The sequence below is a fragment of the Phaethon aethereus genome (assembly GCF_964289735.1).
Source record: "Phaethon aethereus genome assembly, chromosome: 12".
NCBI lineage: Eukaryota > Metazoa > Chordata > Aves > Phaethontiformes > Phaethontidae > Phaethon > Phaethon aethereus.
In genome coordinates, this window is record NC_138588.1 from 1518614 (window position 1) to 1588394 (window position 69781).

Here is a 69781-nt window from a genome sequence, read left to right on the forward strand (position 1 = left end):
GTGCGTCTTCATTTCTTTGCAGTGATCAGGCAAGAGAGACTGGGGAGCCATATTTGTAACTTTGTAGTCCTCATGAACGCGCCCTTTCTCTCTCTCTCCCTCTCTCCAGATGCTGAGAAGATAAAAGAAAAGAATTTTAAACCAATGCTTAGCGTTTTTGGCGATCGGGTATCGCCGCCGGTAGCGCGAGCGTTGAATAAAAAAAATATTGCAAGAAATAAACGCACTCTCCACCCCCTCCATCCCCACACACGCACAAAAAGGCTGGATGTGTGCGTGTGCGTGTTTTTCTCCCCCCCCTTCCCCCGGGGCCGGACTTCAGGTTGTTGTTCCGCGTCTGGCGGAATAAACGAGAGAGAGAGAAAAAACTTTGTCAGGACAAAAAAAAAAAAAAAAGAAAAGAAAAAAAACCCTAAAAAAAACCCCAAAACACCCAAAAGAGTCGGCGGCGGCGGGGGGGGTGCCCGCAGGCAGGCGGGGCCCCGATCCCGCTCCGGCGGGGCGCGAACTCGGGGCGCAGGGAGGCCGAGGGCAGCGGCGGGGGAAGCCCCCTCCCCTCCCCTCCGCTCACCTCCCCGCCATCCCCGGTGGGGTCCGCCGCCGCCGCCAGGCCCTTGTGTCATGGCCGGGGAGGGCGAGGTGTGCCCCGGCCCCGCCGCGGAAGGGGGAACGGGAAGGGGAAGAAGGGGGGAACGTACCTCTTCGGGGGGCGCTGGGGAGAGGGCGGAGGCAAGGCGGCGGGACGCGGCCCCGCGGCTTTTCGGTGGCCAAGCGCGGTGTCCGAGTGACAAAGGCGGGCAGGTCGATGTAACCTGCTCTTTAAAGTTTAAAAAGTCCTGGGCGAGGAAGAGGAGGACGAGGCGGGAGGGGAGGGGGCAGAGAGGAAGGCTCCCGCCACCGCCGCGGCACACGCCGCCGTCCCCGGCGGGCGGTGAGGCCCGGCCCGGCCCGGCCCGGCGAGGCCCGCGGGGGCTCATTGTTCGGGCGCGGGGGGCACAACGAGGCGAGCGGGGCCGGCCGCTGAGCCGCTCCCGGCCCCGCGCTGTCAGCGCCACACCGCAAGTAGGACGCGGCGCCATGTTTTTTTCCTCTTCCCCCCCTCCCTTCCTCCTCCTCCTCTTCAGCTGCGGCGGAGGGAACGGCCGGGCGCGGGCGGCGGCCCTGCCCGCCCCGCCGGGTCCTCAGCGCCGGGCCGTGAGGGGAGCCCCGCCGCCCCGGCCCGCCCCGGCGGCTCCCGCTTTGACGGGCCGTGGGTAGCGGCGGTGTGTGGAAGTGCGACATGAGGCGTTGGCGGAGGGGGCCTTCCCGCCGGCACTGCGGCGGCGGGGCCGGGCGGCGGCGGCTGAGGGGCGCCCGGGCGCCCTCTCCGACATGACTGCCAGCCGCCGGGGCTGCCATTTTGTCGCCGAGCGCGGGGCGGGAGAGGCTCGGGACGACCGCAGCGGGACGAGCCAGGAGGGTAAAAAAGGCGCCGCTGTCCCCTCCCGTCCCCCTCCCCCCGCCCTTTATTATTATTTGTAATCATTTAATCCCGCGGGTGCTGCTGTGGGGAGCGGGGAGGCCGCCTTCCCGCCCCGGCCTGCCGCGAGGAGCGGGCCCCGCCGCGCCCGCCCGGGCGGGACCGGGACGGGGGCCGGGGGTGCCCCTGCAGCCCCCCCGGGCAGGGAGCACGGCGCTCGGAATACGCCTTCTTCCTGGGCAGGGCCCTGCGGGAAGGTAGGTCTCTGCTTTTGGGGCTCCTTTTTTTATTATTTTTTTTTTTTCCCCCTTTTTTCCCCTAGTTTTGGTCGATTTGTCCGTCGCTCCTACTGCTGGAGGCTTATTCACCATTTTTAACACAGACTTACGGTTTAAAGACTTGATCCAAAGTGTGTTGGGTATAAACTGGACTCTCTTTTTTTCCCCTGCACTCTTGGATTTTGTTCAGTTTTTGCTTTGTTCTGGCTTGTGCCAAAGAAAAATTGGAGAGCTCAGATCTGGTGGGGGTTCACTGTGCTCCAGTAACTCAGAAGTCTACAGCAGTTAGTGGTAAAAAAAGGCTTATTTAACCCGTCACTTTTTCTTTTTACCTGCTAGCTTTTACCTTTGTCAATGAGTTGGGTGTATCAGTCCTCCCAAGGCAGCAAAGGTGACACCTGCGTTATAAAGTCAAATCTTTCTGGTTTCATGTGAAGGGGGAGAGATGCCATTTGGGAAGGCTGCTCTGTTTATAGAGTCCGCTTCATAAAGCCATCGATTACAGATGTGTGCACGTACTTTTATGTTGTGGAGAATTCAGTGTACGGTTTGAAGCGTGTTTCTGTAAAATACTTCTTAAAATAAAATTCATTTAAAGCCAGCTAGTGCTTTAGGTAAAATACTTGCAACTGGGGTTTAGAAACAATTCTAAAGCCAATGTCATTTATTTATGGATTTTACTAAGTCTTTGGCCATTAACAGGATGGTTCTGTGAATTGATTTCATTAGTCTCTACTTTGATAGATTGGCAGTATTTCTCCTTCTTCTGCAGGGGATCATTCTTTTCAAACTTTCAAGTGTAATGTAAATAAACCTTGGTGAAAATAGCCATGACTATACTTGTTTCGGAGCTTCTGCCCTGTATGTGCTTAAGTTTTGTGGTACATCTCGTATTTAATATCAGAACATGAAGGATCAAAACTTTCTGTAAATCATAGTTAGATAAGAGGATGTTGATAAGGTGTTGTGGTTCTTTCTGAGGCTATATTAATACTTTGTAGTTTGATCTGCCTAATACAGTTCTTGTGTAGAATACCATGTGCTACTGTGCAGCTGAGCTAGCTACTTTGAGCTGTTAAGTCATATAATCCTATAAGGTTACATGTTGACTAATAAAACATAATATAAATGTCCTGAAGTGGATTGTGTAAGAGCTATTTCTTCCTTTTCTCCGTGTTTTTTTTTTTTTTTTTTGAGTTCCCCCTCTATTTTTATGTGAACTCATTGTTGGTGAGAGGTCTGGGGTTTTGGTGCTTGAAATTTGCTTTTTTTCTGTGTGTTATACAGCCAGAGTTGAGCTTGCGATCTACTTTCTGCCCAGATATTTCAGCTTTTTATGCCATTACACTTAATGGTCACTTACGGTAGTGCACTTGCTGTAGCCTTTGTCACTTTGCTTATCTGATCAACGTGGTTTTCGATTATAATTAATTGCCTGCTAGAAGTAGGCCAGGTACAATTATTTTCCATGGGTTTCCTCCAGAACCGTCAGCCGGTAGTGGTGTAACTACTGCCTTCACAGAGTGGGTGCTAACCTGGGCATGTTTGTGGGCATTCTTCTTTATTCCCATCGTAAACTCATCAGTAAAATGCAAAGATGGTGAAACAGGTTCAGTGCTAAGGCTCTTAGGCGTGTGACACGGAGGTAGGTTTGTGAAATTATGCACAAAACTCATCTTCTGTGGTTTACAGCTACCACGCCGGTTAGTTTAGTCTGAGGATTTAGTGCTTTATCAGCTCAAAATTGCGACAGTGATAAAATACCGACTGTAGTATCAGGTATTTCTTACAGTTCTTGTAACTGTCTGTTGCACTTTAAAGCTTACTTGGCTGTCTGATTTCGCTCTGGTTTTCTGTAGATTTTAACACTGAAGGGCAATACAGGACAAGCATCTATACAAAGTGTTCTTTCAAATGAAGAATATAAATAAAAAGGCTCTTTTCCCCAAGCTAGTTCCTTGTTGTGACGCTTGCAAGAGCAGGAAAGAGTTTAAAGGACCTGCATTTAAAAAAATACTTTGGTCTTGTGCTATGATGATACATACTTTTTTACTTTCCCCAGGCCATATAACCTCAGAATGGGAAGTGGATGTACTCTAGGTTTGAAACAAAGTGGGATATGGTTGTGTCTAGGGCAGCTTGAGATCAGCAGGTACAAACTCTGCACGATGTGTGCGGATTATCACAGATCCTTGCAGACTTGTATCGCTGAACCACTTACGTAGCTGAGAGCAAGGTGTAAGTGTACAAAGAAGTAGCTGTCTTTTTTTGCAAACTTCCCAAGTTTGTGTAACAGCTGGTTTTCACGGCTCTGAATTTGCAGATGCAAACCTCTAAAATGAGCATCCTGTTGGACGGATGGTTGGACAGGTGGATGTTCATCCTGGAGGGACTGCAGCCCAAAAAAGTCTGGCTGAAAACGGGTGTGATGTGTGAACTGTCCTCACTGAAATTTAGGCTAGTTTCACACCTGACTACTGGGCTGACAAGGGAAGTATTTGCCAAATTCTCTTCTCTTAACCTGGACCAAGTTTTAAGTGTATGAAAGGAACTATGAACATAGAATTCAAAACCACCAGTATACGGATCTAAATCTGGCTGCCTAATTTTCCCGTTTCTCCATGATGCTGCTAGAAAGTAGCAATGGTAGAGTTTTATTCTTTTAACTCGTAACTCTTGAGAATTCCCTTTTGACCAGCAATATGTAAAGTACATTCACAGTTACAAAATTTTCTGTATGATTCAGGTTTGTGTCCAAATACTGGTTTCATAAAAATGTATGAAGAGAAATAGCTGAGGTTTAGCTAATAGAATTGTGTTGTAGTCCATCAAGAAATGCATCTCCTGAAGAAACAAAGGTCCTTGTCCTGCCCACCAAATGAAACAAGTTCTTGAAACAAGGAGCAGGGAGGAGACACAGGACCAAAAAGTTCTTAGTACAAACCTTCTAGGGTTAAGCCTAGCTATTATAATCCGTCCTTGCAGCAGGGTTTGTGTGTTATGTATCAATAAATGGAATAGACCTTTCTGCTGTTCAGCTCTAAACGTATACCAAAAACTCCTGAATGTTTCAAGGTACCACTAATCACGTGCAGGAATTTAGGACTTTTAAAATATTTTAGTTTTTACGGTATTTAAAAGACCATATTACGTACATGAGTGATGTATCTTTACATTGAATGGTGGCACAAATACCAGTGGCTCTCTTCTTAAATATTTGCATTCCCTAAGGCTGACATTGACTGATTCTCCCCATTTCGTTCATTCTATGGATTACTCCCCTCATCCTCCTGCCATAAAGGTGCAGGTATTGTTAAGTTGGAGAAGCCTGAAAAATAAGAACCGGACCTGAGAAACATGAGTGGGTGCTATATCTCGAACGGTTTTTGAATGAATTAAATGTAAGGGAAGGTTATGGGAGTAGTTCTGGTTTGCACACCAGAATTCCTGGTGCCTCTGGGAGGGAGCAAGACTCACCCAGGGTGCCGGGAAAGGAGGGAGGGAGATTTTCTCCTTGCCACCCGCCACAGCCAGCTTGCCACTTGCGGAGTGCGTGATGGCTTTCAGCAGTCTTGATTGACAACCAGCTCAGCTCGATGAACCAAACTCTGTCTGCAGCGAGGTACAAGTCTCAAGTGGGAATAGAGAGCAGTGATGTTTTTGTTGTGCTTTGGACTGATGGACACTTCTCAGCTATTTATGTGACACTACTGGGCTTGTTCTGCATATAATTTTTTTTCTTGTCTCCTCTCTTGCTCTGCTATCCTTCAGACAAAATAGCTAGTAAATACGTAGTCTGTATTTTTTGACTAGGTTGCTAAAATCAGTCCTGAAGCCCTTGCATATGTAAGCATGACCTTTGAAATATTTCCAAAAAAAAAAAAAAAAAAAAAGCCTCAGTGGTTTGCCTTTACGCCACTGTGTACAAGTTGTGTACTCTATCGGAGCACTCATTTGTCCATCGACTCAGTCGATCGAACACTTTCCCTTCAAAGCCATGAAAAAAGCTAGGAGAAGCTTATCTTTTGCAAATATGATTTGCCAATGCATTCTATAGCAGCTGACATCTTCAGAGACTGCTTTCTCTACTAAATATGCAGCTCTTGAAATTGGTCTTAATTTAAATGCAGTGTTTCTTTTTTATGTATGTCTCTACATCAGTCCTTTGTTGCTGAGGGCAATTTGGAGTACGTGCAACTGAACAAACTTAAGTGTTTCAGCTAAACGCTCAAAATTTCCAGCTGAAAATTTTTCAAATTAAAGGTGCGATGCAATCTTACATTTTGCTTCTGTTTTATTTAATAATAGTTGGCAGTGAATGAAAAGCACTTTGGATGTGGTGTCAGGCACTCAGTTTCTCAAACTGAGAGAAACCGAGACGTGGAGCTGAAGTGACCCATGTGAAGTCACCCACCCCAGCCAGGAGCAGAGCCAAGTGCTCTGCCGGTAGGTGATACCATCTGTAGAAAAGGGAGAAGCAAGCAACATTAATGTGAATATTTAAAAGCACTTAATGCAAAGATCCAGCAATTTAAGTATTTGAAACAGTCTGTCTAAAGAAATATTTGGAGTTTTTACAGGGTTATGCTGCTAACAGTAGAAACAAAAAATCAAAACTAGCTATATGTTTTTGAATGAAACAGCTTTCCGCGTCCCTAAAGTGTGTTCTCCATTTATTAATTAGCGCGTTGCTTATGCATATGGCTATATTGACCCTTGTAAGTGTGTGAAAGTATATTTATGTGACTCATGGGGTTTCTTAGCTGGGGGGCTGTTTTTTGAGAAAGACAACGGTGCATTATTCTTTCTGGAAGTTTTTTAGTTCTGGAGATGCCTTGTAATTAGAAGTGTAAGATGCAGTCAGAATTGCCAAGACTCTTCACCTTTCTACCACTTAGGTATTTCACTTCAACCTTTAGTTGAACAGAGCAAAAGGATGTAAAATTAGTTGGAGCCATATGTATTGCTCTCAAGATTTCTAGCTATGCTATGTAAAAAAAAAAAGTATTGATACTGAGCCAGATTTTTTCTGAGCTGTGCAAGCAGCCTTAAGCTGTCTCCGAACACAGAGCAGCTTTGATTAAAAAAAAAAAAAGCCCCAAAAAAACCCCAACCAACCAACCAACCAACAAAAACCCCAACAAAACACACACAACAACAACCAAACAAACAAAACCACAAAAATTTCCTGTCTCTCCTCTCTCCTTCCCTGCTCCTTTCCTTTTGCTGTGTAGGTGTGATGCAGGGTCCCCCACACATGCAGAGTGGCCAGCAAAAAGAGGACACTAACTATGCTCATCCTTGTGGGAGTTAACATAAACAGAGCCCAGTAAAAGGTGGCTTTAAACTGCTATTTTACTGAATCACTTTGAATTTGGGTACAGCAATTTAACAAGCTGCTTGAGTCCAAACTCTTACATGTCCACGGAGATGTCTGTGTTGTCACTAGATCATTCTTGGTCTGTAGGAAAATGTTTTCGTGCAATTCCATGGTTGCACCCACGTCCAGAGTAAATCCAAGTTTCTTCATCATGAGATTGTTGGATCAACTAAATTAAATACAAAGTGCTTGCTTGGGTATAGTTTGCAAACACAGAGTAAACCTGTATGAGAACCATGGCGTTACAGTTCAAAGGCAGCAGTGTTAGGATCCGTGCACATCCATGCGTATTGGTACTTGTAGTGAAAAATGTGAGAGGCACCAAAACTGTATCGGCATGATGCTAGAAGTTCAATTTTTGGGCTTCTAAAACCCTCTGCTGAAGTGTTTGAAAGTGTTGATGGGAGTTTCCGAGAAAGAGCTACAGAAGGGGAATTCTAATATGAAAGTTTGATGGGGTTGTGTCATTCTGAGAAACCCTAGATGAATTTTGAGGTCCAGTAGTAGTTTCACATGACCTCATAGCAAGAATTTGGAGTTCCAGCTGGGCTGAATGGATACAGAATAGGCAAAGCAGCTAGAAGTGGAGCGGCTTGCTGCTGAACCAGGCTGTGCTGGAAGCTGTTGTGTTCAGCAGTTGTGAATTGCTCAGTATCGAAGGGGCCAGTTGCAGAGTGCTGGTGGAAGAGATGCCGTTGTTCAGGTGTGGGGAGTGTGCCTGGGGGAAATCCTGTAAACTTGAGCTTGAACTGCTTTGAAGTCCTGACAGGCGCCTGGTGTTCAGCCGCAGTGAGGCTCTGCGCTCATAGCCGGTGTCCGTAATGGTGATAATGGAGCACTGCTCAAAATTACAAGGTATACACATTAATCCCATCCAGTCTCTTCCCAGCTGTCAGTCACTGCCTCTGCTAATACGATTCTTGACTACGCTGGCTGCTAGATCTCTTGCCCGTATCTCAAGGGAAGTGGTTTGTGTTACGTCGACATTTTTTGTGTGCAGCATTTCTCCCTGCCCCTGGAGTTGCAGATTCTCTGCCCCACACAACCATGACCACAGTCTGGGCAAGGTAAATGGTCATTGGCTAACTAGTTGGTGCCTGTGAGCTTTATTCTGGTTTGCTTTTTGTGTATTTTGGGGGAGGGAAGAGGATGTCAACACTATTGGAATTTTCCCTTCCCTGTTAAATTTAATTCTGTTTCTGGCTAGATCCTCATTGCCAAGCATCTCCACTCCGCGATGCCCAGAAGGAGCAGCTGAGGATTGCCCCGCTGGAGGGGAATCCCCCGTGGCACCAAGCCAGCGCGGCCGGTGCTGCAGCACCTGCCTCCCTCCCCTGCCTGCCTCCCTGCCTGTGGGCAGCGTGCCAGAGGTAGGAGGGGGCACAGTCCAAACGGGCAGCACTCTGGCAAGCCTGGAAAGGTGAAACAGCTCTTGAGGTGTGTCTGAATTGACATACAGCAGCCCAGTGGCTGCACTAATTTGGGCTAGAGATTATTCTGTCCTCCGTCTCTTACCGTTTTCCACCAGGAGCTGAACTTTGCGTTAGCCTGGCTCCTCCGAGTGTTTATATCACAGGGTGCCCTAGTGTGGCTGAAGATCTGTCTTGAACGCAGGTGGCAAATGGCATGTGGTACTATCTTTATTAAAGAAATGCAGTTCTTCGAGTTGGTTAGATTTTGGTGATCAAGAGCAGAAATTGCATCATGTCTTTGAGCCTTCAGAGCAGCTTTGTTAGCCCAAGGTATTAAGTAGGCTGTTCATTCAAGCATTTTTTGGCCTAGTCACATTCCAGATAGTATCTGAAGTGGAAATTCATGCATCATTTATCTCCTTCAGTAGTAACTTTGGGGGGAAGCTTGTAACACAAGGGTGGAGAACATCATATCCTTACCATCACTAAGGAGCTAAGCATGATTGATGGGCTCCTGCAAGTCTTGGGAGTTATCTTGAGCCTTGTCAAACCCACGCCTTCCCCAACAAATGAGAACGTTGTGACTGCGGAGGGCTGGCTTCTCTTAAACTTTGCTGCACAAATCGAGTGGAATAGAAACCCTAGGAGATCAGTTTCTGCTCAAGGATCCCCGAATCTGCATGAGTACAGATCTAGAATGCCGTACAAGAACTAGGACACAGCTCTTGGCGGTCTGGTTACAGCAGACAGCAATGGTCATTCTTTACGGCAGAGCGATGCAAAGCTTTGCATGGACTGTGCAGGCTTTTGAGACCAGAAGACTCACAAAGACGGAAACCTAAGTGTCTTTAAGAAGTGTTTGCACATCTGGGAGAGAATAAAACTGTCTCTGCTTTCTAAAGTAATTTGGACTTTGCTTCCGCTTACGACAACAGGCTTCTCTTGCTCTCCCCTCCCTTCTTTCCACAGCTCTGCCCTCTTCCACGTGAGATTTCCATTGTGTTAAGAGGTATGAAGGATTTCTCTCGATGCTTCCATGGAGTATTTGGTTGGGAGCAGTGCAAGGCAGAGTTAACACCCTCATCTTTGCCACATAGTAGGATATTCCTGTCCTAGGGGGTACCATATGCAACGTATACTTCAAAAGCATCTGGTCCATTGTGCTGAAAATGAGATGTTACAGCCTTTGCTATTCCTGCTTGTAAAGCCAGCAGAATGATATTTGTACTTGTAAATTTGCCTTTCATCTTTGAAAATTATTTTCACAACTGTGTCCTTCTGTCACCTTGCTAAGCCTTCAACTACAGACCAGGATTTGGGAACTTAGTCCCAAGTTCACAGATCTCCCTGCCCATGGGTTGTAGGCTTTTTGAAGTAGAGACTTTGCCTTTTTACCAGTTACAATGGAAATGTAGATTAAAGGTTAAGGTGATAACATGTGTGGCTTAATAGTTGTATGTGTGTAATTATAGTCTATTAATGGTGTATGTGTTGATAATTTGAGAATACAGTCCCTTCCAGAGAGGCAGCCTGCACTGGGGAAGGGAGGCAGGGGAAGGTCTGCCAGGTACCGGCACAGCGAGTGAGTCCCAGATGTCACTTGTGAGGAATACCGTGAAATCCAGTGGCTGCTTACACGTGGTTGCCTGTACTTACCCTAGGAATAGGTTGGAGTCTCGCAGTAGACCCCATGGCTATATTAAGGAGGTCGTATATGCATTTGGGAACGCAGCTTAATGCAGTAACCATGCTAGGAAACAGATAAGAGTCCCTGGTTATCAAGCAGGCAGTAATGTAGAGTGTGATGTCATGAAGAGATACAGGGGATGCTGTAATCCCCAGTTAACAGTGCAGTGTGCCTTAGCAGAGATGTGATGTCATGTGCTGAAAGCGTCTGGGACAATCAGAAATAGAAACTTGGATGACCGCAGGAGAAGGGGTCCAAGGCGAGAGGTTTGAAGGGTTTGTTGGAGAAGCAGCAATGGCCTAGCTTACGTGTGACCTGCTGAAAACTAAGGACTGATACCAGCAAACCAGAGCGCAGCGCTCCAGCAGAAGCACGCAGACAGCCAGGAAGCACCTGCTCGAGCAGATGGCACCCGCTGCATGGGGGAGAGGGGCCGCAGAGCCTTGAGCCACCCAGGGAATGCAGAGGAGAAGGCAGAACGGCAGGCTGGGCAAGAAACGCTTGGCAGCTGAAGCTGTACGATGTGTAAGATCCCTACCCAAGCATCTGATGCTGCCTTATCATAAATGCTGTCAAAGACTGTGTATGTACTACAGGAACCAACCTAGCCACCTGCGTGTTAGGTCTTCTGCTAGACATTAGCCTGCGGGTGCCTTCTTAGCTGTTCAGGTGAGTATTACGGTGCTAATTTGTGGTGATTGGTTACCTATGGCATGTTGCTCTTTCACTGTTCCTTACTGCATAGCAGTTTTTTGGGAAGTACGGGTCATGTGGTTTGCCTTGTGCTGGTACCTAATATTGGTACTTACTCCAATTAGTGCTTTGATTTGCTTATGCATCGTGGCGTAGACAGTGATAAGGATAATGATATACAACTTCTGCAAGTTGTATCTTCTTGTCTTTGATGCAGCTAAACACAAATTAGCTGAGAATACTTAATCCCTTAGCCCCTCTCTCTCCAAATGTGTTCAGATTGTCCTCCCTAATTCTGACTGCTCATCTACGTGTCTGTAGTATGTAGTACAGAGGCTGCAGCGTGATACGACTAAATTGGTTTGGACCAGCTGAGGCCCACACACCTCGTCAGATCTGTAACAAGACTCAGAAAGGGTGCTCGCCCAGGCAACTTGCATCAGGCACATGTTCGTTCTGTGTGTTTGTGACAGAATATGAGGAAAGGGACATAAAAATTGTAGTGTTACTGTGCATTCTCAGGGAAGTTCAGTAGATGTTTGGAGGGTGATTCAGGAGCTGGAATTTTCCTTAAGATTACAAAGACTTCTGAAAAACAAACAAGGAATAGGTTTGTAGTCCTCCTGTCATACTTTTGTGGTAGTGAGCTGTTTTAGATGGAATGCAACTTGACTAAGGTCACCTTTCTACTTCTCCCTCTGTATACTGACACAGTTATGTGCTTACTAACTGTCAAGGCTGTAGTGTGCCTGGATGAGGCCCAGCATCCTCAGAAGGGGGCTAAGGTTTGAGAAGAGACCTCTGTGCAGCAGCCAGCATGTTGGAAAAGTGCCCCGGTAATAACCCGGAGGGGCCTTGGAGAGCCATGCCCTCTCCCGGGGGGCGCGATGCTGCCTCTCCGGTTCTCTGCAAAACAGCAAGGGCTTAAGGAGGAGTTGGCAAGTCGGAGTGGAAGGGGAGGAGGGTGGGATGTGCAAGACTGCAGGCTGAGAGGCTATGGGCAAATAGCTGCGGGTAATTCTAATACTTATAAAAACTGTATAAGCTGGTGGTAGTTTCTTCTGCTTGTGCTGTATGCAGGAGAATCGGGTGCAATGCAGCAGCAAGCATGCACATGGCAGTGAAGTTGGGAGAAGCCCCACAAGCCCAGTTCATCCTCCTTTTGTGCATGTGTATCTTCTACAGGATTCTTAAATTTCTCAGAACTTAAAGTCATCTTAATTTTGACTTGAATCTTATTTTGTGGAGTCACATTCTTTCGGAAGCGATTCAGTGTTTATATACTTCTGACCACATAAGCACCGAAATTACGTTGCTGCAGTTGCACTTCTGAAGTGTTAGGAGCCTGTGCTCTGCCGTTTCCTAAAGAAGCTTTTCGATTCGACCAGGCCTTCAACCACTTGCAAACCTGGCCGGTTTTATTCCATGATAGCTTCCCTGTGGAGCTGTTTTGACTGTACCTTTTCCCAGTATATCAGTATTGGCTGCAACGAAGAAGAGAGCACTGCAGTTCTGTATCAAACAAAGTTTTCTGAAAGGTAGAGAGGAAACAGCAGTCCTGCTCTAAAACGAGCAACCCAAAAGTAGAAGCCACTTGGCTCCTCTGCCACTGTATGAAAGGGTTTTTCTTCTGCATCCATGGCTATTTTCAGCCCTGCCTCAAATCTCTCCTCTACCCCCGAGGAAGCTGCGTCCAGTTCCCCATTTGCCTTGTCTCCATCCGGCTCTTGGGGAAGAGAGCGGGATGGATGTCCCACCTCCTGGGATGAGGGCAGATGTCAGTTTGTTTTTGGTGTAAGGTTTAGGTGCCGCTTCACTCTGTGCCTAGTGTGCTGCATAGCTCAAAGCCCGAGCTGACTCCAAACCATGCTGGCTGCTGCGGCTGTGAGCGTTTTCCCTCCCTGAACTCCCTCCTGCCTTACTTCAGCTTCTTATGTGTGCTCTTGTAAACTTCCTTTGCAAAGAGAGTAAGGCAGAAAAAGACCTCCGGGCTCTCCAGCCAGGTACCAATGTAGCGCGGTTGGCACTGTGGCACTCTCCTTCGCTGTCCTTGCTCCGAAACGTGTCCGTAGGTGGGTGCTGTCTCAGATGAGCCACCTCGCTGGCCAAGGGAGATAACGGGGCCGGCAGGGGCCTCGTGTGCTGGTGAGCAAGGATGCAGATAGAGAGAAATGTAGCTGCCGTATGGTCTGGGTTTGGGGTGGAGCTGCTTTTATTTTACTTTTTTTTTTTTTTTTTGGTCCTTTATTTTTTGGCGGGAGCTCTGTGTGTGTGTGAAGCAGATGACTGAGAAAACTCTGGATTTGTCCCCAAATTGATCTCACTGGAGGATTCTGATACTTAAATACTATTAGAGTAAGATGATACGTATGTTTGCCTTTAAAATTACTTTCCTGCTGTCCAAATTTCAAAGCAAAAAGGAGTTTTTGTAGTTTGTTTTGGGGGTTTGGGGTGCTCCACCCGAAGTGGAATACATGTGGGATCAGGAGCATTTGACTTCATCTTTGGTTTCTTCCTAACCAGCCTAAAATTCTTCTGGAAGACTTTTGTGTAGTCATTCCCTATCATAATTCTTCTAGGAAAATTGTAGAGTCTTGGAAAAATGTATTTCCTGTCTAATGCTGATCCTCCTACTCTCAATGAATCACTTGTACTCTCGTGTTGCTTTGGGCTGACTTCCCTATTGACTCCAGTGCCTGGGATTTAATTAGAAATCTAGGGATGTTATTTGGCGCTATAAAACTACATAGGATTCTTCTTTGTGCAGTGGGATTACAGTAATAAAAAAATTAAGAAAATTAAATGTTTGCATATTAACTGTCCTTGGTGTGAACTGAAGAGTTGCTTCATGTTTCTGCATACACCACTCTTGCAGACTTATTTTATCCCATCCTCGGTGTAAAGTAGCACCCATTCCCTTTCCAAACCTGTAAACAAACCTCAGGCACGGGATGGGGTCTGCAGTGCATGCAGAACCATGGGTTTTCCTGGGTATTTTGTAGGGGAGAAATAACCCCCGGAAGTTCTCCATTGATGTGAAAATGTCTGGATGTTCCCCGAGTGGGTGGGCCCTTCCTGTGGAGTCAGAGTCCTCAGTTGCAGAGCTTCCCCTGAGCCCAGGAACACTCACGTTGGCTGCTAAGGGACTTGAATCCTGTAAGGCTGACCTGGCTTTAGGGTGAAAAGGAGCAGTTTTATTCAGGGTGGGGTGTATTTAGGGACTCTTTTGCACTAATGCTGTCGTTTTGTGTCTGCTGAAGATAGCACCTGCAAAAAGAGCAGGGAGTCGGGGGGGGGGGGGGGGGGGGCGGAGAAGAAAAAAAAACCAACAAAACCCCTGCAGCCTGTAACTTGCTGTACACACCCCTGAGGCCGCTCAGCTTTGGCCTGTCAGGCAGGTCCTGTGTGGGTCAGGCCCATGGGGACGTTATCTTCAGCTCTCCCTTCGAGCCTCCCTGCTGCAACAGGGCAGGGGAGATAAGGGGTACACTGCTGCAGGAGCGGCTGTGCTCGCTGAACCTCCCTTGCCACCATCGTCTGACACATCCCTTGTAATTCCCCGAGCAAGGAGTTGCCTCCGTGGAGAAGATCTTCCCCTAAAGTACCATCAAGCTCCTGTAATGAGGAAGGTGATGGTAGACTCCAGCAAGACCTGGTTTAGTATTACCAGTGCCTGCTGTTGGGTTTCAGGAGTGTCTGAGCAGGCAGTGATCTCTCCACGCTTGAAAAGCTCGAGTAATTTTTGCATGCAGAATGAAGCTATTTTAACAACTGATGATATGTTGAAATAGCGCATGAGTTGTATGGAGCGCCAAAGTTGTAGGTTCATTTAAATAGATTGGTTTTGTATTTTTTAAAATGCTTCTTGCTTGCAAGTACCCAAAACAACGGTACTTCTAACAACCAAATGGGTTAGGCCAGGATTCATGTTTTTGAACTGTTTACACTGCTTACAAAACAACACAAAGGTGAGCAGTTGAAGCAAAGCCAAATATCTGTGGTTTTGAAACATTGGTAACCTGGCATGCCAGCAAAAGTGGGGATCAGAGACTGAAAATAACCCTTGGCATATTTGCCAATTTACTGGAATACCTTTCATTTTTGCCTGATCTGTGCCATCCTTTGTTTGTGAGTGAAATCTTTACCCTCCACACAGAATGTCTTACACACATTTTGCCTTGTTTTTTTTCCAGGTTAAAGAACTCGTTCTTGACAACTGTAGGTCATACGAAGGCAAAATCGAAGGCCTTACAGATGAGTTTGAAGAGCTGGAATTCTTAAGTACAATCAATGTAGGCTTAACCTCAGTTGCAAACTTACCAAAGTTAAACAAACTTAAGAAGGTAAGTAAAATATCCTGTGCCGTATCCCTCCCTCTTTGCACTCTACCACATGTTGGACTGAAGTTGGGAGTTGGACTCGATGATCCTTATGGGTCCCTTCCAACTTGAGATATTCTACAATTCTGTGTGTAAAATAGGCGTTGGTATAAAAACGTAATTTAGCTGACCAAACTGCTTTGTGATACATGTTTGCACTAAAACCTCAAGATGTTCATGTGCCTTTTAGCTCGAGCTAAGTGACAACAGAATCTCAGGAGGACTGGAAGTGTTGGCAGAAAAGTGTCCGAACCTCACGCATCTAAATCTAAGCGGCAACAAAATAAAAGACCTCGGTACAATAGAACCGCTGGTAAGTTGATGGTAGTACAGTGTGAAATCAAACCCTATTTTGTGATGAGTAGAGGCATTTTGGGCTTGGAAACTCCGAAGCAACGTGCAGTGGAGTGTCTTTGGTGCTTACCTGCCCGGGTTGTGGTGGGGCTCTGCCTGCCCCGGGCTGTCTGGCAGCCCTGCCCCGGGGCTGTGCTGGCAGCGTGAGCGGCTGCTTCCCTCTAGTGGCTGCTGCTGCGGCCCGCGGGCGCTGCGGGACGCGCCGTGCCTGTCCCCGGCGGCGTGGGCTGCGGGTCTGTCTCCCAGCCGCTCTGCCGGAGCTCGGTGTGTTTTCCTTGAAGCGTTGGGTCTTAAATCACCAGGCACCGCTTCCGCCCAGGGTGCGGCGTGTGCTGGTGGGGCAGGGGCTGGCTGCAGCACCGTGTGCCTCTGCTGGGTTTGCTGGCTGCGGCTGGGCAGGGGTCTCTGAGCTTCCGACGTGCCTGCTGGCTTCCATCACCTCTCCTGCTCACCGTCATTATACTTCTTATTTCAAGTGCCGAGTTCAAGTTTGTCAGGTTGTGGTGCCAGAAAGCATCCAAGTGTCAATTCTAGTTTTCTAGTTTTTTGTCTGTGTGCCCTTTGCTCTCCAGAAATGAAGAGTTTCAGCTCATGCTTATTTCCCAAATACTTGCTCTTAAAATGTCTCACGGAGCAGTTCTCGGATGAGTCCATCTTGGATCTCCTTTCCCCCAGCAGAAGAGGAGAGCAGACCAGTTAACCTCGTGTAGCAAACAGATGAGAGGGAGGATTGTTACTGCTCCTAGTTTCAGGCTTATTGTTTTCATGATGTCACCGTTGGTCTACACGCTAAACTCCAGAAAGGAGATATTTCATAAGGCTTGATACAAATCCTCCACTGCTTGTGCTTTTATTGTTAGTACTTCAAAGTGCTGTGGGAAGTGCAAACCTCCTCCTTCTCAAAAAAAGAAAACCAAAACCAAGACTAAATCCAGGAATTGAATTCCTGTTCAATTTCTGAGCCTCTTTTCACTTTTCCAAAGGTTAAAGTACAAGCATTACAATTTTTGAAATCTCTCTTAGCAAAACTCTCATGTCTGAAGAATAGTCTGTTTCTTCTTCCATTGAAAGTAGTAGTTTAAATACACCTAACTGCTGGCTCCAATATTTTGCCTTGTGCTTTTGGGATAAATGACTGGACTAATTCTTAGCTTGGCCCCTCTCAGCATGTGTGATATTTGCACCATTACTTCTTTCCAGACTTCAGTCTTCTACATGTGATATGCTGAACTCGAGAGAGACCATTTTCCGCTCTCGGCTACCAAAGCGGCAAAGGCCAGGCATGGCAGATTTCTGTTCCACGCCAATTTAGTAGGCAGAGACCAAAATTGACCCTTTTGTCATGGGAAGCTCTTGAGCACATTAAGTCTGGCTGCTGTTGCATTCTCTGCTCTGTAGAGAATTATTGTAACGCTGAACTTCAGAGACTTTTCTTTCTTTGCAGAAAAAGTTAGAAAACCTGAAGAGTCTAGATCTTTTCAATTGCGAGGTAACCAACTTGAACGATTATAGAGAAAACGTATTCAAGCTCCTCCCGCAACTCACATACCTCGATGGCTACGATCGGGATGACAAAGAAGCACCAGACTCTGATGCAGAGGGCTACGTGGAGGGCTTAGACGACGAGGAGGAAGATGAAGATGGTATGTGAATTGTGCTACTTAGTGTACGTAAGTTAAAAGGTCGATATGCTGCCTAGTACATTTTGCTTCCAGCTCTGACTTGTTGGCAAGAGAAGGGTGTTCTCAGCAGCTCCTTCCTGACTGATGTAAAGGAGAAGTACCTCAGTGTCCTCTGAAGGAACGAGGGGAAAGGAGATGGGCAGGGCCTGAAAGAGCTACTTTCTCAGTCTTATCTCTAGTGAAAGATCGGGATGACAAAGAAGCACCGGACTCTGATGCAGAGGGCTACGTGGAGGGCTTAGACGACGAGGAGGAAGATGAAGATGGTATGTGAATTTGGGCTACTTGGTGTATGTAAGTTGAAAGATGGATATGCTGCGTGGTACGTTTGCTTCCAGCTCTGACTTGTTGCCAGGAGAAGGATGTCTTCACCAGCTCCTTCCGACTGATGTAACACGGAATTATCTCAGTGTGCTCTGAAGGAAAGAGCGGAGAGGAGATGGGCAGGGCCTGAAAGAGTGACTTTCTCAGTCTTATCTGTAGTGCAAGGTGGGGAGTGAAAGGGTGGTAGAATAAAGGGGCCAGGAGGAGGAATAAGACACTGAAAGAGTTCAGGGAACAGTACACCCCAGGGGACAAGGATGTAAGGCAGAAACGGGTAAGAAAGGATGGCGTGCACACACTGCAGTTTTCCAGGAACAGTACCATCAGGGAAGTACGAGCAGTTGTGTAGAGCCTGATGGAGAAGTGTAGGATTGAGAGCCATATTGGGCATAGAAGAAAGAAGCTGAGTCAAGGAATTAAGAAGCCAGGGCATTAATAGGAGTTTGTAGCTGCTCCATGAGGACAAAAGAACTAGCTGAGATCAAGCAGAAGAGAGGAGAGTGTATCTATCGAAGTCTGCCTGGGGCAAGCTCTGTGACAGGCACTAATGAAGCAGCAAGCAACTTTTTTAATGTTAGGGAAATGCACGGTGGGTCCCACTGTGCTGTAGGTGCTGTGCTGCCTCCCCAGCAGACTGCACTCGGAGGCGTCAGTGTACTGGTCAGATGAGTATCCGGCTGAGTTTGGGGAATTTGCTAGACTCGTCAAACCCAGACGCACAGCAAAAGCAGAATAGCTGGACTTGCACTTTTCCCTCCAGTGCTGAATATGAGCTCTGGTGAGAGGGGCGAGTGCTGCTGCAGTGCCTGGCAGAGTGGTGCATTCGGCCAGGTTCACTGGGGAGAGGTTCTCCTCATCACAGCACAAGTCGGGGCGTGCATTCAAATGCATGAAAAAGCTCCAAAACACCATTCCTGCAGCATGGAAAACACTGTGGTTTGTTGCTTGGACTACTTGCATTTTAATCTCTTTCCTCTTGAAAAGAGATTGCAAAGCTGTGAGATGGATTGTGTTGTGTGACCCTTCTGTATTGCTCTGGCAGTATAAAGGCAAGGGGTGTCCCTTGGGGAAGGTTCCCAGTGCATGGTTGGCTTGTAAAGTTCTGCTCTATCCCTGGTGGGAGCAGATGGACACTTGCAGATGAAGAGCTTGCAAGCGTCCCACGGGCTCAAAAATGCGCATTAGTAGCCGGAACCGGAGCAGCTGAAGCTAAAGCAGTCCCGAGGCTGCCGTGACTTACTGTCGAGGCCCCTGCAGCCCTAGAGCGGCTCAGAGTGTGGGTGCAGCTGCCACATTACCCTGTCACTAGGCTAAAGGGGCACGGGACTACGTCTAGCCCTGTCTAGCAGGTGGAGAGCTGCCTTTAATTCTGTACCTGCCCTTAAGAAATGCTTTCAGTTTGCTCCTCGTGTCAATAGGAGATCACATCTCAGGTGGCAATGTTGAAAAGAAAAAAAAAAAAGTAAACTTTACATGTCTGAGTGGTTAATCTTCTTTGGCTGTGTAGAAGAGGAGTATGATGATGATGCTCAGGTAGTAGAAGACGAAGAAGACGAGGAGGAAGAGGAGGAAGGAGAAGAGGAGGATGTGAGTGGAGAAGAGGAGGTAAGGATCTACGCAGTTAATAATGGATGCGCGGTGAACATTCTCTAACTGAGAATAGTTGGGCCAGAAACAGACCAAATATTGGAGGCTTTTAGTACTTGAAGCGGGTGCTTTCTTCTTTACTGGAGAAGCATGGTGGTGGGGGTGGCTTTGAGGCCTGCCTGTCTATGAGCCAGCTGCCATCTAGTGACCGTTGACATGAAATCGTTCTGTTCATTGGGCTGTCAAAGAACGCTGTCGGGAGCATCCGCAGACCTGGTCTGTGGTGCCGTTGAAGGGCTGGGGCTACAGCCTCCGTACAGACGAGAGGGTGGGACGTGAATCACTAAACTACTCGCAGCAAGGTTCCTCCGTGGGCATGTATCTCGCGATTCTTCAGGATGCTCAGATTCTTAAAGCAGTCCAACTCCTGCGTGTAGGGCGTGATGAGCCAGTCACAGGCTGCTGAGCCTTTGCCGTTAGCGCAGTCACTGGGTATGGGGCTAAAATGTGGCTGTAGGCGGTCAGGATTATCTGTCCTCCGGCCAAACAGTCTTGGATACATAACTGCCGCTCCTGAAGAGGTCAGCCTCTTCCCAAAACCGGCAACAGCTCCTCAGGCTCTTGTTTTTGGGTTTGTTGGGTTTTTTTGGCTAGGGTATAGCCAATACACTGAAAATGGCAGGCATTTAAATATATATAAAAATATATATAAAAAGTGTTCCTAATTCCTGAGTTACTAGTGAAATGAATTTGACAGTCCATGTTTTAACTCTCTCTGCCCCTAGAACACATGCCTTCTCCTACTGACCAGTCATCAAGTTTTACTAGACTCAGGACATCACAGCAAAATTTGCAGCTCTGTATTAGCATGAAGTATAAAACTATTTTCTTGCTGAAGACCTGAAGCCAGAAGTGGCTGCTCTGATTGCTTGTGATTTTCTGCCATGAAACTTGGGCCAGAGTCCAGTTATGTTGTAGCAAAAAAACTGCACTTTTATATAAGTGTGTGGGAAGTGTCTGCCTTTTTGTTTGTTTTTTTTTTTTTAAGATGCTCCAAGGACTGACTCTCTGTTGTAAAATGCTGTTGGAAATTGCCGAATTGTGAAAAGTCCTGCACCGAAACACGACTTTTTTTTAATCCTTCCCTTTTTGTGTTGTTTTGTTGTTGTTTTTTTTAAATCCAGGAGGATGAAGAAGGCTACAACGATGGTGAGGTAGATGACGATGAAGATGAAGAAGAGCCCGGTATGGCAGTAATCCAGTTTTCGCTAGAGATAAAAGAATTTCTTTTCTTTTTTTAAAAAGCAAAATAGCATTTTCTAAAAAGCAGGCTCATGTTTGTATTCCTGCTCCTTTGATAGCAAGCCAGTTGCCAAAGTAGAAACTTGTCGAACTTGTTCAACTTCTCAGCAGCGTGAGGGAGCACTCATATAATTCAAATTGCATTTTATTTTCTAGATGAAGAACGGGGACAGAAGAGAAAACGAGAACCTGAAGATGAAGGGGATGAAGACGACTAAACTGAATAACCTATTTTGAAAATTTCCTATTGTGATTTGACTGTTTTTACCCTGTATTTCCCCTCCCCACACCCCGAACCTTTTTTCTTTTTTTTCTTTTTTTTTTTCTTTTTTTTTTTTTTTTTCCTGATTGTAATGTTGCTGTGGGAACGAGAGGGAGAAGCAGACTGGGTGGGCAAGGGAATAAAATACTATTTTTACTGCCACTCCTCCTCCTATTCATTTTAAATTTTTTCTTTTCGTCCCTCTCTTAGTCTCTGTAACTGCAATAGTAAGTATAAACCAAGTGGTAATTTGTTTCTTATTATTGGAGTGGATAGTTTGACATCTTGAAAAAACAAAAAAAAAGACAAAAAGTGTTTTAAGATCAGTGGATGATAACCCAAATATACATACTTTGTTCCGAGACCGCTGAATAGCGTTGGTTGTTGGGATTTTTCCACCGCTGCCAGTCACTAAATACAGCATTATAAGCATTTTTTTGGGGGATGCTGCAAATCTAGGCAAAGCATCCCTCCACAGCAACAGGTGTGAGAATGGCATATTGATAAAGTGATTTCTTTGTTGCCTGTCCGTGAATGACTGCCATTTTCAGCCAATGCTTTCCCTGCTTTTGTAGGTACCTTTTATTTTGCTGTTTGTAAATAGTGACCAAATGTTTTTGTTGGGGTTTTTTTTGGGGTGTTCCTTTGGATCTGGATTGTGGGGTGAATTTGCAGTCCCCCCCCTGCTTCCTGCCCTGTGTGTTGTGTGTTTTCCTTTCTGTTTGTTTTTGGGTTTGTTGGGTTTTTTTGGCTAGGGTATAGCCAATACACTGAAAATGGCAGGCATTTAAATATATATATAAATATATATAAAAAGTGTTCCTAATTCCTGAGTTACTAGTGAAATGAATTTGACAATTGTAATAAAAAAATGTTTCAACCCTTTTAAATAAGGTGTGTACTATTTTGGTCTGTAATATATAACACCTAGTCAATTTTAAGTGATGAGAAACTACTTCCACTTGTGCTATATACTTTGAAAATTTTTACAAACCTAAATACAGGAGGCAGTTCAGCATGTAGGGTAGGAGGTTTCTTTTCATACACTCAAGCACGAGATACTAATACAAAATTGTATTTTCTTACCTAGTGGAAGTCAGTAAAATGACTGAAAATACCTAGTGAATGTACAGTTTTACTTTCATATCCCTCTTTAAAATAGCTTTAGAAGTGACTTGTATTTCCTAGTCAATATTTCATCTGTATAAATACATTTGCAACAGTTTTTTTTTTTTTTTTCCCAGAAGAGCCAAACTTTGAGTTTTATGTCTGTTTGTCATTGATGAATTTCAATAAATCTTTTTATACAATTTTTCTGTGGCTTATTTGAGTAAAATGGGCCACTGGGAAGGAATCACATACCTTTTTAAAAAAGGCATTTACTAAGCTATTCTGGTAAATTCCCTGATATTTTTAGTAGCTTGATGATCCGTTTTGCTCCATAAAAACTACTCTTAGCCATGGTTGGGTGAAACCAAGGGAGAGGTTGTGGCTTTAATGCAAATTTGGTATGCCATTTTTCTTTCAGAATAAGGTTTTTTTCTGTATTACCAGCATGATAATTGCAGCTAAGCGTGTTCATTTCTACTGTTTAATCCTATCCCTATTTATCCAGGCCCAGAAGGAAGAACTCTTGACTTTCCTTCGTCCGAGTGAAGTGCTGAGGTTCGGTGTGTGCGTTCTGGGTTAGTCTGTCTAGGAGCTTTGGTCGTCCGAGACAAGGGCTGTCTGCCGTGACTTACTGCCAGGCCAGAGCTAAGTCGCCGCGTTCTCCTCCCTCGTGAACACATTGTGTATTGAAGTTGAATGGCATAGCAGGTAGCATATACTGTATACTTAAAAAAACCCTTCTGTGCCGTGGAAGAGCATGAGAAGCTGTGGAAGATCAAGTGTTGCTCCTTAACTGGATCTCTTTGGAAAAAAACACGCCTTTTTTGTAGGTGGGAAGCCCCACTATCCCGATCCCTTTGTGTAGGGTGGGGTGTTCTGTTCAGCTTTTCACTCGAGCTGTTGGGAGGGATCGGCAGCCACCGGCCCTGACCTCTCCTGCACTCGGCAGGTCCCAGAGATGTAGCAAACGAGGACGCCCAGGCGAACGTCCCCTTTGCAGGCAGACGATGCAGCAACACCAGGCTCAACGTGGTGACGCTGATACTGTGAAAAACCTCTGTACTGAGAGAGTGGCCAAGCATTGGCACAGGCTGCCTGGGGAGGTGGTGGAGTCACCATCACTGGCGGCGTTCAAAAAACGTGTGGACGTGGCACTTCGGGACATGGTTTAGGGATCGACGGTTGGGCTTGATGATCTTAAAGGTCTTTTCCAACCTTAATGATTCTGTGATTCTGTGAAGTGACACTTGGTTTAACCTTTGTCACCCCTGGGCTCTAGCAAGCTACTGCTGGCTTGCAAAGCAGTTTTTCCTCTTGCCCTGGAGGCGTTCAGAAACCCTTTCGCTCTTCACCCTCTAAGCAATGAATGGCCCAGGTGTCGTTTAAGCGACTCTTCTCTTCGTACTGTTCATTGTTTCAAAGCTTACTTTGGAATTAATGAGTTTTCCCAAAGAAAACTGCAGCAGGAAGACCTTTGCTGCCCATGCCTGGTATTTACTGCTTTCCCTGTGAAGCGGAGTCCCGTTCACAGTTGAGTTCTGCTGAAGCCCTAATCTTCTGGGAGATGGGAGAGGGAAGAGGGGAGGCAGGTATCTGATGAACAGCAAGGTTTTGACTCTCTGTGCTGGGAAGGGGGAAATGAGGTGACTTCTGCCTGCCTGCTGCCACTGAAAACAAAAATGGGGTTTGCCCAATGTGGATAATTGCATCGTTATTTCATATTTTCTAGCATATAAGTACAGTCTTGTCATGCTGAGAACCAAGGGCTTGTTCTCCCAAGGGCTCTCTGTACATCAGTGCTGGCTAAAGTTACTTGGCAACTCTTGGAAAAAACCCAAACCCCAGTATTTTATAACAGTTCAGCAGGAAAGCCCAGGTAGAAATATACTGTCAGAAATGAATAATGGGAGAGTTCAGCTCAAGTTTTTGTGTCACTTTTCTCTTTTCTGCACACGGTAACTCGAAGAGCCCTGGTCATGGGGCGGTCTGGGGCCGATAGGTCTGCCTGGGCAGGGAGCGCGGGGATGGAGCCTGGTATTTTCTAGGTGCCCAAACTATTCTCATTTATGCATTTCTCCTTACGTGTAGCATGAAACTTGCTTTACCTGGAACTTGTCAGGTGCTGGGGGCAGCCTGTCCTTCATGGAAAAGCAGAGCTCTCCCTTGACTTCTGTTTCAGAGACGTCCCAAGGGTTTGTTCCCGGGCTGCTTTATTTTGCCTTCCTGTTCTGAGCCTGTTGTAAAGCTCAGAGCACCTAACGTGTCCTGCTGGGGCTTTCCAGCCTTGTCTGTGACCCTGCTTCGCAAACAAAACCTCACTCCTGGGCTGCTCGGGGGTGGGCAGTGCCGGTCAGTGCGCGTGTGCCATTCGGGACCGAGATGCTCATGGGCAAAGTTGTTACGTGCCAAGCCGAACGTATGGGGACTGGAAATCCATATAGTCTTAATAACATAATGGCCTGGTGTTTGCATTTCTGGCACCCGTGAGAACAGCTCCTTGGTTGATTTGATAATGCTTTCTTGTACCTGAACTATTCCTGGTGCTTAAAGCAAGGCCACAGGACTCTGGTGAAGGTCGGGCAGGCTTTCCAAGCCCAAATAATTGTCAGCATTACCTAATTATACAGCAGGAGTTGTCTGCAGGCGCTGGTAAGCCAAGGCTCTGTCTAGACCCTGCAGCAGGTCCCCCACCACTAGTTTAAATGGTATTTCCTTAAAACTTAAGGAATATTAAGGTTTTTTTAATTTCCCTGAATTGGGAAGGGAAATTAGTGGTAGTGGTATTCAGGGAAAGCTGTTCCTTCATCCCATTGCCCCGGTGGGGGCAGTGACTTGCTTGACCACATACATATTCCAGATGACTTTGAGATTTGGATATAGAGAGAGGCAAATCTGCTGGTCTGCAGGCACTTGGAACAACTGACCATCCCTGCCAGAAGTGGGTTCCTAAACCAGTGCTAGTCTGGGGTCTGATCCTGCCCTGCCATGCTTTGCTTAGTATCAAACCACTGCCCTAGTTCTCTGCAGGACAATCCCTGCTTCCACCAAGGCTCTCTTAGTTGTCTTTAAAGATGTCTAAATGTTTCAGTAAGAATGAATTATCATGTGCTGAAACTTAGGAGTCTCTGATGACTACAGACTTCAGCCCGAGAGCGAGGTAGCCGAGGACTTTTCAGTCCCTGACACTGGGGGAAGGAATGTACTGCAGAGCACTTAAAAAATGGGACTCCATGAAGGATCCAGCTGGATGGAGCTCATCCTGATGTGAAAACATCTGTGCCTCGGCTTTCTGGAGGTCCCATCAGCTTTAGCCGTTGATGTGCCTATACACCAGCAGCGAAGGTGCAGGCTGGGCAGAGGTTTGGGCTGGCAGTGGCCATTTCTGCAGCCGGGGAGGACGCCCCAGCGCTGGGTTTGCAGTGACAGGAACCCCCCCGCAGCCGCGCGGCCGCTGCCGGCCCCTCCGGACCACGACCCAGAGCTTGGCTCTAGCAGAAAGAGGTGGGCAGCGTGGAACGGGATGAAGGCGCTGCGCTCGCCCAAGGCTGATGGCAGGTAGGTCTGAGAGATGCTTTCCCGGTGCCCGGAGGCCAGGGCAGCAGGCGCTGCTCTCCCTGGACTTCCTGGCTCGCTGCTCTCCTCTTCCAAATAATTCCTCCCAAAACGGAGCTGGGAGAGCCCTCCTCCTCTCTCGCGCTCTGCTGCGCACGGACAAACACTTGCTTCGCTGCGCCGGGCGAAGCCATCGCCCTGCGCAACCCACGGCTTCGCTTGCAACAGCCCTCGCGCTCCTTCCAGGCAGCAGCAACGCCCGATCCGCTGCCGCGGGCGCGCCCCGGCACGGGGGAGTACTCGGCTGCTCCTTCGGGCGCTGAGCAAGGGGATGGGGGGTAAGCACAGTGTGGGACGAGGGCTGGAGTCGGAGTACGTACGTGCGTGGTGCGGGAGCTGCGGTTACCGCTCCCCTTTTAACGGGAAAACCCGACCAGCGTTTTTCTTGTCTGAGCATCTCCCCTTCGCTCTTACCGGTGCTTCTCCGAAGGTATTTTGACTCCTCTTCCATTCTGCTCGGCAGTTCTCGCTCTGCCAACGCAAGCGCTCGGTCCAGATAACGTCACCGCGTGACTGCTCCGCTATCAGCCGGTTGTTGTCACTGCTGGTTTTGTTCCGTCTGCCCAGAGCCAATAAAAACCCGGTGAAGGATTTTTTTGACAAGACTTCCAACGCTCTCGGGTTGGAGTTTTTATTTTTCCATTACACCTGGACGTTTTGCACTTGCCAGACGTGCGTGGAGAAGGGAGGCGGCGGTGGCAGAGGTAGCGCCAGCCCATCGTTTCACCCTGGGCATCTTCCCACGAGAGAATACCACCGGCCCTCGCTCCAGACACCCCTGTAGATCAGCTTTGCTGTGATTGCTGATTTTACTGTGCTTTTCCAGTGCCGCTGCCAGGCAGCAGGGCAGGCGATGGGGTGTTTCCCTGCTGAGCCCTTACGGATGCTGCGCAACATCTGGAGTGGCCACATCTGGCTGGAAGCGGGTACGTCCAAGCACGGCCGGTGGTCCTAGCAGGCAGGTGGACGTGGCACGTGCCTGGGGCTCGCCGGGATGCCCAGAGAAGTGGCCATCTGCTCCACAAAGCTCTATTTGAGCCCCAAATTCCCCTTTGGGTGTTTGAAAGCCTCCTCCCGGAAGAGGGTGGGAAAGTCGGATACTGGGGATCTTGCTTTAGGTCAAATGGTAGCCGTGCATAATTTTTAAAAACACACTAAATTTGTAAAAATTTCCAGTGATTTTTTTTGCTGTGAGGGAGTTGAGCTCCCAACGGAGGGTCCCTGAGTGAGCAGCTGGAGCTACTGAGCCAAGCGGGGCCAAGTTTTGTGAGTGCAAAGCACCCCTTGATTTTAAGGATGTCAGAAAAAGGAGGGACCAGCATCATCCTCAGCAAATCGATGGGAAACTCCCTTTTTATTAAAATAAAACCCATAGTGGCTTCTCCTCTGTGTTTTCTTAATTTTAGATTTAAAAAAACAGATCTTTTATCTTCGTCTCTAAATTCAAGGGCGGGGGGGGTGGTAATCACCAGAAATCTTTTCAAGTAGGCACTCGCAAAATGTTGGAAAACAGAGAATTAATAATGCCACAGCTAGGAAGTGTACGAGGAGGCCAAGCCTCAAACAAAGCAAAACCTCCAGGAAGCAGAAAGTAGGTCAGGTTGATAAGGATGAGCAGAGAGGGACGGCATTAATATGGAGGGGAACGACAAAGTAGGAGAGAAATCGCCCCGTGGCCCTGTTTGGAGAAGGAAGGGGCCGTCTGCTGTGGACAGTTGAGCTCTTTGAGCCTTTTTCCTTAAAACCTGTTATGCCTGAAGATGTCAGCTCTATGGAGAGGTAATTGCAATTAGCAGCAGTACAGGAAGGGTGAGACCTCAGCCTGGGTTTGGACGGGGACAGCTTAGGAAACGCTGCAGATCAATTAGGTGTGAATTACTGAGGCCGGATGAAGTTCCTGGAGGGGTTCTGGAGGAGCTGGTCCGGGGGAGGAAGGGATGAGCTCTGCTAACGCTGCCGGACCAAGGAGCAGCTGGGGGAGGCTTTAAAGGAGCCGTAATGCTGCCTGCGAGAAGGATGGGGGGAGAAAGCGGGGAGGTTCCCGACCCATTGGTCTCATTTAGACCCTGGAAAATACTGCAAACTACCCAGAGGCTCCTAAAAACCCCACAACAGCACCACAGGCTCAGCAAGAGCAAAGGGCAGGGGTGTGGGGCAGCGCAGGAGGAGGTCTCACGGTTCCCACGGGGCCCAAAACCCTCGGGCGGAGGGGGGACGCCGCGGGTCCTGGCAGCGGCGCAGGATCGCACCCAGCTGCACGGGGTCCCTGCTCCGTCGTCGAGTCACGAGGTTGCAGCAGCGCGGGGAATTCAGTGCTAAAACTGGCTGCATCAAGTGCCCCAAAAATGGGCCTTTCCTCTTTAAATAGCACCCAGGCGGTGCAGGAGGAAACGTCGGGAAAAGCTGGAGCTGCTACCGAGAACGCGGAGCTCGGGGGGAGCGGCGCAGGGAGGGGAGCGGCGAGCACCCCGAAGGGCTCGCCCTGGAACCTGCGCGGCCGCGGCTCGGGCTGGAGATCTTCGGCCAATCCCAAACGTTTTGGGAGCCCCGTGAGCACGTTTCCGCCCCGCGCCGCACGCTGAAGCCCACCCAGAGCCGCCCCGCGGGGCCGCATCCTGCAGCGGTCGCCTGTGCACCCCGCGACGTCCCCCTCGCCCGCAGCACAGGCGGCAGCCGCCGCCAGCTGGGTGCAGGTACGCTGACGGGCTCATTAATCATCGCCTCCCACGGCCGTAATTGGGTTCATTTCGCATCGATTCAAGGGGCGTTGGAGAAACGTCGCCTCTTCCCTTACAAGAGAGAGCTTAGTACAGTAAGTCCCGCCACACCCCCCTCGAATGAGGCTGGAAGACCTAAATAACCCCCGCCAGGACGGAGCCATCGCTGCTCTGCGCGGAGCAGCCGAGCCGTGCTTCGACAGCGGTTGATAAACCCGGGGAACCCCCGTCCTGACACCGCATGAGAACACGACCCTTGGCACCGGAAAATGAAGGAAATAAAGCTTAAAGCTCTATTTCCACCTCAACATCCCTCGCGCTGCCCTCTTGCTTGTGCACGCCCGGCCGCGGCACCGCAGGCAGCCGCGGAACCCATGTGTTTTACCTGCAGATTTGGGGCATAAGAGGCTGATAAGAAAGACGCGGACAGACTGTTTAGCAGGGCCTGTAGCGACAGGACAAGGGGTGATGGTTTTAAACTAAAAGAGGGCAGATTTAGACTAGACATAAGGAATTCTTCACCATGAGGGTGGTGAAACCCTGGCCCAGGTTGCCCAGAGAGGTGGTGGATGCCCCATCCCTGGACACCCCCCAGGCCAGGCTGGACGGGGCTCTGAGCACCCTGCTCTGGTTGGGGATGTCCCTGCTTGCTGCAGGGGGTTGACTAGATGGCCTTGAAAGGGCCCTTCCCACCCAAACCCTGCTGCGATCCATCTTTGGCTGCTTCCCCCATCCAGCCAGCATCTCCCCCCACGCTGGGTGCCCATCGCCCTTGCAGGGAGCCCAGCGCAGCGCGGGGCAGCGCCCGGCGCCTCCTTCCCTGCAGCATCAGGGCTTCGGCTCCTCGTGTCGCACACCCCGGCCCCTCGCAGCCGCCCCACAGCCCCGAGCCGAGCCTCCGGCCAGCATCGCTCAACGCTGCAGGGACCTCCAGCCCCGGGGAGAGCAGCAGTGCAAGCAGAGGACACTCTTGTGCACACCCAAAAATGCCCCTTCGGGTCCCACCACCTTCCCTTGTGTGGGAGCCAGCGCTCCTGTATGGCCCCTCGGCAAAGAAAGGAAGGAGCGGGCGAGGTTTTTGTATCTTGAAAACCTTTTATTTCATCACTATTCCGTGGTAGCATAAATAATAGGCGATGACAGCACACGTAACGTAAGGGGGGGAAGCAGGGGGTGTGGGGCACAGGGTAAATTAAGGGAGAGGAGAAACCGTTGCACTGGGCAGTCCAGCAACTTGATTTAGTGAAAATATATACACATACAGGTAAACTAGCAGTATTTGGTGTCGTGCCCTGTGCTACAGGCCTAATCCACACAAAAACGTGATTGTACACACGTGCTGAACCTACTGAGCGCCCACACAGCTCCAGCACCCGCTGGGTGCCTCCCTCCACCCGGGGACCCTCGGGGCGAGCCGGGCGACATCCTTCCCCCTCCCATGGCACCGGCACGTGTCCCAGCGGAAAGGAGGAGGGTAAGTCTCCCTTCGCAGAGGCGGAGGGAGCAAAAAATCCCTCTCCGGTTAGGAAACTCAGCCTTTTTTCTTTTGTTTTGTTTTTTGTTTTTTGGATAGAGGTGCATGTGCAGGGATGCACGCAGACACGGAGCGGCTCCCTTCCTCAGGCTGGAGCCTGGGGACACTCACAGGCTGCTCCTGCCAAAGCCCAGCCGTGCCGGAGCGTGCGGGGCTGTGCCGTGGCCCCCGCCCCCGGCAGCACCGCCGCCACGGCAGCGTGCTTTCGGGAATTAAGGCCCTTCCCGCACCCCGTTCCAGTTCTGCACCCGCTGTCACATTTTTGCATAGGAAAAAAAAATTAATAGCAACGAAGCATCGCGCTTTCCCGGGGAGCCGCCGCCGCCTCGGCTCCCGCGTGCCGGTTAATCCCGACGGGGGGGACGCGGCTCGTCTACTTACTCCAAGCCCGTGGCTGGGGCACGCGGATGCCCCGGCCGCCTCTCATGCAGTAGCTTTCAGTTACAGCGGTTTTAGTGCTAGGCGAGACTAGGAGGACGTATTTCCAGTTAGCGAGTGGGTTCTTGGCGGGTCACTTGACTTCTGGCTCATGTTCTGTGTAAGTGGATACAATAAAATTAAAGAGCGAGTATAAACAAAGTAAGTTTATTTATAAAACGTCCCTGGAAGTTAATTATTCTTCGGGCTGTTACGTAAGTTTTTTAACTCCAGCTGTAGCTGTCGGATCCGTATGTCTTTCTGCGAGAGCTCGTCTTTCAGCCGCCGGATCTCGTCCTGCTGTCGGAAGAACATCCGAAGGAGCTGGAAGGGAAGGAGGGAGCTGGAGGGACCGCGGCGGCCACTCGCCCCCAGGCCTTCGCCCTCCTGCCAGCCCCCGGAGCCACACCGGGGCCGCTTCATACCTCGGCTGCTTTGGCAACACGACTTCATCTGCCGTGCTGCCCGCTCTCTCGGATTTAATATTTCACCCTCCAGCTCGGGGATACCCTACGTGTGCAATCTGCAAACTCAGCCCCAGCAAAACAAATTCCTCCTGGGACCAAATGCTGATGTTTCCCCAGTGCCTCCGTACGTTGCTCCCGGAGGAGGATTTGAATAGAAATGAAATAAAAATTAGGAGCTTAATGCCGCTCCTTTGGGGTGCTCTGTGGTTAATGCGGAGCGGGATGCTTCAAGCCACATGGAAACAGGGCCCCCAGGTACCTCAGTTTGGGAGTACAGGCAGAGACCTGCAGAGCGGCGGCTGCCCGGGCTGCACCCAGAGAATGTCCCCCCAGCCCCTGCCCGTCCCCTCCGGTCCCCGTGCCGGGGCCGCGCTGCCCTACCTCGTTCTCCGTCCGTGGCGGCACGTTCTCCAGCAGGTCTATGCCATTAACAACGACGCTCTTCTTCTCCCTCACCGGAGCCTTAAAGACGATTTTGGATGTCTTCTTGTAGCCCTCCTTCAGCGACATCAGGATGGGATCTGAGCGGGGCAGAGCACGGGAGGGGGTCGGGGCGGGTTGCGGCCCCGTCCCACTGCCCAGCCGTTTTCGGGGCTCCGTGCTGCCCACCCGGCACAGCACCGGTGACTTTACCTCTGTTGACCCCGCTCAGCCATTCGTCTGGCGTGAGGGCTGGCTCCGTACCCGGAGTCATCGGGTAAATGTCCTCTTGGTACGTTTCTGACTAAAAACACGGGGGAAGAAAAGCAACCGGCCTCCGTGAACCTGCTCACAGTTGTAACCGCACCTTGCAACGCGCCGCAAACGCTCGCACTCGCTCCTTTGGCACGCAGCGACCAGCCACCCGGGGAAGCAACGAGCTGGGGTTTGCACCGTTAAGCCGGATGAGAAACGCCAGCGCTGCCTGCTCCAGGCACGTGTGGTGGGTCCGGAAAACACCGGCCAGCTGCTGGCAGCAGGGCCGAGGGGCCGGAGGAGGACGAGCGGCTGCTGAGCTGCGGCATGCCCGGGCCCGGCTCCTCCGTGCAGCCCCAGCCAGCGGCTGGGTTTGCATCCAGCCGCAGACGGTGCTGGGAAGGCAAACGCCAAGGAGCCTTTGGCATTTGGCAAATGCCAGGAGCAACACAGAGATGCATTTCTTAAAAACGTTCCCGTTAAGCCTTGGGTAAAAATCCCCTGGCAATCCCACGCCCGGGCAGTGTAACACTGGGAGGTCCAAGACTGGTGCCAAGAGCCGGCAGTCGGACTGGTCAGCAAAGCGGAGAATCTCCATCGCACCGGACCCGCTTCGGACACCCCCGGACGCCGCTCGCCCCCGCCAGCCTGTCCCCGCACCCCGAGGGACTCACCCTCCTCGGCACGATCATCGAGATGGGTTCGATCAGCCCCTTGAGGGTGACGAGCTTGTAGAAACGGAAGACCTCGCAGGCCGACACGTCCAGCCCGTGCTTCGGCATCACCCCTGCGGAGGAGGCGCAGACGATGACCCCCGGGTGCTGCAAACCGGGACCCAGCCGCCTGCCCGGCACGAAGGACCCCAAACAAGAGGTCCTTGCTCTCCCCGGGAGACCCAGATCCTTGCTGAATGAATCCCTGCCGTCACCGTGGGGACCTGGGACACGGACCTGGGCCGTTTGCAGGGACACTGGGGAAGGGATGAGCGGCTTTTATTGAGGACAGATCACAGGAGTCACTGACTGATGTCCCCTGGTAAAGCCGTGGCACGTGTGACAGCAGGAAGGGTGTCACCGGGCGTGCGTGTGGCCGGGACGCGGCCCCAGCGCGGCCGCATCGCCGCCGAACGGCGGCTCAGCGATGTGAACGCCGCCCTGCAAGCACGGCAGCCCCGCGGCAGAGCCAGCACAGCACCCGCCAAACCCGTGCCAAACCCCTTGACGAGCGGCATTTAACCGAGCACCTTCCGCACGTTCAGAGCGGAGGGCCAGCAGCACAGCCACCCTTACCCAGTCCTTTCTGCGGTGCCGGGGAGCGAAACTCCATGAGATAACTCAGGTAGGGCTTTTCCGAGCCGATCTCGTAGTACCGAATGTTGCCGTCGCCCTGCAGCGAGCGCAGGGAAGAGACAGGGTTTACTCAAACGTGAGGTTGAATAAAGACCGTGGTGACAACCCCCAGCACCGCGTCCTGGGGGGAGACAGGCTGGGGACGCCGCGGCCCCGTGCACCACCCGGCGGGACGCTGCTCGCTCACGCGATGGCGGCGGGCACCGCTCCAAACCAGGGCTTCGCGGCCGAAGGGCTGCGCGAACGCTTTGCTGGGGGCTGAGCGCAGCCCGGTCCCCGCCTCCGGGAACCCTCGCCCCCCCGGGGGGTGCTGCAGCCCCCGCAGTGCGAAGGGCAGCCCGTACCTTGCCAGCCAAGTACAGCATGTGAGTGTCGGCGTCGTAGAAAGGGAAGAGGAGGCCCGAGAGCCCGTCGATCTCCTCCTCTATCAGGGGCATGGACAGGTCCTCCTGCGCAACAGGAAAAAAAACCACTTTATTAACCAAGAGGTCCCGGTGCTGGTGCCGAGCGGGGGTCCCGGCGGGGACGCAGCGGGGGTCCCGGCACCCACCTGGTCCCAGAGTGCGATCTGCCGCGTGTTCCAGCGCGACACCCCCGTCGTCAGCAGCCGCTTCGTGCTGCCCAGGAAGACCACCCGGTTGACGCGGTGGTTCTTGCAGCTGGCCTCCTGCAAGACAGGACCGTGCTCGCCGGCGGCCCCCCGCCCCACCGCCCCCCACGCCTCTCCCACCCCGTCCCGGTGCGACGCCGGCTCTGCGGAGGAACCGCCATTCAGCGCCTGTCCCCTGCGCGCAGCCCATCTCCCCGAGTACTAGATGTCACCTGCGCTGAGAAACCACCATCTTCCTCCAAACTGCGGCTCCTTCTGGAACTTTCTGCTTCTTCCCTCCCTAATTTCTGCTATTTTCCACAAATCTTTAATTACTAAAAGGACAAAAGCCTCCAACTCCAGTGCCTGGGGTGAGGCCAAGCCCTCCCCACCGGCCCACCTAGCCACGGCAGCCAGTCCCCCCCCCAGCACAGAACTACACGCAGACCCCGAGCCCTGCACATCGGCACATCACGACGACGTACGGTACCTCGCAAATGTCGTGACACGTGTCGGTGGGATCCCCCCCTGAGTTCCTGCCCCTGACCCCCCCGTGCCACGCAGCACCCGGCGCGAGCGCCGCACCTGCAGGACCCTGCCGGAGCGCGGCTCCACGACCCGCAGCTTCTTGTCCTTGCAGGTGGTGGCCAGGAGGCTGCCGTCGGCGTTGAAGGACATGCAGAGGATGACGTCCGTGTGGCAATCGATCATCTTCACCGGCTCCCCGATGTCCAGGTTCCAGATCAGGACCTGCGGGAGCAGGGGGGAGGCTGCCCTCACATCCCCACTCCCAGAGACCCCCCACCCCTCCTGCAACCTCCACGTCTGCTTCGGGCATCTTAATGTCTCCTGTTTCGGCTGAAATCGCACCCCCCCCACACACCTACGGAGGTGCAAGGGGCGGGGCCGGGAGGGGCTCACCTTATAGTCGTAGCCGGCGCTGAAGAGGATGTTGTTGGTGGTGGGGTGCCACTCGACGAGGCCGACGCGCCGGCTGTGCCCGTACAGCTCCAGGACGGCCTCCGTCATGTTCCTCTTCAGGCCGCCCTCGGGGATCTCCCAGATCCGCACCTGCGGGACGGGGCAGGCGGTGGGATGGGTTTGGGAGTCCCGGGAGGACCCTGGCACCCGCCCAGGGGGGTCCTGAGCCGCTGAATCCTCGCAGTGCCCCGATGCCAGCGGCCTCATCCTGCTCCCTCCTGGGCGGGACCTGGTCCCCTGCGAGGGCAGGGGAGAGCGCGGAGAGACCGTCCCATGGGAGCGCAAGCGCCCGCGGGAAGGGTGGCCCAAAACAAGGCGGCGGTTTCACCCCTGGGCTGCGGAGAAGGACCCGACAAAGCCGACGCAGCGCTCCCGGGGAAGACCCCCCACGGCCGTCAGCCTCGCCCGGAGCTGCCGCCCGCCCAGCGGGGAGAACCCGGCTTAAAAACAAGCCAGAAAAGCCCCGGCAGAGAAGGTGCTTGCCGAAGGAAGGGAGGCGATGCGTCGGGACGGAGTAAGGCTTCTACAGTGTCACCTCTTCGGTCAAACAGCTCCAGATACTGCTGTCAAAGAGCGGTCGGAGATGCTTTCACCTCCGTGGCAGGTCACTGGTATGACACGCCGCATTTACCTAACCCACCTCGGTCTGCTCCGCGCCCTGCGCCCGTCTGAGCCGCGAGACCCGGCGTCCCGCCAGCCCCGCGCTTCCCGGAGCCACCCGAAACCCGGCAGCGCTCGGTGGTGCCTACACGTCCCCCGGTGCAGGCGAGGGACGAACGGACTGAGCTCTGCGCTCCCGTCCCCTCCCCAGGGCAGGCTGCCTCGGCCGGCGCGCTCGAGCTTCCCGAGCCTTCGTCTCATCCCAGCTCTCGTATCGGTTGCAGACACATCACGACGCCTTTCAGTGACGCGCGTTAAAAACGCCGGATGTCGAACGCGGCGCGCGGGTTCCCTTTCGCCTCCTCCAGCAGCATCTCGAACGACGAGCTTGCCTTTGGGCAGACGCAGCGGCCGGGGCCGTGCTGCCGCAGTGAGCATCACCGGGCTGAAGTAAAGCTTTTCCAAAACGTAGGGAGTACCTGGGAGGCTGCTGCCCGGGGAGGACTGCCCGCACTGGAAAACCTGCGTAAGGATGTACGGGTGGAGTGGGGAGTTTTCTGCCTGAACCTGCACATTTAGGGGCGGGTGACACTGCTCTTCGGGTTGCACGGGGCGCAGAGGACGCGGCGTTACGAGACAGACACGGTTAAGAGGCCGGTTTGGCTCAGAGAGACGATTCCGAGAGCATCGGCCGTTTTCAAACAAGGCACAACATGAGGAACAAGCAACACGACCCCGATCGCCGCGCATCAGAGGAACCGGTTACGAAAGCGGCGGGTTACGAAACGGCTGTTACCAACCCCCCCGGCTGCGCCTCGCTCCGGCGAGCTGCACCCGCCACGGCTCCGAGCGAGCTCTGCCGCACGCTCGCTGCTCGGGGCACGCACCGTCAAAGCGGGGGGCACAGGGGAGCCTTCACGCGCTCAGCCGCGACGCCCCGGCTCCCCGCGTCGTCAGGAGCCCGCAGGATGGTTACGCAACGTGTCCTGCACCCCGGGGCCCGGCACCCGTGCTCAGCTGGGACGCGTCGCGGGGGCTCTGCGGCGCGGCGTCACCCCCACGGTCTGCTCCTAACGGACTTGCGCGGTTCCTCGTGTCTTGTGAAAAAAGGGGGCGAGTGCCGGGGACAGGCTGCTTCAGGCAGGTTTCCCCATTACCACGGTCACCCCGACCCGAACACAGAGGTGTCGGAACTGGTGGCAGTACGAACGCCGTTCCGTCGCCCGTATAGGCACAGCTGGGGCTAACCTAAAACTCAAGCGCTGGGTTTCACAACCTCGTCCCACCCTGGGATGGAAACGATGCTTTTGGAAATTTATAATTTAAAAGAAAACCCAGAGGAACAGCCCTAGAAGCACCTTTCCCCACCCTCCTCCCACAACACCGGGGAGAGCAGCCGGGCTTCCTCTCCCAACCCATCCTAAGAAACCCTCCTGATAAAATTTTCCCTGAAACGTGCCTTTCCACAAAGGGATGCATCCTGCAAACCAGACACCGTGCTGCACAAGCCCCCTTCGACCTCCGTGAGCCACGTCAGCTCTCGCTGCGCCCGGGCGCGCAGAGAGCCCCGGCACAAGGGAAATGCGGAGCCTGAAACGCCGAGCCGATGGAGATCGGGTTAATTCCCCTTTTAATCTTCCCGCTTGTTTTGTCCCGCCCTTCCAAAGCTCCTTCCCAAAAAGCCTTCACAACATTCCAGCAGCTCGCAGCACCGCGACGGGCACCGGGAACTCCAGCGTCAGCCTTGCCGCTAATTGTCCCACAAGCACAAATTAGGAATTAGCGGCCCCGGCGCCCCACGGGAGAGCGTCAGGCAGGACAGACGCCGTTATCCGAGCGGGGACAGACAGGTCGGACGGATACAGGTTTGATAGCGAGGGAGTAATTACAGGAGGGGTTCCGAGCAGAGCGATAACCCGGGTGGGCTGCAGGACCTGGGCATCTTCTCTCCTTGAGAAAGACGTGGGGCCTGGCCCCGGTTAAGCCCCCCGGGAGCGAGCGGAGAGAGCCCGAAGGTGCGGGACCTGCCCGTAAGCAGGACCCCGGGCGGCACCGGGAGCCACGAGCACACCCGGCTGCGGGGCCGCTCCCCTCCAACTCATTCCCATCGCAGGGGGGGACCCCCCCTCACCAGACGGCCTGAGCGGCAATTAACTTCATTTCTCAGGTTTAACGGTGGCTCATCAAGTCTTCCCAGTATCTTCCCTCCCTCCCAGCACCTCCTGTTCCCTGGCGGCTGCGTATAACAGGTTATGATTTAAAGTGGGAGACAGCTCACCGTGATTCACGGCCGTGAGCTGAGGCTTTTCCCCCGCTCAATACCCTCCTTGACAAGCTTCCAGCTAATAAAAATGCCAACGTGCTGAACCGAAGCAGAGATTGAGACGTTAGGCGATAATCCAGCGAAACGCTAACGATCAAGCGAGGCACATTCGTAACTGGTTAAAAACTGGATCACCCCAACCCCAGGCTCTGCCGTGCAGAACGGGCGACGGTTTCCGCTCTTGTGCGAAGGCTTTTTTTTCCTTTACGATACAGCCTTTGGGATGGGCTTGTTTGTGTCCAGAAAATACAGAGGAGGAGGATTCAAATAACAGCTACGTAAAGGTGACCCGGTGCGTTACCCCCAGCCTGCAAAGCTGCCTTGTGCTTGTATCACTCGACGGCTCAGGCCACGAGGGCAGCTGCAGCCCCTGCGGTCCCCGATAGCAAGCGGGATTAATAATAGCATTGCTGTTAGGCTTGAGAAAAAATAAAAAAAAGCCTCGCTGTGCACAGCTGCACGGCTTATCTGCAGCGGGGGACGCAGAAAGAGCCGCGCCGTGACAGTGAGTGACACCGGGGACAGCAGAGGAGCCGGGCACCGACCACGGCCCCTGCACCGATGACACCGGAGCCGGGGCTTGGCACAATTTGCCTATTGCTCTGCATTAGTTTCTTACCCCCCTCTCCGTTCCTGAGGCTGCTGAGCCATCACCCGCCCGCAGTGCCGCCGGCAGCGCCTTTCCCGCTCCTCCGGGTGTATAAATTAAGGGCAGGAGGGTGCAGGGAGCCGCGAGACTGCGGCCACTCGTCCCGCCCGGAGCTGCCAGCCCAACGCGCCCCAGCTCACCGAGGTGTCTTCGGAGCAGGACGCGATGATGTTCTCAATGAAGGGATTCCACTTGATGTCCAGCACGTTGCCCTGGTGACCGCAGACTTTGGGGTAGTTTGGTTCGATCCGGCCTGTCTGTAATTTAAAATAAAAAGAAAAAAAGAATTCGGTGATCAAGTCGGTCTTTTTAAGGCTGGAGGCTTGTTAGGGGAGAGAGAGCTCTGTAGCTCACGCTGGGATGGGGCTTTTGGCCGGAGGAGATGCCTGGCTGAGTCGGGATGGTTTCACCCCATCCGTACCGCCGGGGCGGCTGCAGGCGATCGCGTGCGAGGAGGGATTTCGGCAAACACGACCCGTGGGGCTGCCCGGCCCCGGGGAGGGGGCACCACCAGCTGGGGAGCTCAGTAGGGAATCTTCGCGTGACCGCCCAAAGCGGCGGGCAAAAGGGCTGGAAGGGACTTGAAAGGCTCCAAGCCAACCCCCGGGCCCCGAGGCAGCTCAGCCACGGGTTGAGAAGTTTGGTACCCTCCTCCCAAGTTTTGGAAGTGACGGTGAGCGAGGTAGGCACGTGTGTCCGCCGGACACATCTCCAGCGACTCCGGGATCGTCAACGCTCTTGCCCAACGACGCTAACAACCCAACCGTACACCGCTTGATGGGACCCTCCCCGCCGGGCGCCAACCCTTGCAAGACTTCAGGGCCAGCCCGGTCCCGCCGCCCCAGCACCTGCGGAGCTCCGCAGCAGCGGACGGCGCCCGGCACAGCCTCCTCTGGGGGTCGCCGTCACAGGAACCCCCCGCTCCTCGCAGGGACCTGGCAGGGTGCTGGCGCGCTCGGAACGCGCAAACTAACCGGGTCAGCGTGGCACAGACGCTAAATATTTCATAGCCCTTCCGGCACCCACCTCCTAAGGCACCGAGCTCCCGGCTCCGTCTAACGTGAAGGAAGAAACGCGCCGAGGGTAACGCGCCGCACGGTCGCCACCCACCGCGAAGGGCCGCGGCCAGGAGCGCTCTGGGCAGCCGGATCGGGCCCAGGGGCTCACCCCCGCGCCGCCGCTGCTGCGGAGGTTTATTTGAATTAATTTGCTCCCAGGGAGACACGGACCATATATAAAATGAGAACTAGGCTGGCCTTAAAACACCGGGGACTTAGTTATGTGGGTCATTTCGGTGATCGAGGTAAAGGGAAAAAAATAGGTGCCTCCTCCCGCTGCCCTCAGTTCGTGAAGGGACACCCCCAGCCCCACGGCCGGCCGGCTAACAGGGGCACGGGCAGCCATTCCCCTCCGCTTTTCGATGCGGTCTCTTACAAACACTCATTAATTCCCCGGCGCGTGACAGGCGCGGGATCACGTCCCCGTTAGCTGGTCCGTGATGAGCGTTTAACGCAAGACTGATTTCCAACTCATGAGTCTCTAATTAGGGCACGCTACACAAATTCCCCACCCACGTGGCGCATTTTCCCCTCGGCGACCGATACCTGCCCGTGTGATGTGAACCTGCGTTAGGGCCAGCTTCAGGGGTGCCGGGGCAGGGGTGGATGGAAGAGCCGGGACGGGGCGGCTGTGCTGACAGCATCACTTCGGCTCCCTCAGAGAGCCTAAACTTTGATAATTCTGCCCGTCAGCAACACCCTGGCTCAGATCGGAGCTGCCACATCAGCCCCGGACCCGTAACTGTCTCCTCCATCCGCTAATGCCTTTTCTGCCCTGCCTTCACCGGGCAGCTTTGCCCCAGATAAGCAGCAGCGATCGACCTACACAACATTTCTGACCTCATCGAGCAGCTGAAAGGGCGTTTTCCTGGTTAATGCCCCAGACTTGGGTTTTATTAGTGCCGTTACAAATCAGCCCAGGCTTTTCGGGATAAAAACAAGCAAAGTGACTTTCTGACAGTTTTGCCAGGGTGACCCAAACCTCTGGCAGCTGGTGGCTCTGGATGATGCCACGGCCAGAGAGACAACCCCCTGAATCCCCCCCACCCCTCACCCCCCCTCCTGCCCCCCAGGATACTTTGCTTTGCCTAATTACACCAAGCATCGCTGCAAACACCGGAGCATCCCACAGGAAGGGCAATACATTAACGTACGCATCACCCAGGGATTTTAAATTTTCCTTTTTCTCAGTGGCAAAGACAGCCCCTCGGGAAGTCCCCGTCACACCACACCCGCACGGCGGGGGGCAACGGCCCCCAGCATCGCAGGGACCCCCCCAGGACACTATGATCTCCACGCTGGGAGCCAACAGTCCCCAGGAAAAGCGGAGCCCAAGGAGGGGCATCGCCTGATCTGGCGCCCAGGGTCCGCAGGCTGTAACGCAAGGGAAATCATTAGAGAAGACCAGCCCTTCATTTTAATAAAAAAAAATAAAGCCCTTCTGACACAGAGCCTAGAAAACAGCTTTGATCAAAAAGGTAGTTTTCCGCTAAACTGAACGTTCCAAAGGGCTGGTGGGAAAATGTTGCTTTTCACGAAAAACATCCCAATATCTAGAGCCAACATTCACATTCACTCGAGGCCCCGGTATGCCGGGTGCCCTTGCTGGGCTGGGCACCCAGGAGGGGCTGTTTGCCCCGATGGGTGCTCGGGACGCGGGGCAACGGCTGCCTGTGGCCTGGGGAGACCCACAGAACCCCCGGGTGGGCTGCTGCCTTCACCCAGCCTCCACTGCAAAAATCACGCCACGAAAAGTTATGAAGAAAAATCTGATTTTTCACGTTCTTTAAGTTTTCCCATGGGAAAAACAAATAATTCTGCCCTCCGTCCACAGGCGGGGAGGAGCTGCCATGGGTGGGGAGAGCTCAGCCCCGTGCCCCGCAGCCCTGGAGCGAGGACGGGGTGCTTTGGGCCTCATCCTGCACACGAGCATCACACGGAGCAAAGCGCGAGCTGCAGGGATGCAGCCCCGGCGATGTGCAGCCAGGATTTGGGAAGGAAAAACCCAAAGGTGAGACACAGGAGGTGGAGGGAAACACAGCAACGCCCGCGCTTCCTTAGCGCACAAGGCTCTGCCTCCCAGTACCACCCAGCGACCCTCCTGTGGATTAATGGGATGCAAAGCACAGCTTGCTGGGTTAATATATTAAGTCCGCTGGCAGACATCGCTTACCTAAACGGCTCAGATTATCTAGCTTTCCCCCCATTTTCATATTTGCATTAGCATGACATTATTAACACGCTGCCTAGAATAGAAATTCATGCAGCAGCTGCTAAATTCCAGGCGGACAAACCTTTTAACAGCGCAAGTCAATACGCAATCACTTGAATTTTGAGCAACCAGTCAAGTGATTTCCTTTGCAAAGTAGATTTGATGGTTTTGTCAAAATGCATTAGGCTTTCAAGGAGACAAACCAGAGCTTGGTTACTAGGGATAGTTTCTGCGCAAGAAAGCAGGAGTTTTGGTTAAAATAAGTTGAAGGCAGCCAGTGTGCAGGAGCTGCCACGGTGCCCGCAGCAAGGGACAGCCCTTGTGTGAGAGCAGCAGCGGGCTGTGCCCATGCCCAGGGCACCTGAAAAAGAGGAGAAGGAGCCAAATAAAGGAAATAAAAAGGAAAAAAAAACCCACAATAAAAAAATCAGGGATTTATGCCATAGCTTCCCATTTAGTCATTCTTAGAGGGACCTTGCCAGCAGCCACGCATTAAGCCGCGGTGAATCCTAATCGCAGGCTCCCTGACCCCTGGCCAGGGTAAGCTCGGTGACCCAGATACCGTCCCCGCAGCGAGAGCCCGCTGTGGCTCTCCGGGCTCCAGCAGCTCTGACATTTTCCACAGCACGGACTGGAAGGAACAAATCTTCCAGCAACTTCAGCCCCTCAAAGCCCTCCCTTTGCCGCAGCGATGAGGAGCGCTTGAAAAAGAGAAAGTTATTCGTATTATGGCGGGGGGAGAAAGGACAACGAATTTTTTAAGTTGGTTTAACACGGTTATTTTGCTGTTTGGTGACCGAGGAAGATGCCTTCCCCTGCAAATGGTTCAACAGCAGCGAGGGCGGAAGGACCAGCAGCGTGCAGAGCCCCGGGGCTGGACGCACAGCCCCAGGAAGGGGAACACCATCACCCGGAGGAGCAAAGCCTCTTTATTCTCAGAGGCATCACGTTTAAGCACTCTAAGTCACCAAAGCGTTGCTGTCAGCGGTGTGAGCTCGTGAGCAATTCTGATACCCGGGTCCCTCCCAGTGAACCTCTTGGCCGCCATCAGACGCAAGCGACGGGAGGTGTTATCGCTTCGCACAAGCGGCACAAGCTTCAGTCGCGCGATGGCAGGACTCCACGTTCGCTTTGCGACCACTCGGCAGGAAGCTCAGATAAATCGTTTCAATATATGTATTTCACAAAACCCGCTACAAGCCCAGAACGTTTCCAAACCCTCGCGTTTCCGATGAAGCTCTACAAGCGCGGCGAAAACCTTTCTTCAACTCTACCCTCAAACCAATCGTGCACGGAAAACTTTACAGAAACAACAGCAGCATCCACCCGGCATCGATGCCAGCGCCTCTGGCGCCTGTCCCCGGGTGAGGAACCTTCCCGAGGAAGGAGCACCCACCACCAGCCCCGGGGACCAGCCAGGCCACCCTTCCCCACCCAGCAGCTTCCCCCAGATGCTCCCTGATCCCTTCTTAGCTTTCAGAAGGGGATCAGGGAAGCGCTGCCTGAGCCGTAGGGGATTTACAGGGTTTCCCAGGAAATCCTTGAGTACACACAAGTCTCCCGTGGCTGAGATTAAGAGTAAATACATTTGCTGCTGTCTTTTTAAAAGAAGGTCTCTCCTACTCGAGAACCGAAGAGGAAGAAAATTACAGACTCCCCTGACCTGGGGCAGCCCCCCGGCTGATTTCGGTAGCAGGGAAGGTCGCTGCAGGTTAACTGACCCTCATTAGGAGCCAAGTCAAACAGACGCAGCACAAGCAAGAGAGAAATTGTACCAACCCTTGGCAGGGACCCAGAAAACCCATCGCCACGATGCGCTGCCGGCTGCACACTTTCCCACACGGTAGCGGGGACCAGCCCCGGCTGAGAGCCCAGGGGAAGGGGGAGGCAAGAGGGGGGCTCCAGGCACAGCTGGGCATCACATCCGCAACAGGAGCCCTTTCAGCAGAGAGCGGCGAGAGCTTGAACGCGAGGGGACGGGTGTCTGGGCAGCGGAGCCTTGCCCCAAGAAGCGGCACTCGCTGCCCCAGTCGCTCGTGCAGCTGGAAGGGTGCTGCTGCTGGCGATGTTTCTCTCCAACAACTGAATAAATATAAAGACAGACGCCTCGAGCCTTTCTCCACGTTTTCTGTTCTCCCCAGCAGCATCCCTTCTGCCAGGACACACATCCAGCCTCCAGCGGCTGCAAACCACCAGCCAGCAGCGATTGCATGGCCCCAGTGCTGCCAGAGCCAGCCGGGGCCGAGGAGATTGGGCAACCACACGTGCTCCCAGCAGGATCATCCCCCAGGAGGGATGGGGCACACAAGTGACCTGGCTGGAAGCTGCTCCAGGGATTCTCAGTAATACAAATCCATGAAAAATACCAAAGAAATCCACGCATGCAATCAACAATATTAAACACGAAAATATCAATTCCAGGCACTGGAAATGTCTGAACATGCTTCTGGGTCCTGCAGAGAGTAACCTGGTTGTCGTGAACACACTGCCAGACCGCTCTGTGAACGGGAGCAGCAAGAGCCAGCTTTCTAGTAAACAAATTATAAAAGCCCAGCTCATGTTCTGGCACCTCAGGGCGAGGCGGCTCTTTAGCCAGATGTGCACCTCCAGGGAAGCGATGCCACAAGTGAGAACTGCCGCCCCTTTTCCCAGCCCGTCACCCCCGGGCAATTCCAGCAGGGAGGCGGAGATGTGCTCCGGGCAGCCCCAGCACCTGCTGAAACAGCGCAGGCATCCTTTAAAGCAGCAGCGGCAACACACGGGGCTGCGCAGAGCCGGGCAGGATTCCTGCCTAGCCCTACGGCTTTTACCGCCTGGGCATCTCCCACCCCCGTGGGTCCACGGGCACCTTCCCCGGCCGGCCTCGCCACGGCGGCCGAGAGCAGGGAAGCAAGAGAGGCTGCGGTCCCAGCAGGTTTTGGTGATCGTCCTCTGCACGGCAAGCACCCTCAGCCGTGCCCTGCCCTGCAGAAGCTGCCCCAGCAGCGGTGCGGGCAGACGGCGTCTCTGCCTCGCCCTCGGCTTCCCACCACGCTCCTTGAGGGAGCGTCACCGGCCTCCGTGCCTCAGTTTCCCCAGGAGGGACGACGCTGTCGCTGCCTCTGGCAAACTCCGTGGTCAGGAGTGCTTCGGGATAAACAAGCGGTCCCAGGTTTACCAGGGTATTTGCCACAGAAATTACATCAATTTAGAGGTGACTTAGTTACTCTGAGTTACAACTAAACCACGCAAGCCATAAAGCGGGAAAAGAAATCAGCATTGCTTAATGCCATTTTTGCTAAGGATGAACATTTCGACACTACTTACTCCTCTTGTGTGGCTATAAATACTGTTAAATTAAATATAAATACCGCTGTGGGCTGTAAGTCTCCCATCTCCTTGCCCAGCCAGACAGCAGCATCCCCGCTGCATGCGCTCGGGGTAACCGTCAGCACAGCTTCTCCAGCCGCTCTGGACCCACAGAGCCCTATAGCCCTAAAACCCACCAAGCGACGCACACAGCAGCTTCTGACAAACAATTTGCACAAATTAAAACCCCGAAGCCTTGCTGCAGAGGTATTTATCTGCACCATAAAAGCAGTAGCCAGGCTCAAGCTTGTTAATTAAAAAGACAAAAGCCCATATAATGTCCCTGTTAAATTGGATTATGGAACACTAAAAATAAATCCATGTTTATTGGTAACAAAAAGCCACTCTTCCCCAGCGAGAACCGGCTTTCTCTCTATTTTAACCGGCAGAGGGGGCAGGCAGGGCTGCACTGCCACGGCCCAGGCAAAGCCGAGCTCTCGCTTCCCCAGGCTCGACACCAAGCGTTGCTGCAAATGCAGCAGCACTAATGGGGCAAAAAAATCCAGATTTCCCCTCCTAAGCTTTTGTTGGCCCAAGGACCCGTGTTTCCAAACCTCTTTTCCCCCTCTGATCCAGCACCAGCTCTCAGAGCGGCATTAAAATTTTATGCTGACACCTTTTGACTGATCCAGGTGCTTAAAACCAGGCGGACCCTCGGTCTGGGCTTCCCACGGCTGCTCTCCTGTTATCTCCTTGACAAATGCAGGGACATCGGGTTGTGCTGCAGTGTGGAACAGTAATGCTGAAGTGACAGCTTTTTTGTAAGCCTCAGGTTTTTTTTTTTTTTTTTCTGGCCAACTCTGTGCTGAAGGAGATGTCTCCTGCAGACTAAAAGCAGAGAAAAATTCACAGAAAAAACACCCAAAACCATTGTACAGACCGAGGCGGTCTCCCGTGTCCCGGGTTTAAAGGTAGAAAAGCTTCAAGGACATGAAAATTGGTTCATAGTACAGAGAAATCTCTGTATGTTTTCTTGCAGAAAACCTCCTGGTACTTTGAAGTGCAGCATCTCCAAGCAAGGACAGCAGCTGTGTGATGAGCTTGCCCGTCCTCTGCCCAGTCTGGGCAAGTAGGTGCCCGCACAGAGGCAGGCAGGCACGGGGGTCCCTTGGGCGATGCCACAAGCACACAGGCAGAGCAGATGCCACCAGGACCTGGAGCCAAGCCCAGCCATCCCGGCGCCCGGGCGGGCTGCCGGGGGGCAAGCAGCCCACTCCTCCCGCTCGCCAGCTGCCACCCGGCGGGCGGGGGAGCATCCACGCGGGTTCCGGCCACTGACCCCAGACGGACACGGGACGGCGGCACTGCTCCTCCGCTGCACCCCTGCGTGCTGGGTCAGGGAGGGGCGGGCGCTCCCCGACCCCCCAGGGCTGCCGGGGCGCTTTGGGACCTCTGCGGCAGTCGGCTGTCACCTCCACGGGCTGCCCCTGCTCCCGGCTGGCTTGCGGGGGCCCCCACGGCAGCAGAAAGGGACATCAGCGTCCCATGGGGATGCAGGGGGGCTCAGTCCCCTGCCCCCCCCCCCCCAGCACCCCCAGCTCTGCACGCCGGGGCACGCGCCAGCGGCATGGCAGCCCCGAGCCACATCTTCGGGCTTCAGCCTCCCACGCGTGAGCAGAGCCCGGCCCCCCCCCCCCCCCCCCAAAAAAAGAGCTCCTCCCAGCACCCTCCTGCTCCTCCCAGCACCCTCCTGCTCCTCCCAGCACCCTCCTCTGCCACCCTGCCTGGTTTATACGAAGCCAACCAAATCAGGCACAGCTGAAATAAATCCACATACTACTGTTTCAGCTAGCCCAGGGCTAGCAAAATCCTGGCACTGCCCAAAGCATGTGGGCTCGCCGAGCTTCCTTGGTGCTGGTTGCTGTAGTTGAGCTACAGCTCAAACATGCTGTTTTGTTTTGGGTTTTTATTGTTTGTTTTTTTTTTTTTAATTTAATAACTGCTGCCAAAAGCTGTCATGGCTCTGGGGCTGGGAGGAGAGCAGCTCTCGGGCTGCAAGTGCAGCATCTTTCAAAAATGCCACGTATTTTGTCCCTTCCCAGGCCAGCGCGCTCCGGGGCTCCCCGCGCGTTTGGATCAGGCTAAAGCATTTTGAAGACTAAACAGACCGAAGCTGAAGACAACAATTTAGGGAGGGAAACCCCCGGGGAAGGGGAGAGCGGGTGCTCCTGGGGCTGCACGGCCCCGTCCTGGCTCTGGGGTCCCACATGGATGTGGGAGCCATGGCTTTCATCTCAGAGGAAGAGAAATGCTTCATCGCTACCGATAAACGCCTGGAAATGCCACGAAACGCACCCTGGGGCGTTTGGAAGCCCAGAAGAGGCGAAGGCTCCTCCGTGGGTGACTCCGTGCTGTTGCAGACGTTGGTGGGGATGCTGGGTTTCAGTGTCGGCGTTAAGGGGTGTGCAGCACTGGGGAGAACGCTGCTGTTTGGGCTGTGAAACGTCCGACCTCAGGTTCTCCCAATTAAGCACGCTCTCTGCTAAAAAAAATGTAGCCACACCATTCCTAGTATTTCTGGGATTTTTGCACAGATTTTTTTTTTTTTTAAAGTGGAGCCCAAATGCTGTCTTTTCCATCATTTCACGGGTCCCGCTCTCCCAGCCCCTCTCCATCCACACAGCTCTTCCCAAGGCAGAGGGGAGGGGGGTGGCTCGCGGGGGGACGGCCGGTGCTGGGAGCGTGTCCGCAGCAGCCGCGGCAGGTCCGCGCTGGACCACAAACGCGGCCGTGATCGCACCGAGCCGCTTTCCTGCGGAATCTGAGTCTGAGCAAGGCGGGATTCTGCTGGTGATGACGGAGTGATGACGGAGCTCGACCCAGGCTGCGTTACCGCTGACCCAAAAAAACCATTTCCGAGATGGTTTCTTCTTCCCTTCAGCCTGGCCCGAATCCTCCTGCCGCTACGGGTTGGGGAGCAAATCGTCATTGTCTCGAGCCTCAGCCCGAGCACCCGCGCACAAGCTCTCCTTCGCCCACTCTCCGGGGATATTTATAGCACAAAACCTTTGCCGTGCAGGGGAGAGGCTGGTTCCCAGCGGCCGAGGCTCCAGAATTTGGGATCCTGCCCCAGCTCTGCTGCCGCGCAGGGTGGGGGGACGGGCTTGGGGAGGATGGGGGGGCAAAATGCAGCCGTGCTCCGTCTTTGCAGCCTGTGCAGCCTTGCAAAAGTGGTTCCGCATCCCCTTGATCGCTACGTGAATACAGCGAGGACCCGGCACTTCTGATGTGCCGGCAGAGGAACATATGGCCCAGCGTATGCAAATGCATTGTCACTCGAAGCATAAAGCAAGAGGGGGTTTTGGTGAACATTTCTGAGCAGAACAGAGGGCAGAAATGTAAAAAAAAAAAAAAAAAAAAAAAAGATGGCAGCAAATCAAATCCTGAGTAGATCTGCAGTATCTAGGTTACCTTAATTATGTTCAGCTAAATATGGATGCCAATTAATTAGAGGGCTGCCGATTTCCAAAGAAAATTAGTTTACTCTTAATGAGCTAATCAGTCTCTATTTAAAAAAAAAAAAAAATTATTAGAACGTACAAAGGCGCGTGCAACCACTTGACACGGAGTGCCGAGGTCTGCTCCGGCTGGGATTTACTGGGTGCAGTGTTGCCAGGATTTCCGCACGGGGCCGATGATCCCTTCGGAACAGGTTGCGAATGGCGTCGCGCTCCCTCTGCTCTTACCTCACTGGGACCGGGCTACGTTTGCCAGAAAAAATGGGTAATTTGCTGGCAATCCCGGGTTATTGGCTCAGGATTTAGGACCACGAGCGAGTGGCGTGTGGATGAGCATCGTCCCAGCTCGGGCTCGGTGGCGTGGGGAGGGAGGCAGAGACGGAGGCTGGAGCGCTCAGACAAAGCTCCCGGTTTTTCGAATATTAATAAGAGTCAAGCTGTGCGCTGCAATTAAAACGTTGATTATAATTTCTTCCATCTGCAGCTGATTCTACCCCAGAAATCCAAGAAAAATTCAGAAGAGATGTGAACATGGAGTGTTACATGGAGAAAACATCTAAGAGGAATGCTGGGGCGTGGGGAGACGGGGTGCAGAGGGGCTCGGAGGGGCATGCTCCTCTGTCCCGGCACGGCTGGCTCCGCCAGCTTCGCCTCCCGGCTGGAAAAGCCGGCGGGTTTGGCACCGTGACTTTGCTGCCTGAGCGACAACCACCTTCTCCCCACGCGCGTCGCACGTCTTCGTACGCGGCGCGTCTTCAAGTTACGTGGGGTAGGCGCGTCCTTAAGGGGAGTGAGCGCAGCTCCTCCGATGTCAAAAATGTTCCCGAGAATGAGCGACTGGGAGCCCCCCGTGCCCCCTCCCAAGAGCCATGGGGTGAGGGCAGGGTGCCGGGATGCCGCCACCAGCTCGGCATGGCTGGTCCACATGCTGGAGCCCCGGCGGGAGAGCAGCAGCAGCAGCGCAACTGTGGTACCCCGCGGCAGCGCCCTGCGCCCAGGTTTCGGGAGCAAAGCAAAGCAAGGCAAATAAATAATATTTATTTCATTTTCAAGGTCGCGGCCGCTTGGCTTTTCCTCCGAGGGACGCAGCTCTGCGTCCGCCGCGGGGCCGAGTGCTCGGCCAGGAGCCGCCGCTGCCAAGCATAGTCCCCCGGGGCAGCTTCCGAAGCACCGGCTGAATTTAAAATTGCACGAGCGAGAGACGTGCGGACCCTCGTGGGCGCTGATGCAAAGAGCTGGGGAAAGCCTTAGCGCTGGGGAAGCGACAGCACAGCGCGGCGGGGAGAAAGGACGCGAGCTGCAAACGGGATTGGTGACGCAGAGGCGCGCGCGCCGCTTCTCCCGTGCAGAGGTTTAGACGGGTGCAGCTGCAAAGCGAAGCCCAGAGCCCTCGGCGCGGTGCACGGAGCCTTAAAAACACGTCTTGTGTGAGGCGGCATCTGCTGCGGCGCACAAAGCGACAGCCCCCGGGGCTTTGCAACAGGAAAACGGGGTGCGCAGCCGTGCTCTCCTTCTCAGGCTGTCCAGGGCATCAAATTTGAGGGCTGAGATTATATGGACGAGCTCAAATAAAGGGCGAGGACCTGCTACCTGCGCGGCAGGGCAAGGGGCTCCACGGGGACCCCCTTGCTTTCTGGGAGCGGTGTCAGGGACACGCCGGGGTCGCAAACCCGAGCGGCCGCTGCGAAGGGGCAGGACGGAGACGTGCCAGCGCCCGCCCTGCCGGCACGTGCTCACCGAGAGATGCCAAAAACGCTTTTAAGAAACGTTTCATTTTCTTCCTCGAGGAAAAACCCAGTTCACTAAGGCAGCGGTAAATCCTCCCTTCCCCGCGCAAGAAAACCCCCGTAAAGGACAGCAGAGGCTTCGACACACCCTGCTGCAGGGGGAGTTCCCGGGACGGAGCGTGCATCCGCGCTGCCACGCTTAGGGACCGGCTCGGGATCGGAGTCGCCTCCGCCAGGGCCAAACCTCTTACCTGCTCGAGGGGGATGACGAGGAAGGAGCCCCCGCCGGCGCTCTCCGTCACGATGGCGAGGAAGCGGGCGTTGACGGCGCAGAAGTGGTTGTCGTGGACGTTCTTGGTGATGGGGACGCCGTCGAAGCAGTGCTCCCGGCTCGCCACCTTCCCGTAGACGTTCCGAAACTTGGAGCTGCGGTACTGCGGGCGCCATGACATCTGCCGGGCAAACGCAGAGGGCTTAGCCTTCCGAAAACCCTCCACCCCGGCTGCTTCCCAGTTGCTTTCCAGTTTCCAACCCCTGCTGCAATAGGGCCTTGCCTGATGGCAGTATCGCGGCAGCCCAGGTCTGCAGATATAACACCCTTGAAAAAAATATAAGATGTCTGCCCAGAGCACGGTACAAGTCACAAAAGGCATTAAAGGCTCTCGACTGTTGCAAAATTTAAGCTGATCTTTTCGGCACGAAGCGCTTCTCTAGAACATACCGCACTGCTACTTCATGTGCATATGACAAATGAATTAAGGCTTTTAACGCGATGACTGGGAAACGGATCGGTCTGGGTGAAAGCGTGCGGCCGCGCAGGACAGGAGCGCTCCGGCCGGGAGCGAGCGCCGGAGAGCTGGTCCGCGCTGCGTTCAGCCGTCGCGGCTCGGTCTGCACGCGCGTCCCTGCGCGGGCTAACTGCTGCCATTGCTCCCGACAGGGAGGTGCTCCCAGCGATCCCAGCGGCCGGTCCCGGCCGACCGGGGATCCCAAGGACCCACCAGCTCATCCTGCTTCCCCTGCAAGTCCGAGCGCTGCAGCTGCCTGCACAGAAGTGAGCCTGCTTTCGCTCGCCCGCACTACTTCGCTTTTCCTAAGTAAATAAAAAAAAATTTTAAAAAAGTCGGCTGTTTTCATTTCCGTCGTCTTCTGCACGATCTTTATGCCAGCGCAAGTGTTCACGGTCAAATCTATGAAGACTTAAGGCACTCTGAGCGCGCAGAAGAGCACAAGCGTTTAAGCCCCCCGAGAGCGGCGGAAAGCACTGCGCTCCCCCGGCCGCGCGGCGCTCGCGCGCCCGAGGACTCGCAGCCGCTTTAACCAGCAGCTGCTGACAAAAGCGGGTAAGCGTGAACGTAAACACCGCGTCACGTGCGGAGAGCGTCTCTCGGCGAGGGGCAGCACCGGAGAAACGCTCCGGTGGCTGCTCCGATCCTAAATAAACCTGAGTCCCAGGCGGGGACTCGCATAGACACCGGGAGCATCGTCCTGAGGACGCACGGCAGCACCAGGGCCGCGCGTTTGCCGCGGAGGCGACGCTGTCGGCAAACCCCAGGCTGCCGGGAAAAAGGACGCAGACCCGTGAGGCTTTAACCCGAAACGAGAGCAGAGAGACTTTTTTGGCTGGAAAGGCTTCTGCTCTGAAAAAATGCAGACTCACGTCCAACAAAGCACTGTGAATCTTTGCCAAACCTACCCAAGCGGTCGGAGCCAGGCAGGGCAAGGAAAAACACCCTGACCGCAGCTTGAGGAGTGGCTTTCGAGAGTTCCACTTAAATCTTACGTTTTCCTTTGTCTGAACAGATGAGTTTTCACAGGGAAATTAATTTTTTTATAATGTCAAAAAAGCACAAAAATGTACTTCGATATTTTTTATGCTCTGGATTTGCTCCATGATCCCAGGACTTTGACTTCGCTCTCGTTTCTGCTGTCCGTGCCCCTCCGCTCCAGACCTATTGCAAAAAAGCCCCAAATTCTACCAAAAGGGCCATTTGCTCCCTCCTTCTCCCACTAAGCTTTTCCGATGCCTCGTAGCATATCCCCACGCAGGAGAAAACCCACAGACCCCCCGGGGCGGAAACCCCTCCTGCCGTGCGGGGGTAGCAGAAAAGGGGCTCCCAATACTTTGTGCATCCAGAAATTCCATTTAAGAAGTCGCTGCCAAACGAAGCGCCAGCACAAACGAGCTCTGAGCAGCCCGGAGGTGGGTTTTTACCCTTGATGTGGATCCTCACACGTGTGCTACGGGTGCTCCGTACCCACGGCGGAGCCCGGCCGCGAGGGCGATGCTGCTTCCAGGACCTCAGCACTTTCACATCTCTCTCTTCCCCCCCCACCCCCCCAGCCCTCCCTCTTTTATTCTTTCACCAAAAACTGGGCAAGTCTCCACTCAGCCCCCGCCACCCCGGGAGGAAGCAATAAGCTCAAGTGGCTGTTTCGCTGGAGAAATCCAGAATTTCTTTCCTTTAACCTCAGTCAGTATTTCCTGTAAGCGGCGTCGCGTCGCCCCGCGGCCCCGGGGATGCAGACAGCCCGGAAACGCCGGCAAGATCCTGGCAAGGAGCTGGGGCTGCCCAGAGCCGGCATTGTGCGGCGGGCGGCTCCCGGCCGGGCCCTTTCCTGCAGATTTCTGGTTCTGGCAGCCGGCGGAGGCTTTCCCGTGCCAGAAATAGCTCCTGTGCCGCGTGGGAGAGCCACGGGGAGATCGTGGGGGTCCCAGCCCCACCGGCTGCGGGGAGCATCAGCCTTCGGATGGAGCTCTGCGCCGGGCGCGGGGGGAGCGGGGAAAAGCAGCCGACGGGACGGTCTTGCACCAAGGGGGGATTTGGGGTGGCAAACGAAAAAGCTCAGCATCCTTCGCTCCTTTGCCGGGCTGCGGAGCAGGCGGCTCCTGCCGGCGGTTTGTCCCGCGGCTGGAGCAAGGTGCTCAAGAGGTGGGTGGGCAGGAAAAGTCCACTCTCCAAACACCTTCGTGCCTGGTCCTTCCGCAGACGGTTTTGGCAGAGGTTGTGCTCTCCGGTTGGAAAGCGTCCCGGGGAAAGCGGCGTCTTGCTCCGCGGCGCTGTTCGCACCTCCGGCTTTGGCTCCGGCGAGGTCTGCCCACCCGGGGCTGCCACGCTCTCTCGGAACCCCCTTCCCCCGGGAGCCCACGGGGCTGCAGCGGGCATTGCCCACAAATAAAAACCTAAAAATATTTTCTGGCTGAGAAAAAAAAGGCCATTTTCCCATTGCATTATCTCATTGGGGTGTTTTTGTGAGCGATGTTTCAGTGGCGGATTGACGAAAACTTCAAGTTGCCAAGCAGATGCCAGCTTTATTTTTCCATTTAATTTTATTATTTATTCCTCCATTTATTTTTCCCCACTACATATATATTTAAGCCTTCTCTTTGAAGCTAGTGTCATCTCATGGGGCTTCCAAGCATCCAAGGGGATGGGGGAAGCAGCAGGAGCCCTTTGGTTTCTGCTGGCAGCCCACGGTGGCTGCGGCACTGAGCCCACGGCAGCGCTGCCGCGGCCGCCACGGCTCCGATCCGGAAAGATTTCTCTGGCACCGGCTGCTCCCAAAGGATGCGGACGAGAGCACAAGCCCACAGGCAAGGCCACCAAGGGCCCTCGGGGATGCCAGGAGGAAGAAAGCCAGTCAAGGGGCGAAGGGTGACGCACCACCCTTACGCTGCAAACACGGCTGCTGACGGGTTGCACGTGGGAAGTCTTCCCAGCAAAATACATGGTTTCACAAGAAAAACCATTTTATGATGGAAAACTGTTGAAAACGAGTCGGATTTTCTAGCCAGGACGACGAAAATCTCTTATCCCGCAGCCTGCGCCATCCAGGGGAGCGGTACAGTTTCAAACGGGAAATAGTTTTGTTATTTACTTATTTATTTTCCCTCCACGTGCTGCTCTGCGGAGTCCGTCGCTCCCCGGGGTTTCCGGGCTCGGAGGGGGCACGCTGGAATTCGGCACCGGACAAACATCCTATTTCCTGGCCAAGCCAGCGAAGGCTTTTGAAGATGAGGAGGGGTCGGAGAGGAGGGGGGATGCGGGGACGCTTCGGACACCGGCGGGATGCTGCTCAGCCGCCGCCGAGTGTTTTGCAGGTGGTGCCGACATTTCCCGGCCAGGGAGGAAAACAGCCCCTTCCCCAACGGAGCTGGACTCGGGCGAGACAAAGCCGGAGAGGAAAGGCTGGACAAAGCGACCCGGCCGCCCCGTGGACCCACGCCGGCCCCTCTGCCCTGTGCTTCCTCCCGGGGGGATGGCGGCAGCGGCCGGGGGCTTTGCACGGTGTTGCCATGAGGAGACCGAAGCGCCTCGCGTCCCACGGGATGCGGGGAGAGGCGGCCGCGACCCGGCTGCGGTGGCATCGCTGCGGCCAAGGGGACGGGGGCCTCCCCAAAACCTAACGGGAAACGTTGCATTTGCTGTCCTCACCTCCAGTTTCAACCCTTGCTCCATCGGCCTTTTAGCAGCCGTGGAAATGAACAGCGCTTCAAACTCCTGGGGGCTTTTTTCCAATTTTCTTTTGCCTTTTTCTCTTCCTTTACAAATGATTTGACTTAAATTTTGCAAAATTGGGTCTGTTCAGAACCCATCGTTTTCATTGTAAATTATTTCCCCCCCGCTTCTCTCTGCTCTAGAACCGAGAAATGAAAAAAAGAAATTTGGGGTGAATTCAGGCAGCCCCCCAGGCCACCAGCCCCGGTGCGCTGCTGCCGGCTGCTCTCCGGGGAGACGGAGCATGCTGGAAGACAAAAAAATCCTGCGAATGTTAGCTCCTGCGTGCTGCTGGCGCTGGCGCGCTCGCACGAAGCCGCAGACGTCCCCCGAGCCCCGCTCGGCCCCGGCTCAGCTCGAACTCCCGGCAGCGAGGGACCAGCTCCCGCACCGTGCGATGTGCCACATCCAGCACTTCTGGAAGTTATTATCCAGAGCATTTGCAATCCTACGGTATAGAATTTTTATGAAACTGGCTTTTTGAGTAATTCTCCACATTCTGCTGATGCTAACGGGCATTTTTGTTTTTCCATCACCTCACTCTCAATGGCTCAGAGGCATTAAAAAAATACTATTGATTTATTGGAGTCATTTCCATCCATCTCCCAGAATCAGACTAATGTGCCACCGCTTCCAAGGTTCATTCGAGTTCTGCATTTTTCTTGGACTCGGATTTCTCCTTTCGTTACAAAACTCCTCCCTTGTTTCGGGTTGAGCAGAACTTACATAAAACCCGGGAATACTATGAAGCGCTTTGAAGTGAGGCAATAAAACAAATCACATCCCCAGCCACGACATTCAGCATCAACCTTAGCCTCACGAAACAAGCAGCAGCAGAGAAATTCTCCGCTCCGGCGTTTTTAGGCTCATTATGTTTTTGACTTATTGAAGCGCTCGAGGGGAAGAGCATGCCCCAAAATCCCAAGCTGGAAGGTGGAAATCTGCTTTGTAACAACAGTTGGAGCAGAAAATGGGTGAGCTGGGAAGCCCTGAGCAGGGATACAGGCCAGGGCAGAGCATCTCCTTCCTCCTCCTCTCCTGCCCCGGCGGCCGCGGGGAGGGGGGGCAGCGCCGCCGTCCTGCTCCTCCTCGCTGAACAAACGAGCAACGCGGTTCGTTCGGATTCGGTTCATCCAGGTTTCGTAACTGGAGCAGCGATACCTGCCGTGGCCGGGCGTCCACGCCGAGCCGGGCACCCAGGCTGGGGGGGAACGTCCCTCGTCTGGGGAGAAAATCGCGTCGAAGGAGAAACGCAGAGGCGCGCCGCGTTGCTTCTCTGCGTCGCGGCGTCCGTGTGGGTGCTCTTCCTCAAAACCGGAGGAGAACACACGGACCTGAAGGTGGGGAGAGGCCCCAGGGACAACGTTACAGGCAAGGAGCCCGGCGCCGGCAGCTCTGGGTGAAGCCTGCCGCGCGCCCGGGCACTAATACCTTGCTCTGACCCTGCTGCGCTGCAAACGCAGACACAGGCAGGAGGCGAGGAGCAGCACGCCACGTAGGTCGCTCAGCCAGAGGCTTTCGTACGCCATAGGGCTGGGTTAAGGCGGTGACGCTGAGGAGCGGCCGCAGCCCCGTACCGGGGAAGGGATGGGCAAGTTTTCCCCTCCGAGCGCGGAGGCTGCGGGGAGCTGACTTCCCTCTTTCTCCCCGTCTATCCTGGGAGCCGCAATATTGCATCACGTATCGCAGGGCTGACACGCGCGCAAGGAAGGCAGGCGTGCGCCCGAGCGGCGCGGGGAGTCCCCGGGACGAGGAGCGAAGCAGCCCTGCGGCTGCGGAGGGGTCGGAGCCGCCCCGTCCTGGGCTCCTGCTTCTGGCAGGGCGGGGAATGAAGCTTTTAAGTGGGTGTTTCAGGCCTCCGTTCAGTTTTACGGCAGAGAGCAGCTTCAGCAGCAATTGTAGTAAAAAAAAAAAAAATTCTTATTTTGCAGGCTTTTCTCTAGGCTGGGGGACTGGCACCCGCCCCACCAGCTGGGCAGAGGGGATGCCGTGGGGCAGGCAGATCCCACCCGCGTGTCCCAGCAGCACAACCCGCGGGGACCAGCTCTGCCCGCATCCCCCTGGGAACGGCACTGCCCTTCGCCTGGAAAAAAGAAAAGGAACCAAGAAGCGAAAACCCAGCCCCTCTCCGGAGGCTTTTCTGATCTGTTGGCAGCTCCAGCCTTTGCCTACCAGCAGCAGCAGGACACGGCTCTTGTCTCTGTGCGTTTATTTTTAAAGGCATCTTTTCCAGCATCGGGAGTCTTGGCAACAGCGGCCGGGAGGGAGAGCTTGCGCAAAAAGCCCCTAACGCCGCAATAGGCGGTCGCGCGGCACAGCAGCCTGTAATCCCTAAAAAAAAAATCTGTGTGGCCTATATATAGCGCCGTTTAATCTGCCTCAACCGTGAAAGCTGCCAGAGAAACGAACTTCTGCTTTCACCTGTACGAAGCGGTGGTTTTGGGGGGTTGGCAGTACCAGCCCCGGTGCAGCGCGCACCCTTTCTCCGTCGCGCCGCGCAGCGGTGCGCTGGCGGGGCGACGAGGGGGGCCGTGGCACCTGGAGCAGACCTTCGGGTCGCCGCGATGGCACGTAGCGTCTCCCACGGCCTTAGAGAGGTTTTGAACGGGAAACCGGTGCTCTTCCATCACGACTCCCCGATTTGTTGTTCTGCACGTGGTTAAGTATCAGGGTTATGGTTGGCGAGCAAGAAAAAGGTATTTGCATGAAAAAGCGTGCTGGGAAAAGGGAATGCAACACTCGTCGTTTGCCTAGAAAATCTGGGGCTTTCAGGAGGTGTTCTGTGGCACCCCGGGAGACCGTGCCTTTCCGAAATCCCATTATTCCCTCTTTTCTTGCCTCCTCCTGGCGCAGGCAGAGGTTCTGGCGAGCATTGCCCATCTGGGGCTTTCCAGTTAAACTCAAGGCACAGCTTTGATTGAAGAAAACCAAATACAACCGAACCCCCCCCCGCTGCCCCTGTGCCCCCCTTGCGTGGGGTTATTTCCCCTCTCTCCGCTCCGGAGCCAACACGTCACCTGCGCATCCCTGGGAGCTGCTGGGCAGAAGCTGTTTTCCATCAGAAAGGTCAGCGGTGCTTGAGTTTGACTTTTCAAGTGATCGAGCAGCCACTAAGGCAGCGAAGTGTCACCGGGCAAAAACAAGGGCTGCTTTTCGGCAGGTCTTGGCCAGGGAGGTGGCTTCATCTGTAGGAAGCGGAGGGCTGCCTGATCCCGCCGTGCCCTCGCCCAGGGACACTGCTCACAGCTCCCTCATGCAGAGAGCGGGGAAGAAAGCGTCAAAATAGCTCACCGGGGCTTATTTTAGAGGAAAAAGCTACTACCCGACTCACTGCCACGCCACGCTCCCGAGGACGCTGCCGTGTGCCTTCCAGGACGGAGCCATCGTCCCCAAAGTCCCCGCGAGGCGGACGCAGCCCTGCTCCGGTCCCGATGCTCCTCCGCACCCCGTCAGCGTCGGCACCGGGGGTTAAACCCCTTCCCCAAGGACGTGGTACATATCGGCCATGGCCTGAGAAGCCCCGGGGTGAGCAGGGCTGTGCTCAGGTGCTAAACCAACGCTGGCAAACAGCAAAGCGCCGTCCCTGCGACCACCACGCGGCGGGCGAGCCCCCCGCAAAGCCACCTCCCCGCCCCGACTCCATCCCCGCTCGCTCTGCTTGAGCAAAGCCGCTATTTTTTCCGCTCGGAGGGGGAAAATGCACAAGCAGGAGCCGGCGGAGCCGCTCGCGGGCTGCGGCAGGACGATGCCAGCCCGGGACGTGTCCTGCCCAGGCTCCTCCGGACACGGAGGGTGGGATCTGCTCAGTGCACGCCCCATGCGTTAGCAAAGCATTTACACAGGATTTATGCTGCTGGAATCCAGTCCCTAAAGAAAAGCTTGAAATTAAACAGCTATATTTTGATAAGACACCCCGCATCGCCAGAATTAGTCATCAAATGCTTACTGTCCCATGCACTTTATATCAGAGCCAAACAAACGCTGATTTTAATCTCTCCAGTACTCTAATGTTCTGGTGCTTCTCAATTCAACCTTGAAAACGGTTTTTGTTCACATTAATGGCTTTCACGCTAACGAGGCTCGGTAAGATTTAACGTTTAGGCACGTCCCGTTCTTCATTTTAATAACAATTCCGCCGCAGAGCGCGACGCGTTCGCAGCGTGCAGAGGTAACTCAGCCACGAGCGTGTCCGACAGCCCAGGTTCGGCCCCGCTCGCGACCCACGCTGCGGCCGGGGCTCCCGGGCGCGTTCGCAGCCCCAGCTCGACTTAAAAGCAGGCGGGCTAAGAAACGCCGAGTCTCTGGTGTAAATTAAGTGGTTTCTCTTTTGTGCCGAGGGACCTTCAGAGCGGAGCCAGCCCGTTGGGCTCTGGGCTCGCGTGGGCTCAGCCGCTGTTTCTATGCATCTCTCTGTCCCAGCCTTATTAAATTTCCTGCGCGGGACACTCACCAGGCTGCCGTGCTTGCTTCCCAGCACGCTAGACTTGTGGAGGTCTCTCATTGACTCGACAAGAGCTCTGTGCAGAGAGGGAAAGCAAAAACATTCAATTCACCATGCCGGCAGGCTGAGATTAAACACACAAACCCTCCCGCGGCGTCGGGCAGCGCGCGGCAGGACCCGACCCCCGCGGGGCCGCTCCCGGGCAGTTTTCGCGCAAGCCGGAGCATCGCCGGCGGCCGGGCACGGGGCCGAGCCCCCCGAGCCGCCGGCAGCAGCCCCCACGCCGGCCCCCACGCCCTCCTCCCCGGTGGCTGCCAGCCCCGCTGGGGACGATGCCGCGTTGCCGCCTGCCTTCTTCTAGAGAGCAAAGTAATTCCAACACAAATCGTTTTCGCTCCCGAGACCATTAGCGAATGGAAGCATTTACGTACACGGCACATTACCTGACTCATACGCCGTTAACGTGCTCGTCAGCCTGTCCAGAAACCCTGGGATCAGCAGCGGGATGTAAAGCAACGACTATGTATATACGCAGGTAACCAGGCGAGGGGCTGGTCCACGCAGCCGCCACGCGGCAGCCCCCTCCTTGGGGAAACACCGAAGGGGGAACGCTTTTTTGCCGGCTATTTCCAGTGCATCTGGCTTTTGCAAGCACCAGAAATGGGGGGGGTCGCACCGAGCCGCGGGGAGAAGCTGCTTTGCACGCTGCCGTGGAGCAAACGTGTAACACGGCGCGCCTTCAGAGGCTTCGATTTTAGAATTCGCGCTTCTCCGCACGAAGCACTTGCTTGCCCTTCGAAAACAGGCGGTTTGCACAAAACCCAGCACAGGCTGACGGACGCAGCTTGTCGACAGCCCAGCCCGTGTCGCCCCAGGGCGCAGCCCCAGGCGTCGGGGCCGCCGGCCAGAGCCCCGCATCCCCGTACCGGGCTGCCAGCACGCAGCGGCGCGGCAGCGATGGTGCTCAGAGCCCCGAGACCAAGTCCAGCCGGCCCGAGAACGTTAGGGGGGCCGGAGGGGAGGGGCGGGGTTTAATAGTTGTACGAGGTCGGCTCAGGATATATACTGACCACTAAAAAGCAGATGACGGGTATTTATGAGACAGGCAAAACTGCACGTCCTATTACAGGATAACAATGTCAATAATGAAGAATAAAGCTCCCCGTTAAGCCTCCATGCAGCTATTATGGTTTGGATGGCTCGTTGGTTTTGATTCCAAGATAACATCAGCAGTGCTGCGGGACCTCATCCATCTCCGGCTGCCGTGAGAGCGCGGTGGCTCCCGGGCCGGGGGGGGGGACGCCTGGAAACGCTCCATTGCCGGGGACGGGCACCGGGGACGCAGTCCCGAACGCCATCAGCATCTTGAAGCTGCTTTTTCTTTCAGATCCAGTTTTTCCACGCGGTGCTGGAGCGTCTGTCCCATGGCTCGTGCGTGGTTGTACCACTGACCAGAGACCCTGTCTACCCCATCCCCACCAGTCCTTCACACATATGCAGTCCACAGGGGAGGGGAGAGCCCTTCAGCCTCCTCTCGACAACACTTTGGAGACCCAAATCCTACAGTAACCAGCAAAGCTCCTTGTCTTCTCCTTATTTATGCATCTGGCTGATGGCACAAGCAGCTGGAGCGGCAGAAGGAAGCTGAGCGAATGGCTTCAGCTCCGCACCCAGCCGCAGGAAACACCTTTGGGCTCTAATAAACACCGGAATAAATGCACCGAGCAGGGCCTCCAAAAGGGGCACGTTCCTACAAAACAGGCTGTCGCGTTCCCATCCCCTCATCCCGCTGGGCTTCGCCCTGCCCGGCACAGGGCTGGACAGCAGCGGTGGGGACGAGCCTGCAGACCGCACGGCAAAGCTAAAACCTCTGCTGGGGGGAAAGCGGAGGGGGCTGGGGGTCGGTGTGGGGCGTAGCTCAGGTCTCCCCCCACACAGCAGCCCGCGGGCAGCTCCCTGCCCGCCGCAGCAGCCCGGTTCACAGGCTGCTCCGCAGCGGGCGACGCTGCCAGCCCGCCGGAGGGCTGTGTGCTGGCGCGTGGGACACCCGCGGCGTGGGCTCGGCAGAGCCCCCAGACTGAACGTGGCGTTAAGATTGCATTAAAAAACCAGACTTGGGGTTTTGAATTCACCGTGCCCTTACTCGTGGGGTTCTGCAGCTGCCTGTTTGCTACAGCGAATGATGAGATGATGGATTTAATTGCCTTGCAGTGCAGGAGCACGTGGCCTGGCCGCCTCCGTCACGGGTGGGCTGGCAGCGTCCGCTCGTGCTGCACCCCAGGAAGGTGCCCCCCACCGACGCACCCACACACCGAACCTCTGCCCCCGGCAGGGACGGCGGCGGAGGGGGCTGGACCCCGCTGCATAGAGTCCGACGGCGAGATGCAAGCGCTGCAGGAGCAGCGGCTGCGCTCAGGGGCTGCGTTTGGGCTGCCGTGACCGAAGGAGCCGCACCAGAGCCGCCATGAAGCTCCAAGGGGTGATGTCCCACCATGAGGAGGTCACGGGCAGCGGGGGCAGGAAGGGGTCTGGGCATTCCCTGGGCTCGCTCAGCCCCACGTGCCCGCGGCCCAGAGCCCTGCCAGCGCAGCCCAGCGAAGGGGGCCAGGGAGAGCAGCACACCGGGACGCTCCAAAAGGCCATTCCCAAGGTTGCGCTGCAAATCTGGATGTCCCCGCATCGGCTTCGCCCTGCGCCAGCCCTCCAGCACCTCGGCAGACGCTCTGCAGCAGCCGGCGCCGACAGGACGAGCAGCGCCCTGCGCCCGGGAATGATGCTATGAGTAGATGTACGATGCTGTGATGATATTAGTACTGGGACAACGTCCTGGCAGAGCAGAGACCGGGGACACCAGGCAGTCGTACAGCCCAAGGCAGAGCTCCCAAGGGGCTGAGACCCCCCCACCACAGCACTGCTCTGATTTGGTCCCCCCAAGTGGGGCAGAGCTGCCAAGAGCCAGAGCAGATCTCTGCTTCTGCACCCATCGGGGCGGTGGGTGTGCCCCAGCTCCCCGACGGTGACCCCAGAGCAGGGCGGGGGGCCCCGAGATGGGATTTTTGGCAGGCATGGTTCGCTTTGGGAAAGCCATTTGTCCTTAGCACACAGGCAAGGAGAAGAGGCAAAGAGAGCTCCATGTTTATGCAACTTGTAAAGAGCAGTAGATTGATTTTACAAATATTACGGATTAATCCCATTAACATGGTCTAAACAAAGGACAAAAGACAGATGAACATGCCTGAAGCAGTATCTGCCAGCTGAGTTTTTTCCAGCCTGGAAGGAAGTGACTGGGATTTCCCTGGAGTTCAACTTTTCAATGATTTCTTCTGTCTAGAGACCCCTGACTGCCTGGGAAGAGCCTCTCCTCTCCCCAAGCCGCTGGGAAAAAAGCACCGAGCGAGGCCAGATGTCTCCTGGCCACGGGGCCGGGCTGTCACCACCAGTCCCCATCCCTCCTTGACCACGGTGCTGCTTCCCACCCGCCCCGGGCACCTCCCATGGCCCCACAGATGTCACGGCCCGCCCGGGAACGATGCGAAAAGCATCCCTGGCACCAGCACTTGCGGTACCGGCGGGGGCCCCGTTTTGGACCATTTTTCCCCCAGGAAACCTTCCGGGGGAGGCAAACCAAACCTCTCCTGGGCCCGCGTGCTGAGAAGAAACACAGATCTCACGCTCGTCAATAAATTCTGTAAACAAGCACAATTTTCCTCCCACTCTGTTTCCCAACTCCTTCCCACCCCGCGAAGCCGGCGGAAACATCCTGATGCAGCACAAAGCGTTTCTGGCCCCCGGCGCTGCCCTGCATCACTGACCACAGGGTTTTACCCTCCTCCTTCCTCCAGCTTCTTGGAATAACGTTTCCTTGGGGGCAAAAATATTGCATGCTTTTTCTCAGCCTGAGAGGCTTTTAGGAAACTCAGAGAGGGAAAAAAAAGTCTCTTTTCACGTGCTGAGATGAGCGGGTAACCGAGCCAGGCGCTCGTCCATGAGTGTTATTTCACATCGCATCGCGCATCAAGAAGACCGAGTCAAGAGACTTGGTCACAACGTTTTTTTTCCAGCCAGGATCACTCTAGTTTTAAGCAGAATAAGCAGGGCTGCCTGTATAACAAGAGAAAGCCTCTGATGGGAGGACGATATAAATCCAACCCCTCCTAAACTCACCTGCTTTTTAATTGTAAAGAGGTGAAAAGCTACACGCACGGGTATTAAAGGGCTGGGGGACAGTGGGGAGAAGGGCGGCTGCCGGACCCCACGGGTAACAAACTGCTTGGGAAGATGCTATGGGGTGGGTGAGGGTAAAAAAATCGGGGCAAAAGGACTGCTGGGAGCACTAACGTTTCTACTTTTGTGATAGCCTGAAAAAAATCCTTACTTAAGCCCCAGCTTTGTGCGGAACATGAACCACAGAAACTTATTTATCCTGGCAAGAAGGACTTTTCTAAAGCAGGGAGATAGTGCACGGAAGAGCAGCTCAGACACTTCTCCCTCACTTGCTGTATTCCACCCAAAAACCCCAAAGTGTTCCCCAGGAACGAGCACCCTGGGGTGTCCCTGGGGGCATGGGGCAGCATCTCGCAGCCAGGGCTCCCAGCGGCTCCTTTCCCATCCCGCCCGGAGCCATTCGCTCCTGGACAGCTTACAAAACCGCAACGGATTTTTGGAAGTTTGTCCCAGTCGGGGGCAAAAGTTTTCCAAAGGAGAAGAAGGAAAGGAAAAAAAAAAAAAAAAAAAAAAAGAAGAAGAAGAAAAACAAACATTATCTTCTAAATATTTCAGGCTTCAGAAAACCGTTTCCTGGCCAGTGCGAGGAAGTGCCAGAGCCTGTGGATGAAGGTCACAGGACGGCTGGGGCCGGGATGCGGGAGGCACCGACCGCCCCGCTGCCAGCCCGCGCGGTGCCCGCCGGGCAGCTGGAGCCCGGACAAGCCCTGCCTTGTGTGCCAGCTCCCAGGAAGGGGGAAACCATCCGCAGAAGCAAAACGGAGACTTGTTATTCAGGCACAAGAGCGCGGGGAAGCTCATGGAAGAACGACTGTGATACTTCTCCCCTGCCCTGTGATGTGCACGCATTCACCAGAGCCTCAGATCCCTATTTTTCCTTGTATTTCAGCACACGATGCTCTGGAATCAAGTTTCTTTGTGCTCAGTATAATTAAGAGAGCAGCTAAAGCGACTCTCTTTGCCAGAGGTTCATAGTGAACCGACCCGGAGCTGTAAGCCCCCCGGGAATGCACGGGAGCCGGCGTCCCGCAGGCTGAGCTCGCATGGGACGCTCGCCGCACGCCGCGGCCTCGCCCGTGTTCGCCCAAGCAATATTTTTGCACATTCAGCTTTTTGGTCACTCGCTTAAAGGACTCGACATTTCCACAAGGTCTGAGCCTTCCATGGATCTGCTCTCTTCTGTCATACGGAGCTTCTTTGGGGTACGGGGTCAAATTTTGGGGGGGGGAGTGGTGGAGAGCTGTGGCAACTGTGCACTCCTCTAATAAAAAATGCTTTTCTGGCCATGCAACCGGCTGCCCAGCTACCTGCAGCGCCACTGGGGATGGGCGAGGGGGGCTGCTGGTGGCAGACCCCCGCTCTGGGCACGGCATCATGTCCCTGGGCTGTTTCCACCCCACACCAGACCCCCCTGGGGCCGCCCCGGGGTCCATCGGGGCGCAGGCGCAGCGCGGGGTCCTCACCTGCCCTGCTCTGCTCCGCGGGCTGCTCGGGTGCCTCCTGACCCCCCGGAACGGACACGGGGCTCAGGGAAACGTGGGTGCTCCTCGACCCTGGAAGAAAGGGAAACCCTTTGGTTACAGCAGCACCGCCGCCTGCCCCAAACCCCCGCCAGGATTAGCTCCAGCCCCGGCTCCGGTCGCCAGCCCCACACAGCAGAACTGCCGCTTACGGCAGCTGCGAGCGGGTACTCCGAAGGGCTGAGCAGCCCCCCACTCACCGGCGGGGACGTCGAGCCCCAGAGCGCCCGGCGCAGAGGCTCCGGGTGCTGGCAGCTGGCACGGGGATGGTCCCAGCGTGCCCGCAGCCATGGGACCCCCAAGGACCACGGCCACGCTGCCGGTGCCGCTGGCACAGACGGGTCAGGATGTGGCCCCCGTCACTCTGGAGCTCCCCAGCCCCTGCGAGGGCCGGCATGCCTCAGAGAGGGTCCTGGGCACGGACAGAGAGACCATTATTCTCTGGGGAACTCATGGCGGCTATTGTACAGGCGGGGAGCAGGGATGCTCGGAGAAGGCATCCAGGGCTGGGCGGTCCGAAGGGGCGGCCGGGGCTCCGAAGGGACCCTCACCCCTGCACTGCCAACGCTCGGGCTTCAGCGACAGTGCCGGCACCTTCGGCCCCGGCAGCCAGCCTCCCAGGTCCTGCCGTCACCAAAACCAAACAGCATTAACTCTGCGACGGCGGTGCCCGGCGCTGGCATCCCCCGTCCCCAACACGGGCACATGCACGTCCCCGTGCCAGCCCCCGCCGCTCGCCCCGCTGTGCCACGGGGCTTTTTGGCTGGAGCGCAGCTATTTCCCACCCTTCGGCGCAGGAGGTGGGTGAGGATTTTTCCGTAAGGGCCCGACAGCTTGTTTGAGGGATTCGCACGGCAGGTTGTCGGCGGAAGAAACCACAGAGGGGAAAACCCGGGTCCGCACCCCAGCGGGAGGACGGGGCTGCGGTCGGCACCCGGCCAGGGAGAGCAGCACGTTGCGGCTTGCAGGAGCAGCTCCTGCCGCGGCGCTGAGCAGGAGCAGGCGCTTCCTCGGCCGTCTTTTTAAGTGAGCGTGGAGCAACAGGTCGGAAAGACTGAATTTTGGTGCAGCAAGGCGGCCGTCACCCCGCCTGCTCGAGGCTGCCCGGGTTTCCCATCAAGCAGGGTCCCGGTCGTGCTTACCGGCTGCGTGCCATGGCGGGACCCCCAGCTGGGCTCGGGTCCGAGGGGATTAGCCCTATTTCTCCGCTCCCTGCAACTCGAGCGATGTCTTGGCTGCTCCAGCACAGCCCCGGCACAGCCCCTCCCTGGGCAGTTTTGCTCCTGGGGCTTTTCACGGCGATGCTCGAGGCTCTGCAGACCGACTCCGGCCGGAGAGCCGCAGCGAGGGGGCTTTGCCAACAGCTTTGCGATGAACAAAGGAGCGCGGGATTTCTGGGAGCTGGGCTTGGCGCTGGTCCCCTCCCAGCTCGGGAACGATGGGATTCACAGATTTGTGGGGGACTCTAGCAGCTGGCTCCGTCACGTAGATTTTGCCTGCTGCCAGATTTGGGTAATTACACACTGACTCGGGAGATAGGAATCCAGGATTCGACTCCTTCGAGCTCCCTGCTAGCTGGGTAATGAATTGAGCTATTCATCATTTGATAAAATTTCCATGAAAAGAAGAAGAAGGGGGGGGGCCGACCCTGCCTTGCATTTGCAGGGTATGAATTGCAGCGCCCAGCGAGCCCGCTGGCCACAGACGGGCAATATGAAAGCGCCAGATTAATGCTGCATTGAATCACAATTAAAACTCATTAAAAAGCCGCAGGCCAGACAAGTTGCCTTTGATGAGAGTAATACTTCTTGAAATGGGGAGCTTCCATTTTTAGACTCAAAGCGGCCCGTTATGCTTGTGCCCACCCCCCAGAAATCCCACCACAGCTGAAGATCAGGGAACGTCATCCCTGTTGCAGACAAGGGGACTCGTTCTGTACTTCATTAACAGTTCAGTACTGGCTGCCTTGTTCCATCCCGGCCCAGCCGGTAAGCAACGCGAGCTCGTTACCCCCGGCCAGCTGCGGCACCACGCACCGTTACGTGACCTCCACCCACCATGAAAGCAGCCCCCCCAGAAGAGCCGCCACCCCCCCGTACCTGCCTCCAACCCACCTCGGGAGCCCGTTTCGCACCGTTACCTATTTATGAGCAGCGTCTGCCTGGGCAGCCCAAACGAGCGAGGCCTTCCCGACCGCCGCGTGGCTGAACCCTAACTAAAAATATATGGTAGCTTTGATTTTAAGGCAGTGAGAGGCAGAGAAAGCCCCGCTCCCCCCGCACCCTCCGCGGGTTGTTTCTGCCGTCACCGCTGCGGCCGTGCCCCTCTCCCGCCGGGAAGAGCGTCCGCCCCGCGTCACGGCGCCGTGCCGGCGGCTCGCCGTGACACTCGCTCCTGCGCGGGGACCCGGTCCCGCTCCCTGCTGCGCAGCCCCGGCTGGGTTCGGGGGGAAAGGAGCCCTCTTGATCCAAACACCATGAGCAAAACCCACGCTATGATAAATCCCGTGAATCCCTGGAGATGTTGGTTAGCCGGCACCTAATCCATGAACGTGAGCTTTATTAATGTTACTCGGAGGCGTTTCTCAAGCTTCAGAGCACGCACAGCGCTTCACCAAATCCCTTTTCAGCGAACCGCTGAGAGAAGAATTCACCCACTATTTCTCCAAAAATAAAGTCAAGCCGTGCCGTCCAAAGCCTCATTTCTGCAAGGCCATTTTCCCTGATAACATGGCCCAGTGCCTTCAGTCAAGCTTCCTATTGATTGAACCGGGATCAGCTTTTCCATGGGATCAGCGTTTGCCCCAGACACTCTAAATCTGCCCTTACGGCCGAGGCAGAGGACACTGCGACTCGCCGTCACGAACGTCATTTCGGCTGCCGCCGTCACGGCTTTGTAACCGTAACCTCCCAATCAAGGGCCGCTGCGGTAATTACTCTTTACCCGTGTTAACGTATCATTTATTTACTGCGTTTGATCACGACGGGCCATAGCTGCAATTTCCTCTCTGCGTTTTGGTTTTGGCTTCATCTGCTCACCGAACTATGAGGACGAGCCGTTATTTAGGCAGCGTGGCTTGATGACTAATGCCAATTAATACACAATAAAGCCAGAAGAGACCATGGGGTAATTCAGGCTAACGCACGTTGCGGGACCTCCCAGATGGCATTTAAACTGCGTCTTTTAGAAAAACCTCCAGTCATTTAAAAACTATATTCCCAAAATTAACATGCCCCCAGGCCCCCACTAACTTGTGTTCATGGTTAATTATATTTAGGGCTTTGGAAACGGCCTCTGGCGATGGGTGGGAGCTGGAAGCACCATTGCCATACCAAGGGACTTCTGCCGTGCCTCTGCCTGCCAAAATACACCCAGCACAACCCCGGCTCGCAGGGTAAATTTATCTAGTCCTTCCCTGACTGCAGGATTCCCGCTTGTGTATCTCCCCAAAGATCCCGTTACCTTTTTGACGGCAAATGAATTCAGAGAGCCCAGCCGTGGGCTCTTCCCTCCCGCTTCTGTTCTCCATCCTGTGACTCACATCCCTTCTCCCCCGAGCCCCGTGCCGCCCGCCCGCCATCAGCCGGGCTCCGCGCTCTTCCTGCTGGCTGGTATAAAGCAGAAAGTCATCCGGGGTGAGGAATTACTCACCCAGCCCTGCTAAACCACAGCCGTCGAGAAATTCCCCGTTTGCCATGAGACCCGGGCCTGTCAGCACTGTTTGCCTACTGCCTTTATGAATTAGCTTCATAACACGGCCCCTTTTCTTTGTACAGAAGACATTTGGGCTGGTTTTCTGTTTGCAAGCAACAGAGACCAAAGGCGAGCCCCAGGCCCTCACAGGACCGGCTGATCTACAGCAGGGATGAAGCTGCCCCCAGTTCCTGCAGCATCTTCTCAGCTGAAGGCCACCACCTCGCCGGCTCTTACTGCAGAGCCTGGAGAAAGCCCTGGCCAGGCAGAGCTGGTGTGGCATGGCGTGGCATGGCATTGGTATTGGCATGGCATGGCATGGCATTGGCATGGTGTGGCGTGGCATGGTGTGGCATTGGTATTGGCATGGCATGGCGTGGCATTGGCGTGGCGTGGCATAGCATGGCATGGCATGGCATTGGTATTGGCATGGCATGGCATTGGCATGGCATGGCATGACACGACATGGCATTACAGGGCATGGCATGGCAGGGCACGCAATGCAACGATGCCAGGGAGGTATCATAGGGTTTGGGCAGGTCCCCAAGCGTGAGGCGTGGGCTCTTTTTGCCTGTCAATCAGTCCTTCTCCGTCCTATTTATAACCTGCTTAAACTCTCCTGGGCAGCAAACTCCCCCAAAAGAGCGAGGTCTGGGGGTGCGCCGCGGCTGCTTGCGTTTCTTCCCGTGGGAGGGAAGGGGGTGGCTCGGGACATGGATGAAACCAGCTTGTTTCGCACACTGACAGCAGATATTTCTGCCCCCATTCCTTGCCTTCCCCCCAGTCCCCCCACACACCGAGAAAAGCTTTTCGTGCCTCCCCATGCCTCAGGCTCGCGCTGGGACGGCTCTGCCTGGCGTTAGGCATCCTGATTTTCAAATCAATCTTCCTCTAAGGATGAATTGCTCAGGAATATTTGCAAAGTTTGTAAAATCCTACCCATGGCTCCTGTTTTCAGCACCACCGGGGGAGCGGCCCCAGCATGGGAGGAGTTGTTGCTGGAACGCCATAAATGCCTGTCCCTGACAGCACTGGGAGCTGTGGGCTTTACTGGTTTTAGTGAGACACCATTACTGGTAATTAGACACCCACAGCTAGGCATGATGCGAAGACCCCAGAAGTCCCCCAGTTCTCCCCGGTTCTCCCCCCTTCACCTGCCCCACCATGGGAACACACATGCAATTCCGGGTCCCCAAACCTCCTCCTTCCCTCCAGGCTTGGGTGCCGGACCTGTCCCCGAGTCCCCACCTCACGCTGACTCCTGGCACCCAAAACCACAGAGAAAACACATCTCCTCTCCCACGGGTGCTCGTGCCACTTTCTTTTTCCCCTGCCACACCAGCCCGGGCCGTGTGTGCCAGCCTCGCGCCAGCGGGAAGGATCCAGTGAGTTGAGGACACATTCGGACCCAACGCTGTGGCAGGTCGTGAGCCGGCTCTTGGGGTTTCTTTAGTTTTCATCAGGATAGTCCATATTGCAAGAAATAGTATCTATAGGGTGGATTAGAGCTTTATAGCGCTTTAGCAAAAGCGTACATTGTGCACACAGTATAGCTCTTCCCAGTTTCACCTCCATTCCCTCAGAATTAACAGCGGAGTCCTTTCCCACCCTCCTGAGGGTGCTTTCCTGACAGCCCTGTGGCCTTTTCTCAACGTAGCTCTGAATAAATCTATTTGCACTCAGGAAAAAATCTGTTAATGAGCACTACAAATTAGTCAGCCTGGCTTAAAACTGTGACGCTTGCTATCAGTAAGTTTGTAGTTCTTTCAACCCAACTGA

The 69781-nt window shown here is 54.4% G+C and overlaps 2 protein-coding genes across 5 annotated transcripts in view; one reads left to right on the forward strand and one right to left on the reverse strand.

Moving 5' to 3' along the window:
- Window positions 1-22635, forward strand: part of ANP32A (acidic nuclear phosphoprotein 32 family member A) — a gene marked incomplete at its 5' end in the record, with an annotated part of 23090 nt that extends 455 nt beyond the window's left edge. The window contains 7 exons of one of the 4 annotated variants that reach the window (XM_082004867.1): window positions 15103-15252; window positions 15479-15601; window positions 17087-17285; window positions 17492-17590; window positions 19156-19253; window positions 20420-20480; window positions 20694-22635. In XM_082004867.1, coding sequence (XP_081860993.1) covers window positions 15103-15252; window positions 15479-15601; window positions 17087-17285; window positions 17492-17590; window positions 19156-19253; window positions 20420-20480; window positions 20694-20755 — 792 coding nt within the window. In that variant the 3' untranslated portion in view covers window positions 20756-22635. Of the gene's footprint in view, window positions 1-15102; window positions 15253-15478; window positions 15602-17086; window positions 17286-17491; window positions 17591-19098; window positions 19254-20419; window positions 20481-20693 lie in introns of all 4 variants that reach the window. The other 3 variants (XM_082004868.1, XM_082004869.1, XM_082004870.1) reach the window with 3 other exon arrangements.
- A 6730-nt stretch (window positions 22636-29365) lies between these two features.
- Window positions 29366-50077, reverse strand: CORO2B (coronin 2B; the record flags this gene model as incomplete). Its single annotated transcript, XM_082005303.1, has 11 exons — window positions 29366-30513; window positions 31038-31177; window positions 31290-31380; window positions 32006-32118; window positions 32621-32717; window positions 33025-33129; window positions 33231-33347; window positions 33855-34019; window positions 34191-34340; window positions 37963-38079; window positions 49877-50077. The coding sequence occupies 11 exons, from the start codon at window positions 50075-50077 to the stop codon at window positions 30382-30384; spliced, it is 1428 nt and encodes a 475-aa protein (XP_081861429.1). The 3' UTR covers window positions 29366-30381.
- Between the last annotated feature and the right edge of the window lie 19704 nt (window positions 50078-69781).